This window comes from Borostomias antarcticus (assembly GCF_949987555.1).
Source record: "Borostomias antarcticus genome assembly, chromosome: 13".
In the NCBI taxonomy this organism is placed as follows: Eukaryota; Metazoa; Chordata; class Actinopteri; order Stomiiformes; family Stomiidae; genus Borostomias; species Borostomias antarcticus.
Genome location: NC_140246.1, coordinates 11,403,521 through 11,464,468, shown reverse-complemented (window position 1 = coordinate 11,464,468; position 60,948 = coordinate 11,403,521). Strand labels below are relative to the sequence as shown.

General features: G+C 42.2%; 1 protein-coding gene across 1 annotated transcript; it reads left to right on the top strand.

Annotated features, from left to right (window-relative positions):
* Nucleotides 1-1,590: 1,590 nt before the first annotated feature.
* Nucleotides 1,591-44,829, top strand: LOC311316836 (basic helix-loop-helix ARNT-like protein 1; the record flags this gene model as incomplete). The annotated part of the gene is made up of 14 exons (XM_084447771.1): nt 1,591-1,655; nt 26,596-26,753; nt 29,666-29,745; nt 30,972-31,064; nt 31,509-31,626; nt 32,472-32,621; nt 36,824-37,058; nt 38,720-38,826; nt 41,630-41,780; nt 42,695-42,759; nt 42,835-42,949; nt 43,499-43,604; nt 44,159-44,252; nt 44,672-44,829. The coding sequence occupies 14 exons, from the start codon at nt 1,591-1,593 to the stop codon at nt 44,827-44,829; spliced, it is 1,695 nt and encodes a 564-aa protein (XP_084303897.1).
* Between the last annotated feature and the right edge of the window lie 16,119 nt (nt 44,830-60,948).

Genomic DNA, 60,948 nt, shown 5'->3' with positions numbered 1-60,948 from the left:
TAGGCCTCTACAGTGTCATAAACAAATAGTCAAACACAGGTGAAACTAAATTGCTGGTCTAGCCTTAAAAGGTGTGATCCTCATACAGTAGGTGGAGCCATATGGGGATATAATTGATTGGCTAATAAATATATATAGTATCATGGCCCATTTGCCATGATGGTATTTGATGTATACACCAATCAATTATATCCCCTTAAATGCCCTACCTGTGAAGGCTACACCTCTGAATGCTTGGCGAGGATTAGTGGTTGTCCTATGTCCATTTCCTTATGAAACAGATAAAGCTTGGGATTCTGTAAATTAGAGGAATTCTGCCAGGGGCGGTTTACAACATCATGTCACATCAGACTGTGACGTAAGAATAAATGGGTGTACCAGACGGGCAAAGCATTTGTCCACCCTGCGATTGGAATAAACATTTCAGATGTATTTTTGAATCATACTCCACAGTTCTGACTTCCAATTTCTTTGCTGATATTCTTTGGTGTAAGCACTGGTATTAAACTTTACTCTGTGGGGGGATTCTTCTACACTTTAATTTCATTGAATTTCATTGAATTTCACAAATAAGAAAGCTTCAGTCATGAGTTACTGTAAATATAGTGAACAATGACAGTGAAATATACATGTACTGTATACAGTATATGGCTCTGGGATTTATCAAAAGTGCATGCTATATAGTTGTTCTTGGCTGAGCCTGTGAATATTGCGTACATAGTATTAAGATGAATTTAAATGTTAATCAAAACAATGCCACATACAGTACCTCTCATATTTTTTAAACTTCTCATATTTTCCTCATGATTATGAGATTTACAGTAGACCGTGGACCATCAGGCATAATCTTATCTGGATAAAAATGAAAGCAGCCTAAATACAAATTTTATCAATTATTTTGTTAGCAAAGGATTGATCTTGGCAAGATTGATGGAGGACAGGAGCTATAGATAGATAGTAGCCTAATAGAGGTCTCAATAACATGTCTAACAAAAAAGAGGTTGCACAAAAAAGGATATGAAGAGAGGATCAATTTCCTCCAGATATCTCTCCCCTCAAAATGAACTGTACGGATTTTCCTAAAAGCCACAAACCATAAATAATTATTTAATATGCTAGCCTACAATGGACTGAACATGATCTACTGTTATGGAGCTATTTACATTAGGAACATTATGAATCGTAGGCTAAGTAGAGAATATGCATTTGTATGGTCTGTTTTCACACTGAGAATCAGTGGCTTACTTGCAAGTTATTCCAGCGGGGAATGAATACATGAATGCTGTGTATATCTCTAGGGAGTTGAGTAGAGAGCAAAAGTATTACTGTATCAGTGTTTGTGCTTTAAAGGAGAATGCTCTTTTTCGACAACCTGGACCTTTTTACAGCATATTATAAGATGTTTTTACGTATGCCGTAAATAAGGTCCCGGTTGTCGAAAAAGAGCCTTCTCCTTTCATGTGTTGATTTGTGCTTTAATTCCTCCTATTCTCCCAAGTCTTTGACTGGAACATACTGTATTCACAGGACCTTTCACACTGGCATAAAGTAATCTGCATCAGTCCTCTACACTCCACCTTTTAGGCAAACATGAGTGTGAAAGCTAGTGGACTGTTCTGTACTGGGATGCATCTAGCAGACCTGCTGGGGAGGTGGTCAGTAGTGATTTGATGCAAATTACTTTACCACAATAGCCTAAGCAGCACATGTTCATGTTAACTCATAACACCATCATGTACTGTAGCTTCATCATGACATCATCATGTACGTAGCCTACTAGCTTCATCATCATAACTGAAAATAGTGTTCGGAATGGTTACTGTGGTCACGTGGCACGTTAGTGTTTGGTAAAAAGACATTTGCAGTGTGAAAGCAAGGACGGGCATCCCTGGATGTGAATTGATGCAAATCCATTCCATCTGATTGTAGCCTTCTAGTGTGAAAGACCCTTAAAACATCTTGTTATCCAGACTTGTGTCCAAGAGTATTTAAATCCCCCCCAATCCGGTACTTCAACCAGGCTCATGTTTACAATGTATTTGAAAGAAACTAATTTATTGCAATGGGAAATTACTAGGTACAGTAGTATAAGATAAAGAAAAAATGTTTTCTGTAACCAGTGTGTTTTGAAATCCATTCTCACAACAAAAGTATATTATCGTAATTATTAATGTAATACATTAATTTAATTAAATGTCAGATTTGTATTCATTATTCAGCGATATTTGTAAATTAACTGGGTTAAATAAAAATCTACCAAATGAAGGTTTATCACAGGTTTTGTGATTGGCTGTCATTAGCCATGTTTCTATAAATTGTCAAGTGAATTTTAAGTGAACTTTTGAAAATGCAAATTAGACGCCTTTCCATCAACTGGTAGAAACTAGGATACACAAAGTGTAGTTTCGTGAGAAGATAGCAATATAGGCTACATGGCTATGTTACACATGGCTGTAACCGTAGAATAAGTAGAGGTTGCGAACCAAGGTCTTCAGTAATTAGTTTAGTTAGCATAATCTATTATTTTTCCCAGATTTCATTATTATAACAAGAATTGAAAAAGTGCTTCAAAACAAACAGTTCATGTGTGTTTAAATACAGTTTGCTTAGCTAGCTAGAGTGGCTATACTGTATATAACATAACTAATGAGTCTTTCTTTCAGTCTGTTATTTAGCTAACATTAGCTAGACAATTAAAGTTATAATCAGTTGGCCAAGATCATAAATTGTGCTTTGATTTGATGAAGTATTAGAGTTTATTCGTTGCATAATCATGGAGTCGGAAGCAACATTTCACTGTTACACCGTACATTACATGTGACAAATAAAAGGAATCTTGAATCTTGATGATTGCAATGCATGCAGCAATGGTGATATGACAGTGACGGGCACTAGACACCAACATTGGAAACAGTTGATCTGTTCGCTACGTCAGACCTTTTTCAAAAAATATGTTTCCATCTCCCATTTTGCACATTGCACACAAGCTCTTTTTCGAAAAAGGGCAAAAAAACACCTCAAGTGAGCGTACAAACGTTTTTGTGCTAATTATAGGAAGCTCCCCCCATTTGTTAATGTCCAGTAGCCTCTATAGGAAGCTGTACTGTATATTCCAACAAATCTCTAATTTCCATTCAAATTTTATCACACATCGGATATATTTCCGTACTTTGCACATCATATGAAATCTTACAATTTACACTTTCATAATCTGTAAAAAACAAAACAAAAAACAGAAAAATTACCCTGGCAGACCTCAGGACCAAACCTCCAGTGGCAGTCACATACCGTACCTTTTGATTTTTTTTAACAAAACTTGAATGAATGATGAATATATTACTGGAAAAAAATTATTTTCTTCAAAATACACAAAATTCAAAACAATGCTGCTGTTTGCCCTATCCCATTTTGTAATGTTTTATAACATGCGATATAGATCAATTATATATACATAGTTGATCTAATACAAAGTCAAAGTCAATTTTATTTATATAGCCTAGCACGTTCATACAAGCAAATGTAGCACACAGTGCTTTAGAGCAGGCATTCCCAAACTGTGAGGCGCGCCTCCCCTGGGGGGTCCCAAAGAAATTCAGGTTAGAAAGAAAAATTATTTTTGAATTTTCTATGGTTTTTATGAATGAAACATGATTTTAAAGGTCAGAAAATCGAAATAAATTATGGGAGAGATGTATACTACATTTTTGGATAGTGCAGAGAGAGCCTCCCACTGCAGGCATGAATGTATTGTGCAAAAACGTCATAACGTTAACTAGCAACAGGTGCCACCGAGCTAGCTGTGTAACGCTATGGGCTAGCTAATGCTGCCTTGCAAAATGGACACATTTGGGGGGTTGGGGGGGTGTGGGTGTGTCACTGTTTTCAGAGGAGAGGCCCACATTGATTGAGTTTGGGAACCCATGCTTTAGAGAATAATTAAAAACATACAGTTTATTAGTAGATGGTATAAAAATGTAAAACAGGACAGATCATATGGTAAAAGAGAATAGAAAATAAGAAACAGTAACAAATTAAAAATTAAAATATGAAAATTAAAATATTTAATTAAAACAGGTCAAACTACATTATAAAAGTGAAACTAATGACAGCTGCTGTGCAGCACTGGATTGGGACCAGGCCTTTTGAGGAGGAAGAGGAATGAGACAAATATCAAACTTCTAAATTAAAAAATCTGAAAAAAACATGTTTCTGAAATCCAAACAGTACAATGCTGAGTAGGAATTGTTTATTCTGCATCACCCGGGGCTTGAACTCGCAACCAGACACCAAGGAAAGGTCCTGTTCTTGTTTGAGCCAAGTGGCAGTTCGACCTAAAAAAAAGTATGTCACAGCTAGATATTTATACTGTAGGAATCCTACATGAACATAGCAGGCCTTCATACTGGAGGATGGTACATGCCCAGATGATCTTACATACCTTGATTGGGTGGTAGAGGAGTCTACCACCCGACGCGTCCAAGCACGCCATCGGCCCTTGAGCAGACCAATGGCGCGCTTGACGACGCTGCATGTCCGGGAATGTACCTTGTTGAACTGAGTTTCCTGCTCATTCTGAGGGTCCGGGAACCAGCAGCCACTCCCTCAGGTGGTAGCCACTGTCGTCAGTCTTGACTGGTTCTCATTCTTATCAGCTTTGAATATGTATTGTAATACAATTTACCGTGGGTATAGGAGAATGTGAACAGTACGAGAGGTCCAGTCAATCAGTAAATTAGTACAATGTTTTATTGGGCAAAGCTAAAAAGGCAGGGACATGGCACACAAATCACTCAACACAGAATCAGGACTACGGCACACATATCACACAACACAGAATCAGGACTACACCTATCCTATCTCAGCCTCAACTATGGGCTTACTCGTCAGTGGGGGTAGGGACTGGCCGGTAACCCTGGCCGAGGGCTAAACTATAATCCTGGCCTACCTGGGCCCTTTTATCTGTTCCCCCTGCCTCCAATTGTCTCCCCCCATTAACCTAGCCAGGTGTGCTTCATCAGAGTATGTGGGCGGGGCAGGTAAACCCCTTCCATCACAGTATCTTGGCAAACATAACACAGGATGATGTACAAGGAGGGGACAGATACCTACTATTAATACATCCATGGTAAAACCCCGTCTAAATCGGTACGCCGAGTCGAGAGGTGTCGTAGAAAAGCGCGTAAAAAGGCGACTAAATATACGCCCTTTTTGGTTGATAGATCAAGCTGTGGGGGGGGGGAAGTCGGCGTACGCCTGAAATCGCGGAAAAGGCCGTGTAAAAAAAGGCGTACCTCAATGATAAATGAGGCCCCTGGGGAAGCTTCATGTAGACATACACAGACTAACAAGACAGGTGGAAACCAATCAAACGATCAGTGCCACAGGTCAATCAGAGTCAATTTAGCCAGTTGTAGTCCTAAGGTCCACTATTGGGGCATGGTTGCCAACAACGTCTCTGATCGTTTTTTCCTGTATGAACAGCAGTAGTGAGTGGACAAAATGAGGACATACTTCAAAATACTGTCAAAAATTCAGTTTTTGAGATAAAATTCAATTTTTCATGAACATTGGAGATTTATTGAGCGTGTATTTGCAGTAGCTGCACACTGTACTGTTTACAGTAAAACATGTTGATGCGCTGTGGTCTCAATTTTTGATATTTCAAAATTCTGTGAAGATTGTTTGTGGAGGACAGTCTGAAGATGTAGTGTAGCAATTAGGGTGTTAATTGACCAAAACGTGGGATGAGTAGGGTTTTATAGGTTTTACAGTTTTTGAGAAAAAAAAGAGTGATAGACTTCATAAGTCCTGCCAAAGCATATGGAGGTTTCTGCACTTGGGCCTACATTTTGGTGGTGGTTACAAAGTGATAGCACATACGACTGATTTGTTATGATTTGTTTTAAGTTTTAAACTTTAGACGGTTGCTGTAGCGCCACCATCAGGACTAATGGCCCACAATGGCAGTTGAGGACTTTGGGCATAGGATTGGACCTATTTGCAAAATTTGGTGATTGTTCATGCATGGAAAGTCAGACTCCCTAGGAAGAAGAAGATTCAGAATATTGGGAAATACAAGAGTTGAGGCTGCCCGGCCCTTACAGAAGAAGAAGAAGATACTGGGAAATACAAGAGGGCAGCCACTCAGTGCTGCGCTGGAAGTAGAGGATTGATTACATCTCAATCAGTTCGACCTGTGTTCAATCCAATCAAATCAATCAGTAAATCCAAGCTCATTCCAGAGTCCCACAACTCATTTCCATCACAGTAGGCTATGTAGGCCTACTAATATGTTCATGCAGGATTCCTAAATATCTAGCTGTGACTTATCTTTTTTCTTTTCTTTTTTAAGATCAAACTGCCAGCTTCACTTGGCTCAACAAGTGTCTGGTTGTGAGTTCAAGCCCCGGGTGATGCATAATAAACATGCTAATGCCTACTCAGGCATTGTACAGTTTAGATTTCAGACATGATTTTAAAGATGTTTTAATTTTTTAATAGCCTAATTCCTCCTCCTCAAAACACCCGGCCCAATCCAGTGCTGTGCAGCAGCTGTAATTATATTTGTAGCATTTGTTTTGTAGGCTACCCTACTTTTATTTTATATTTTGTACTTTGTTTTTTGAGCACACTTAGAAACAAACATTTCACTGTTGGGGCTACATTGTACTAATATGGTGCATAATATTTGAACTGAACTTGAACCCTATGGGTTTTATGTTCTAAGTTCACATTTTAACTGACTGTGGATATATGACATGATAACTATAGGCTACAGCCCTGATAAGCTCAAAACGTGCAATCAATTATATTTTGAAACGTTTATGGAACGACCGAGTTGTAAGTGACGCATTGCTTGCGCACTCGTACTTTCGCCATCGAGGAGCTTTAAATGGGTTAAACCAACCCATGTGAGGGACAGGTTATATAATATTTAGGTCAACACGTTCTTGACTGGCACGTGCAGGCTTCCCCTTATGTAAACCCTCGTGCAGAGGTCTCGACTCTTGCCTAAACTAGGTGAGATAGGCTAATTGGCGCTAGAGAAGGACATTGATGAATGCGATAGCTTTCTTTTTCAGGCCATTTGAGTATGATCCGCATTTTTCTTATTTAGGTTAGTCCGGAGCCTAACCAGAGTTGATAATAAATGTAGGCATATAACTTACTTAAAGAACAGGGTCAAGCAACAATGTAGGCTAAATAAGACTAATTGCCTAAATGCCATATATAATGACTCATTAAAAGTCAGTAGGCTAGGTAAAATCATTGATTTTTTACATTTTCTTTAAGCGCCAAAACGTTTTTTTGAACTCATAACAAATCTTCATGAATGGCTCTCGCCGCACACCCAACAGCATGAATGGACAATTAAGTCTCTGGTAGTGTGAATGGAGGCGAACGTGTGGTAACTGATGATGGAGGAGGAGACAGCTGCAGCTACCTCTTACGCGTTTTCTTGCTGTCCTCAAAACCCCATAGTCTACTTTATCCGGCACGTTTTTATCTGTAGGTTACTCCCTCCCCTCCCTTCTCCCCTGCCTTTGTAGACAGAAAAATGAAGTCAAATTATACAACATCTTCAACCCCCGCCTCTTCCCTCCATCTCTGACTTACTAACTTACTAGCCTATATCTATAGCACCGCCACCACGTCCACATGCTCTGCGGCGCCGTGCTCGGGCAGACAGGCTCCAGCCATGTCGGCGGACATTGCAGCAGCCGGTAGCAATGACGGGACTACAGAGAATCGAACAGGTAGGCGCCATTTATTTCTCCTTGATACCCAGGTAAAGATGTTTTCATATTGGACATTCAACAGACATTCGGCATTCTGTGGTAGAACATCACCTAGGGACCAAAGTAAAAATACAATAATAATCAGTGCCCACCCCCCGCCCCCATTTTTATTATTTTATTATTTAATAAAAGCATTTTTCTGGTTTATTATAGTGTTATAAGCATCCCAAAACCATACAAAGGGTTGTTTGTCACAAAAAATAGATGCCAATAGCTTATATTAAAAATCAATTAAAAACATGTCACTGCTCTTTGTAGCCTACTTGATGTAGCACATGACCAATAAATTTAACTTGACTTAAATGTGCTTAGATTAATAACTTTTTCAGTTAAAAAAAATGGCATAATCCATACCACTTTTCTCTGCTTTATTTCTCGTAGTTTCACAATCTTTGGTTGTCACAAATAATTCTACTTAGATCAGTAACTTTGCCAATATTTGACAGAATTATCTCAAACATTACCTTTCAAATCCAGCTGCATTCAAACATTATGTCATCGGGAGGTATAGTTGGGATTAAATGAAAAACTCATTTAGGTATACACTTCTGTTTGTGTAATAAAAACCTCAGTGAAGTGAGAGTTAAGCATTCTATTAATATTAGGGCTGGGTATTGGCAAAGCCCTCATGCTACGATACGTATCACGAGACATGGGTCACGATACTATTGTATCAGGATACCTTACGATAACGATACAATGCGGCGATACATTGCGATACATAATTTATTGAATTTAAAAATACAGTTGAATCCCCCGCTCCCTGGAGGTGATCCTGAGGGCAGAGGGAATGTAAGGACATTTTAAATCCATTGAATCCATGAATAATGTATCTATGATTGAATTCTAACATTCATTTTATACCTATTCCTTGTCTTGTTCTGTGTTCCCAATTGTATATTATTCAAACTCGGCTACTTCCACAAACTTAGATTTTCACTAAAAATATAAAAATTTTCTTACAGTTTTAATCCTTGCACGCGTACAGTACATTCTTGAAATGACTTACAGTTCCCCAGGAGTACGTTTTTTTTTTGGCATGCGCTGTCTGAATTTGAATTCTACATTCTGGAACATTTGATTGTTTTACCCACTAGGCTACTCTACTGCTGCAGCAAGGCTGTGACAGGACAGGAGTTTTAATCCTGTCAACATTCTACAGTAGCTATAAATTAAATTCAGGCTACATGTGTGAATGTTTTTACTGTTGCGCAACATCTTCAAATCATATTACTGTATTGATTTTTATCAATCAACCAGGTTTATTACACCCATTTGACAGTACTTCTGACTGACCACTCTAGCAAAATCCTACTGTTTGACAGAAGCCTACTCTTCAACTGAAAAAAAGAATCCCTGGAGTTGGGATGTAACAGTGCAGATGTTATTATACAGTAGCCTATTAAATAAAAAATAAATAAAGAACAGGAGTAACACAGGTTCCTGATTATGATTATAGGCTACTTTTACCTCAGTCCCAAGGCATGGAATGCCGAATGTCTATTGAATGTCCAATATGAAAACAACTTTACCTTGATGACACTGCAGTCAGTGTAATGCACTGATAGGAGCCGAGTTTTTTGTGCGAGGCATAAGCCGTCGCACCATGAAAAGGGAATGCCGGGTTGTCCCTCTCGTCCTTTCCGTTGTTGACCTGCAGTTCTATGTTGCTACCACAAGAGGCAGTGGTCCAAGAACATCAAAACAAAAGACTATGACACCATTGAATTTCAATAGCTCCAGTGGCCTAGTGGTTAAGGAGCTTGTCTCCCATGTGGTTAAGGATCTCGTCTCCCATGCTGAAATCCTACAAAACTCATGGATTTAAAACTTGTGGGGTGGACTGTTTTTTGTCACTGGATGTTATAGAAGCTATATAAAAATGCGGTTACCTGTTGGTTGTATGTCAGTTATTGAATTTATGTGCAGTAATTGAACATCTGAAATACTCCTGTTTTGAAATTATACCAACAATATGTGTCTCAGTAATTACCCATTATATATAGATCCTTTTACTGTTGGCAAACAATTAAGTGTGCACATTTTGGCAACAAAAGAATGAACTATGGATGCCACCAGGTCCATCAATCAAATGCATCGATTCTAGCAAAACCTAATGAAATGGTGAGTCCTTGATTTTTGCACCTTCTTTCAGTGAAAGAAGGCACGAAAATCGACTTTCAGACTTAAATGCGTCTTGTATTCTGCCATATCGCTTCATTTTCATCCGTGTTTAGTATTTTGATAGTGCTCAGGCTACAGTCCTCATGAAAATACAGTCCACTTTACGGTCCGTTGACACCGGTCTTACTAGCTCGTTAGTCACTTAATATTGTAGGCCAGGTAAAATGATTCTAGCTTACGGAAGTCAAGACCAAATCTAATCAAGACCAAATCAAGACCTGGAGCGGTGTGCTAATACGCCTAGTAGCCTAGTAGGCTAAACACTGATTAGTAAAGTAGGGGAGTAGGCTATTGAGTGCTGTGCCCTAAGGGGGTGTATTTTATCGTCCTGTCTTTCCTCTTGGTGGTGCTTGGCCATTGTTGTCATATAATGGCTCTGTAGTTTATTTAGTGTGTCTGTAGGGGTACGGAAGTACTGTCATGTGTCCCCAGTGTTAGTGGGTGTGTGTCTGTGGGGGGGTGTCTGTGTGGGTGTGTCACTAGGGCAGAGTGCTAGGCTAATTGATGTCACCTGGGTCTATTTACCTGTCAGGAGTCATTGTTTGGGGTGTGGAGAGAGGGTAAGGCAGCGGGTGCCGATATTTCTGTTGGCTACTATAGTTTTCCTGTATGTTCCTGTGTCCAGTGTTTAGGCTACTACTAGCCTACTAGGCTACTAGCCCCATTAGCTGACCGCTCCAGGAAGAAAAGTTCACGCTCTCGAGTACTGATTAAATCTAGGCAAAGCAAAACGCACAGCCATAACAACTGGTAATTAATCACAAAAGACCTACCTTATATCGTAACTAGTGGTGGGCATAGATAAATTTTTTTGATCTAGATTAATCTCACTGCAATCCTGGAGTTAATCTAGATTAATCTAGATTAAAATGGCTCATTTGAATTCTGCCGAAGGCATTCAAAATGTGTGCGCTACTTAAATAATGACCAAAAGTAAGCCCTTGAGAACGGGTTTCTCAGGCCAGGTGGCCCATTAGACCAGGAGCCCATCTACTTTTTCAAAAATACATCACAAACCGCTTGAGAAAGCTGTTCTACTCTGATAATTGGTAATGAAAATAACATCATCTTCAACCACGCTGATAGGCCGGCAGTTGATGGCAATCCACTGAGCTAGGAGGTTAGTTAGCTTGGCTGATAGAGCTGTGCTGACGGGCTTGCCTCGGTTACACTCGAACATTGTACTTTGACGAACACAACCTTTTCCCGGCGCTTCATCAGTGCTTGGCCCGGCAACCTTGCTAACATCAACTAAGGGATGCTTTGCGTTTAGGTGGTACCTGAGACTCGAGGAACTCCTACAGTAAACTAATTCCGCTTTGCACAAGGTGCACACAGCCTTGGTTTTGTCGAGGTTTCCATTGGGAAGCTTCTTGAAAACAAATTGGCCCTGGAGCAAACCCGGCTTCACAGCGTCCTCCATGTCAGCTGACATTTGATGTGGTAATTAATTTCACACATGTGCGGACCAGGTTCAGTCTTGTTCTTGCCCCCTACAGCGTAATTCGGCCAGGTATACATCCGCGCTAAAATATAAAAGTGAAAGTCATGGCTTGCTCACTATGTAGACCCAGCTCCCAGACCCAACTTTGAGAATAGATATAACGGCGATATTTTTTTTTATCGCGCGATAAGAGTCTGGCGTTAACGCAGCACGTTAACGCCGATAACGGCCCAGCACTTATCGTAACCCAAACTCGTTTAATCCACTGGAATCAACTTTCAACAAATACTCAAGATCTCAGTTTTCCATGATATTGATACATTAGCTAGATCGCTAAAGTGGGTAATGTGATTGACAGGTGACGTAAATGACGGGACAGTCATGACAAGTTTTGATTGGATAAACCGTCCCAATGTTAAAATGTCAATGGGAATTCCAATGTAAGCACTTTGAGAACTAGCTTACCCTACGCCCACTTTTAAGCATTTTGACAAATTACAGATTAGGTTACATTTCGACTGATGACGACATTATTCGCGGTTTTGTATGTTCGGGCTAATTTGATTGGTTGATTTTTCATTCGGTCTTGATTTCCGTAAGCCCGAATCATTTTACCTGGCCTACAATGTTGAATTGTGAACGACGAGCTAGTAAGACTGTCAACGGACCGTAATGTGGACTGTATTTTCAGGAGGACTGTAGGGGGAGACGGAGCACTACCAAAACGCTAAACACGGATGAAAATGAAGCGATATGGCAGAATACATAACGCATTTAAGTCAAAAACAGTCTGAAAGTCGATTCCGTGCCTTCTTTCACTGAAAGAAGGCGCAAAAAACAAGTTTTATTTGGATTTGTATGGGTAAGCCAGGCTTACCCTGGCTTATAGGAGCAATCGCCACTGATTCTAACCCCAACCCACACTAGGGACTGGAAGTAGGACACCAAAACCCACCCATCGATCGCCACTGCACAAGTAGAGTAGTGGTGAGAGCATTGGACTCCCACCCAGGAGACTGGGGTTCCCGGTGGGGATGACTTTATGTTATCATCAGTGTAACTGCTTTAGCCACTGACCGCTACCATTAATGTTATGGAAGCTGCTGCTAGTTGTTGTGAGCCCATGAGCTAACTGGCTATCCAGCTCTTATTGTGCTGGATTAGCATTGGAAGCATTGGAACTGATGTGTCCAAGCAACAAGACCTATCTTAATTTATCAGACATTATTTCATGTCATTTCAATTCACAGCTATTTCAGTGGCATGACTAGCTTCCATCCTACCAGTCCTGAACAGAAACAAGTCAGTGTCGCACCTAAGCCATGCTGGATCTGGCCTGGTTTCCATGTTCTCTGATCGGTGGTTCTTCTAGGTCAGTAGATCAGTAGAGCAAATGCAGCAGCCCCCCCCCCCCCACACACACACATCTTTGAGGTTTTGTGATGGGTTTTGAGGTTTTTGTGAAAATGGGAATATATTTTATGTGACATGTTGAGACTAACTCTAATGTTGTTCCAAGAATGTGTTGTTTGTGGTGTATGGAAATGCAGGCTATCAATGGTAAATATTAATTAAGTTATTACACACAAGGGAGTACTTTATCGTGATTATTGGCATGATGCGAAGCAGAAGCAGCAAAACATTGAAAAGAATCATGCTTAATTAGACTTTCAATTTAACTTTGCAGTTATAACCTCAATTGTATCTATTGGCTTATCATGAAAAATATACACTCCCCGGCCACTTCATTAGGTACACCTTGCAAAACATTTGCATTTTAATACAACAGTCCTGTAATAAATCTCTCTTCATGATTGTTAAAATGTTCACTTTATGTTGCAACAGTTTACGAGAGGTGGTGATTCAAGTATATGATCATTTTGGAGGATGTAGTTTGTGATGCTGTTGAATTGTATTGCATTGTACTAGCATGTGTTCCTATTATTTTGCCCACCCCTTTGATTGAAATAAATTGAAATAAAAACATGTGGTAGTACAATGCAGTACAACCTGACTGTATGCAGCATTCACCTGACGTGTTGCGCCGATAGCCGATAGCCGATATTTAAGGCGATATTCAATATCACCAATTAAATTTTTTTGTAAAACAAAATGACAAGGAGAGAAAGCTCAATTAAAAAGCTATGCAAATAAAATAGTTTATATTATGTTTTTATTTTGGTCATCACCTGGGCACATACAGTACAGTATCATGTTACAGCTCACACATATACAAATGAATTATTAATTATTATATAATTATTATTAATAAATAAAAAAAGAATACTTTGAAATTAAATGTTTAACAAGCTACAGTAAATGAACGTTGCCATCTAGAACAGGGCAGGCTACAGAGAGTGAGACTGAACGCTGCTACTAATCATGAAACACATAACCAAGCATGCCCAGTGTAGTAAGGTGTTATCAACCTAATACTCCTCCGGGTTCCTTGGCGATGTGCACACGCACGCTCGGTAGCACTCACCAACATTATATGGCTCTTTGGCAGTGCCGCAATATCAGCTTTATGAAGCCGATAGCCAATATGGCGCCAAAACGTGAATATCGGCTGCTATTATCGGCTGAACCGATTATTGGTCGATCTCTAGCTATAAGCGAAGACTAAAAGCAAATACCGTGCCTATAATCTTCTCTCACAAGGAGACTAAATGCCCTCGGATCGCCCTCGCTCTATGAAAAGACAGGAGATGCTGGATGCCTAAGATGCTGGATGTCTGAGCCTGCTCCTATAGTAGCAATCTCTGAAGGCGAGCCATCAGACACCATCCTGATCATGGAGTAACCTGAACATCCACCAGTTCAGCAATCCGTAAGTGTACAGTGTTCTCCAAGTATCATCAATGCGGCAACTCAGACGGATACAGACATGTTGGATGCAGCGGTACAGCGGCCAGCGGATGTGCACTATCCGGTAGCTATGGACCATGTTTACACATGTAAACATGAAATTGAGTTATAAGTAGAGGAGTACCAGGATGTTTTTCTCAGATGATGAATTTAGTGAGGAGAGTGAGCCACGGGATAGACAATCTGATCCAGACCACACTTTAAATTAATCTGATCTCTCAAAGCACCCAAGAATCACAAGCTTCAACTGACACCCATAACCGAGGTAGTCTTTTTATGGTGTTCGAGGAACAGTCAAAGCAATTTCTTGATATGAAGTAGCTGCAAAATGAAGGATCACAGTTAACCCTAGAGCTTACATTTGCCAATGGCTGTACAGTAGCTACAGGTGGTAGTCTCAGCCTACTCTGAGTGGGACCAAAGGGGCAGGAAACCTGCTTTAAGCAGCATCACTTTTCTTCAGTGGCATCCATTACTGTATGCTACATTTTAACAGTTCTGTAGTAGCATCAACCTCAAAGCAATAAGTAAAGACATACACAACACTGAGGAAGAAGTTTGTCTTTCCTGTTATTGAGAAGATATGAACCAAAGAGCAGAGTGCAGTGTTAACTACCATGAAGTCACATGAAGCAGAAGTGGAGATGGTCGGTGCAACTCCCCAGACCATTCAGCCAAATACTGCATATACACTTTTTTAGATGTACAGAGTCAAAAGGTGGTGGACTTCAAGGTAATAGGCTGCACCCAAGTTTCGAACTCTAATATCATGGAAATCAAAGGTTTTAAAGAAGCTCTTCAAACCATATAAGACAATGGAGTGAAGGTCTCTACCATCTCCACTGAAAGACATCCACAAATTGTAAAAGAAATGAGGTTCAGCAATTGTAAGTAAAAATTTAAAAAAATGCCCACTACAGCTAAGAGGAGGGAAGTCCTGGGAGAGTGGATTCCATCCATTAGAAACCATTTGTGGTTTCACAAACCTGTGAGGGTGACACAGAGGTGTTGAAAGAGAAGTGTGTATCAGTAATACACCAAGTTACCAACTGACACGACTGGCCAGGGAACAGGCACTACCACAGATGTGCTCAAGAGCCTCTTGATAAGACCAGCCAGAGAAGTACGTTTTGGTTAAGCCCAGGATCTGAAGCCCACAAAGCACTCGTCAAGATTGTGAAAGACTAGCGGCTTTTTAAAGACCTGGAGCATATGACGAAGTGCATCCACAAACAATACTAGAGGTATGTTCAAATATAGAAGTCTTACAAAAGTTTTCACCCTCATAATGTGGCAATGTTTTAATTATGGCCGGATGTGACTCAAATTTGTTTCAGGTGTACCACTCCATGTACCTCAAATACCTTCCTTCGAGAACACATTTCAGACATGATGTGATGATCCATGCCTCCATGCTTGCTAACCCTCACCATGGATGTTCCTAATGTTCCTCTCTTAATTTTTTTTCCAGTAATCCAATTCCTGTTTTGATTTTTGAAAATTACTCACACACAAACATATAAATTCCTTGTTCAATGATTACAGATCCAAATTCAGAATATGATTCCCGATTAAAATGTACAACATATTTGAGGAGTTCTTTTGCATAAACAGACATCTCCGTTTGCAGGCCTATTAGCTATCCTAAGTCACGTTTGCCTATATCTGTGGTGAGGTTTAAAATAGTAGGCTTAGGCCTATTCATCTCTTGATGGTGATGTTACAAAGTGACAACACGTAGGATATGGACAGACAGTTGGCGTATTCATAAAAACATTGACACCATGATATTTATTCACAAGCATAAACCCATTCAATACATCTCGATATATTCAACTCTCGTCATAATATGGGAGCTATAACATTGAATGGATGAAGGACTTAAAACTAACTGATTAAAGGAGTAGTAAAGGTTGACAAAACTAACACTTTTGAGAAAGTATGATAATTGCTCTACTACCATTTTGGTCATACAATGGTTGGGCACCGTGAAAAATCATTCAAAAAACATGTTAAACTCTCAGTTTCAAAGACAAGAAACTCACCGAGGTGTTAGTTGGCATTCTGACATATAATTCGCCATAAAGTAAGATTCTGGTTCATCTGGAAAGGCTTTTTTAAATATTTAGCATAGAACTATTTAGTCGCAGCACATACATGTGTAAACTTCCGCTTGAACTGATAACGATCTCGCGCAATGCCTTGAAGTAGTTCCGCTTCCTGAATCCCCTCTGCGGATTGATCTACACATCTACAACGGTTGCGTCAATACAAGTCAATGGATTTCATAAAATGATCAATAAAACCCTACAGGATTCATACTTTGCGGCGAATTTAATGTCAGAACACCAACGGACACCAATTACCCCCTCGATGAGCTTCTTGTCTTTGAAATCGAGAGTTTAACATGTTTTTGAATGATTTTTCACGGTGCCCACCCACATCCATTGTATGACCTAAATGGTGGTACTGTAGAGCAATTATCAGACTTTCTCAAAAGTGCTAGTTTTGTCAACTTTTTTAATCTGAACCATTGTATATGATCATAAGTAACCTTAAAACAGAGCTAAACATAATTTCCCCTATACTAGGTTGTTGTCACCTTGCGAGCTATGTCTTTGTTGTAAAAACAATAAAAACTATAAATAGGAAAAAAAGTATACCACAAAGTACCTCCCTATACCACAAAGTACCACAAATTACCACACATTACTGCAATGGGTAAGTACCTCAATGTATACCCCAAAGTATACGGCAGAGTACTGCAAAGTAGTGCTGTGTACCCCAAAGTATACAACAAAGTACTGCAAAGTATACCACAGAGTACCCCAAAGTATACCACAAAGTACCTCAAAGCACCCCAAAGTATACCACAAGTACCACAAAGTATGCCAAAGTATACCACAAAGTACCCTAACAGTATTATTCATTCACTTTTTTTTTAGATTATTACATTATCAGTCAAGTATTACATTACCAGTTTTGAAAAAAAGACCCACTTGATAATGTAATAACTTGACCAATAATGTAATAAGGTATTACATTATCAGAAAAATTGTATTACATTATCAGTCAGGAAATGTTATTACATTATTGGTTAAGTTATTACATTTAAGTCAAACTTTTATTACATTTTCAGGTGTTATTACATTATCAGTTAATTATTACATTATTGGGTGCTACGAGCCTTAGTAAGCACACCTATTGGATGTACTGGCTGAGGTCATGGACCTTGGCTGTAAAGTGGATTAAGGGTGAGTAGTTTTTAATGCAGTGATACAAAGAAGTAAATGATATGTAAAGCATTGTTGAGTCAGCGGAAACATGCAAATTAATTTTCTGATTGGAAATGTTTACTTTACTTTACTTTTAAAACAAACCCAATGACTACAAAACTTCATTTGAATAAAATAAAATATATACCTGTTACACTTAAAATGAATATGCCTGTCTTACAGGTGTAAGCTGCATCACTTGTCAGTATTGCTTCCACCCTCCTCACTAATCTTGGTCCTCTGACTTATGTGACTTACATGATTACTTTTCATTAATGGCGCTTTTGCCAGCTGTGCCATAGTAAAGCTCACAATTTGATGGCATGAGTGGATGATATGTATTAAAGAGTGAGTTTCACCAATTCAACTCAGTTACACTCCTCCATCTCAACTCAGTCCACACATCACATCGACCTCAGCCGGTCGAACTGATCCCAACTGTGTAACGGCACAAATCTAACAGGTGTCACTTGTCAGAAGGCTATCACTTCCACCCTCACTTGCTCCTCTCTGGGTTTGATCTTGTAAGGAAAAATGTATTGTAAAATAAACAAGCTCTTGGAATAGTTAAGTCTAGAAATCATAAGAACAGTTTTGATAAGGCATCAAATGGCATGACAATTTGTAAGCGATTCCTATCTCAAGTCTTATAAAAAAATGTACCTAGGGTGCCATATAAATGTTTAGATGGTAACAGCGCCTTGCTCCAGTGACAGTATCCTGCTCTTTTATGGCTAGTCCTTAATTTAGGTATATTATATCCTGTCTCTCCCTAGTGGGAGATAGATGAAGAATAATTTGTGGATGCTCAGAGGCTGTACCAGCATGTTAGGTTAGACTTGAGTGTGAGGGCTTAAAGTAATTCTGAAAAATGTGAGAGATGTCTACTAACTATGCCAATTTTGTTCATGGATATGTATTTACTTATGTTCTATGGTTCTTTGATTCCTGTGGTTTAGGAAACTTGCCAATGGGTGAAGACCACTGCCTGTCTAACACTCTACCTGATGTCATGACCCTCGCCCAGTCCAGTTCCCTTCCATCTGGCTCTGTTCTGCCAATGACAGATCTGCCAAGGAAACGAAAAGGAGAAATTGATGATAGGTAAATGTAATGCTACTACTGGCTTATTCAGTACATCATGACTGTAGCGAAACATGTTTCACAGAATTACTCTAAGACACCTCATGATTCAATGATACAACAAGCATTCATTCTTCACCACTAAGCATCCATTAGGCCTATACAGGAAATGTCAAGCAAATCAAATACTTGGGGATATCCTCTGAGCCATAACAGAACCCGTGGGGGAAAGAGGGGTAAGATGCCGCCTCAAGGACAATGTCTATTTTCTTCTAAAATATATAACATTTGAATATCAAAATAATATGTCGACAAGAAGTATGCCTAAGTAAACACAGAGGGTAATTAATTCATAACTGGCTACAACTTTGTTATTATAAAACTAAATGTAAAATCTTGTAAAGGGGCATCTTCCCCCTCGACACAGGGAAGATGCCCCCCTAGCGGGGGAAAATGCCCCAGTGGGCACCTTGCCTCACATGTCCTTTTGATCTAAATGTATATAAACCTGATTTTTATGCACAAGATTAACTTTATTTTCACATTTTGATTTTGCTCTTACTTTAATTGCAACATACAGTATGTTGCATAACACATACACTGCAGTGTGGACATTCCCTTTTTTTCATGTCAGTGTGCGAGCACCTTTGTCCAGGAATTTACATCCAAACACCACCTTAAACCTTTGTCCTCAAGTCCCCTGCAAATCATAGTTTCAATCTCCCCCTTTGGAAATGTAAAACACCTCAACTGTCCCCTTTTGTAATTGTAAACACACTCTGCATAGCTCTGCCTCGCTCTTTTGTCCAAGTCAGAAAGGCCACACCTGGTCCTTCCTGCCCTGACTCAGACCTTTGTCTATAATTCAAAGCCATATTCAAAGTGAGTTTCATCCCACATTCCTTCCTTTCACTGTGTGATATCCGTCCCCTCACGATGACGCATAGACAACTCAGCCAATGAAATCCTAGAAAGACTTACCTGTGTTCTGACTGAATATAAGCCAGGCCAGAAGTGACTGACTTCACTTCTCTGACAAACCACCTTTGTTTGCGTTGTTCAGGAAGTCCTTGCGCAAGTATTTGATTTCATTCAATAAACCAGACTCAACCTTTTGAACGTATCTTGGTAAATCTTTGGACTAGACAAGTCTAAAATACTATCACAGTTTTGGCGACGCGGATGATCTGGGAGGACTACCTGCGTGTTGCCGGGATTCCAGTGGATAGGACTGATCGACAGACGTGTCGGTCCATATGGGCTTGGAAAATCAATTTTCTCTCTTGCGCCAGAGCGCATGCCGAGATTATTTCCTCAGTTCTGCCACTGGATTCCTGAGGCTCACAGGTACGTTTAAACGAACCCTCTTGTGGTTCTGAGTTGTATTTGCCTTGATTTGGTTCAGTTGTGTTGGTCTGGATTGGTTGAAAACAGGAAACCCCAGCGTGGGTATTAAGTAAGTAACTATCCAAGGAGATGTGAACAGCAATATACATATTTATATCGTATTGTCGTTTTGACTTCGTCCTTGTTTAGGCTACCGGGGGTTCTCTTCAGAAGAGGTGTAATTTTGGGTTTGGGACTCGCTCCCTTACAGTTGATGTAGACTACAGTTTAGATTGTTTGTCGGCTCGGCTGTAGTTAAGAAGTGAGAGTGCACTTCTAGGATAACGTTTTGGGTTGCTTTAGTTCGATGTTCCAGAATTAGCACAAAAGGGAACCTGTTGAAGTTCGCAGATAGTGCGATTTCCACAGGATTGAAGTTCGCAGATAGTGCGATTTCCACAGAGTGAAGTTCGCAGATAGTGCGATTCCCACAGGGTTGAAGTTCGCAGTGAGTGCGATTTCCAAATGAGTTGAAGTTCGCAGTGAGTGCGATTTCCAAATGGGTTGAAGTTCGCAGTGAGTGCGATTACCAGCTAACCTCCGGAGTGTCTGTTTTTTTTGTCCCCGAACGGGGTTGTGTTGTCTTTATGTTTGTCTAAGCGCTATTTTTCGCCGGCTCAGTGGGATTTTTGATTGCATTTTTGAGCCTCGGCTCTTGATTGTATGTTTGTTACGCGCGCCATGGATCCAGGTAAAGTATTGTTTTGTACCCTTTTTAGACTGTTACATTTCTGCTAGATTCCCAGTAGGCTAGCTAGCTGGTTGCCTAGGAGATAAGGAAAACAACTCCCGGTGATCCGCCTTGAGCCAGAGGGAGAACAAAGAGATTCCTGACTGGGTGAGTACTAAGCGAATTTTAATGTGTCTTAATGTTTGTTTCTTCGAAATTGTATTCTTTCCCGCCGTGAGTTAACCATAAGGTTTCTTTTCGTTGCTGTTTTGGGGTTTTTAGGCTGCGTCATGATTATTTGGGATTTGTTTCTTTAAATTTCCCCGCGCACAACCAAAGACCACATCCGGGTCATACATGCAACATTTTGGGATCACCACTAGGTGTCCCTGTAACCCCGGCTAATAACATAGGGCTAGAGGAGGTCACAGGATTCTACTGCTAGCCTGAGGAGATTGTTGCGCTGAAGCATTACTCTGCGAGCGTTTGTTGGCAGATTTTCGTTATGTGCTAAAGCATTTTCGATTTCTTACATCCACATCTGACATTTTAGTGTTAAATTCTAAGATTCGGGCTCAGCTAGAGGGTTAAGGGAAAAGTAGAGTTAATTCTCTAGACTGGTCTGTTTTTAAGATTTGGGAGAGTAGACAAGAGAGTTTTTTTTTTAGGTCAGGAAGGAAAGATAAGGAGATTCAGCAAACAGTCTCTCCACCATTTTTCCCCAGCAGAATAACTCTGATTTAAAATTAGATTCCCCCCCTCGACTTGTTGCGCCATTAGCCACGCCCCTTCTTTCTACGAGGTATTTGTCCGAACAGGTCCGGAAGGAAGAGCCTCCGATTTTGAAGTCGAGCGCCACCTGCTGGACTTCCCTTGAACAACCCATAAGGGTGATTTTAAACTAGCCAAGATAGAGAGTTTTAATTTTTAAGGTAAATAAACAGGATAAAATAGATGTAGAGCGAACTCAAAAGTCTGACAGGGTTGAATAGGTGTTTGATTCAGGAGTTTTGTTTCAATAGTCAATGAATGGCCATAAGCTGTTCGTTTTATGCATTTCTACTGTATGAATTTTCATTCATATAATGATAATGTGTTTTTTGAGGAGCTGGCATTAGGCCTTCTCCTCTGCTATTGAACCCAGTCTGTGTTTTGAGTCTTAATTTTCAGGTGCTATGGACCCTGGGCGGCAGGTCTTTGAGAAGCCTGGATCATGCCTTCCTGGGGACTGCTTGGGACCTGCTGTTTGTCTGTTTTAACTGTTTGTTTTGTCTCTCTTTCTGATATGTAGCTTAAGACATAAGCGTTGTGCATAATAGTGGGGGGAATAGATAAGGGTTGCCAGTATCTTAATCTGAATGCAGCATCTCATAACCCAATTTATATATATTTTAAATGAGTATGTTAAATATCTCATGTTTATAGTTTGAGGCACATTCATCGGGCCTGAGTGTTTTTTCTGAGTGGTATTTTACAGACAACTGTCGTTCCGGGAGTGATGGGTGAATGCCGAACCAGGAGACGGGCACAGGACACCGGAGGTTACTGGCCTGTTTCCCTACAGATGGGCGATCTGGGTTTCGTGAGATGCAGACCAACGCCATGTCACCAACTCACTGTGAGCGACAGATAAGTATGAAACAGGAGCAGTGCCCAAATACTCTGTCCTCAAATGCAGAAGAGGGAGGTTTTAGATATACAAATTTTAGCTATACAAATGAAGCTTTGATGGAGTATTTTGATTAGTTAATTGTAAATGAAGCCAGTTCATTTTAGTGTCATTTTCTTTGACCCATCTCTATTTTTATCCTGACTTCAGGGAATTTTTGCTTTCACCCTTAGGGGGTGTTGTTTTGTTGAGACGAGAATATAGCGTATTTTATTTTCATAAAATCGCAAGAGAACTGCTAGAGCCAAATCCAATTGCCTTGATCATGACTGGGGACTAAGCGTGTTGAAGTCATTCTAACACTGCCCCTGATGTCACTGTAGGATACTGCAGACTGGCTCTAAATGACACTTGAACAGTCACCCTGTTTAAGTTTTCCTGACAAAATAACAACATTTTTCCCCAAAGCAGGAGCTTGCACTTAACCATGTTTCTGAGTATCTCCTACAGACTGTTGAATAACCGTTCCTGACCAAAGAAGGGAACAGGGAGACCAGACCAGAGGACTCTCTTTTGCTCTGTTTTGTCTCTGTTTGTCTCTCTCATCTGTGGATCCACAGACGGAGCACTTCATCAGCCTGTGCTGGAGGCGGGAGCGCCGAGGTGAGCCCTCCAGCAGCACGACCCGGGCCGGCCCTACGTGGAGCAGTACAGGGATGGACCGGGTTCAGTTCAAGAGCCTACATTTCTGACCTACAAGCATCTGCTCCACCTGCGGAGAAAAAGAAATGAAGGACTAAGTGCACATTTCCACCACCAAACTAACCTGTATCTAGGGCCTAATGACAAACCTGTACTACCTCGTTCATGTTTTCATTATGCTTTCAAACTAGCCCACGGGCCAGATCATGTTTCAAAAACAGGGGTGGCGGAGGATGTTAACAGATGTCTCCAACAGAGTGAGGACCGCCATTTCCTGAGGCTAAGGAGGGGTTCCTGCATCACATCTCTCCTGGGGATTGGGTCCTAATCCACGACCACAGACGAAGGAGCTGGAACTCGCCGAGGTGGCTCGGGCCGTACCAGTTTCTACTCATCACGCAGACAGCGATCTGAGAGGACTTCGTTGGACCCATGCAAGCCATTGCCGACGGGTCCAAGCAGCAGAGGACGGTCCACCAAGGGATCGCAAACACCAGGAGATCAGAATGCAGCTGAACCAGAGGGCTCAGAGGCCAAACCCATGGGCCATCACACTGTCCTCTCCTCTGACGAGGAATCGGAGGAAAAATGACCTTGCTGGTCACCTCCTCACAAGATGCACCACACACGCACACACACCTGCACACACTAACATTGAACATAACTGATTTCAAGCAACGTGACATCGAAGTTGCGATCTAGAAGAGAAGACGCCTTGCATTCCCCAATGACATTCTATTGCCCAAAAGAGAAGTGCCACCTAAATGACTGTTGGGATACACTGTGAACAAGAGTGACCTTGACAGTCACCGCCACACTCTCCTCTCCTCTGATAAGCAATCGGAGACTGACCTTGCCGGTCACCTCCTCACAAGAGTTAATGAACTTTGAAATAATCTGGAAAATATCATATTTGTTTACAAGAGTTGCAATTGTTGAAACATGAGTTGATAAATAAGTTTGGGTTTTTCCTCTAAATTGACCAAGAGGTTTTTTGCCCCTCTTACACTGGTAACCATTTTATCTTTTTTTTGCCTTGTTAAATCAAGTTTGTTTTTTGGTGAATGGTTGTCCACTCTTAGACTATAAATAGTATAAAATCATGTCATTTTTTTTAAATCTTATTTCCTGTCAAATTTCTGAAGCAAGGGGTTTTGGTGTGTGATTTTGCACGTTGAGAGAAAATAATTTAAAAAAAAAAAAAAAGAGATTTTTTTTTTTTTTTTTTTTTTTTTTCTCCACCTAGTGGAGAGATTATTTCCTTTCCACATGTATAGCATAGCTGACTGTTTACACTGTGTTTGGATTTTATTTTTGTGTGCCTGTTCAGGCACAAATGAGGGATTGTCCAGGAATTTACATCCAAACACCACCTTAAACCTTTGTCCTCAAGTCCCCTGCAAATCATAGTTTCAATCTCCCCCTTTGGAAATGTAAAACACCTCAACTGTCCCCTTTTGTAATTGTAAACACACTCTGCATAGCTCTGCCTCGCTCTTTTGTCCAAGTCAGAAAGGCCACACCTGGTCCTTCCTGCCCTGACTCAGACCTTTGTCTATAATTCAAAGCCATATTCAAAGTGAGTTTCATCCCACATTCCTTCCTTTCACTGTGTGATATCCGTCCCCTCACGATGACGCATAGACAACTCAGCCAATGAAATCCTAGAAAGACTTACCTGTGTTCTGACTGAATATAAGCCAGGCCAGAAGTGACTGACTTCACTTCTCTGACAAACCACCTTTGTTTGCGTTGTTCAGGAAGTCCTTGCGCAAGTATTTGATTTCATTCAATAAACCAGACTCAACCTTTTGAACGTATCTTGGTAAATCTTTGGACTAGACAAGTCTAAAATACTATCACACCTTCCACTTTTAACATAACACAGATATAATTTCTTTAAACAATAAAGTTTAAAAAATGTGTAAATGTATCTCACACTGCTCAGAAACTACTATAAAACAACTATTACAATTTAATTTAATAATCAGGCATAACAATGGCCTTTAAACCAGCAAAGTGCAAATTATTAGAGAGAGAGTGAGAGAGTGTGACAGAGAGGCATAAAGGGAGAGAGAGAGACAGAGTCAGATAGAGGACACCTCTGTTAAGAAAAATTAAACATAAGTTTTTCACATCTGACCCACTTGCCACCACTAACTGAGGCAGAAACAGAGTCAGAGAGAGAGAGTCAAAGAGAGAGAGAGAGAGAGAGAGGAGGACCCCTCAGTTAGGATTTAAATATCCCCAAGAAAATTAAACTTATACACAAAACTCACAACAGAAAGATTGTATGTGAGTGGTGTCCATCAAGGATGAGGATGTGTGGTTCATTCTTGCTGGTATTCACACTTGGCAAAGGTAACTCAAGAAATAGGCTGCCGTCAATCAACCTGAATCTGAAACTCTTCCCACAGATCCAGGAGATGCCCCTTTCATCAGCAACTCATTCATTCTCTTTCTCTGGAAGATGAACATTGGAGAAATACATTTCTTGGGAAGATAGAACAGCTCAGTGCAGTAGACATTCAGTATCGTCATTTTTCTTCCTTGGATATTTTTACTTGCTTGGGGCTTTCTCACCGTTTTCTTGCCATTGGCCTTCTCCTCCAGAGCTGTCTGTTGAGGAGGATATAAGCACTGCTGCTGACTCAGCATTCCTTTTTCTGGGCCTTGTCTGTTTTAACTTTGGCTGAGGTGAGAGTGCCAAGATAATACTTGACACAGAAGGTTCTGTGGTCTCTGTGCAGGATGGACAGAAAACAGTGTTGCATTTCATAAATAGCATTGTTGATAAAACAGGTAGCCTCTGAAATATGAAAGGACACTTTTGTGAGCTATTCTCAGGCTGTCTATCAGTACGCACTGGCCATGGGACAGGTGGAGTTGGCCGTGCTGGCCTAGAGGTATAGGAACAGAGATTTTCCAGAGAAGAGGAAAGAGTAGAGAGGGTAGGAGAGATAAGGATTCAGGGGCGGAGAGGGCAGAGATAACGGCAGAGGAAAGGTCAGTAGGGGAGAGCGAGCGGAGGTGGCTACGGGTAGTAACCATGGGGGTAGGAGGAGGAATTACAGGGGAAGAGGGAATAGAGAGATGGAGGGAAGTGATAGAGAGGTTAGGGGTGGAACAGTGTCTAGTGAAAATGAGATCCAGCTGGTTGCCGGCTTTGTGAGTAGGAGAAGAGGAGAGGTGAAGATCATGAAAAAATTACAACTCCTCATGCTTGTTTGGTTGACTTTTTATGGCAAGCACTTGGTCAAAGTCATAACCTTAAGGTTGACTTAAATAAAAAGTTAATGAAAAAACATACTCGTCCCCTTTTTACATTCATGGTTGATAGTCTGAACTCTGTCTAGAGGGAGCCATTGAAACATCCTGGTTAGTAGGCTAATTGACCAATGTCTGAAAACAAGCTAGTTTGAAGAAAATGTGTGTCAACTTGGAATAACAAGCTCTCTGAATACCATGAAAACGTCCACAAACATGCATGCTGCACACATGCGCATACGCGGTCACAGCTATCGTGAATTTGCACTTGTTTGGTATTTAAACGTGTTTCTTATGTGTCCTTACAGGGAGCCTCACAGCCAAATTGAGAAGCGGCGGAGGGATAAAATGAACAACCTTATTGATGAGCTGTCTGCCATGATCCCTGCCTGTAACTCAATGGCTCGAAAACATGACAAACTCACTGTGCTGAGAATGGCTGTGCAACACCTGAAGTCCTTGAAAGGTAGACCCCATTATAATGTACCTCAGGCCCCATTAGAATTTTATCAAAATGTAATCTTCCGCTTCGCGTCGTATAAATGCAATAAACCACGAGAGGCCGTGTGTTATAGTGATTTTATAACAGCTAGGGGGCGTTGTTAGGTACTCTGTAACCCACGGCTGCGACCACATAACAATTGCTTTGCGTAGCAGCCACTCACAGCAACCTCGCCTTTTTATTAATTACACCAGTGTTTACCTACTGTAGGTATCCTATTACAAAAACGCACTCATCAGTCCGACTCCAACACTTCCACACCCCTACCAGCAAAAAGGAGTGCTTTGGAGAACTGTTGTAATAACTGCACCATAGCTGGAAATATTCAAATAAACGCGAACCACTCAAATTATGCCTACAGTATATAGGCTTATGTGAACAAGGCCTACCAAAATAGGCTAGATAGCCTATGTTGCCTGGCAACCATTTGATTCAGAACTATAGCACTATTAAAAGCTTAATTTCTACATTAGGCATGAATTCTGACATAGGCCTACGTAGCTCTCTAACTGCCGTGTAGAACTTAAGCAATTTTCCATGAGAGGCAGTGGGTTACACAGGATTTTACAACAGCTACGGGGCGTTGTTAGGCCCGACGCAATAGCGATAGTTACAGAGCTACGTATGTCAGAACTCATGCCTAATGTAGAAATTAAAGGACAATGCTCGTTTTTGACAACCTGGACCTTATTTACGATATATTATAAGACGTTTGACTCACCGAGATCACTTTGGTGTAGTTCGGAGGCATGTAGAAGAAATTTAAAATCCAGCGCGAGCCAGTATATCCATGTAATGGCGGTGGTTGGGGCACTTAGAATGCAGTTTCTAAAATCGTTGCTCCAGCACGCTGTGCGCATGCGTGCTGGAGCAAGTGAGGAAGCTATTTCGTGTCTAAAGACATTTCTAAAGATCATATTACAGAGGCATGTGTGATTGATGAAAACATGTGTGGATCTTAGCTAGGTAGCTACACTTCTCTCCTACAGATATTGCTTATTGATACATATGTACCAAGCACATCAACAGCGCTTATTCAGTTTTGGAAATCCGATGATTTCCAGAAAGCATTAACTCCAACCTGAGCTAATGCTTTCTAGAGATCGTGGGACTTCTCAAACTGAGTAAATGCCTCAGATATAAACACAAAACTGCCTGGCTAGCTCAATCTTGTTGTAACTAAGATATATATACATATATATATATATATATATACTAAGATGTTTTTTTGTTTTTTAATCCATGGACAGATTTACCTTCTACGTACGCAAACATCACATGCATGTTAAAGCTAGCACAGTAATCAATGGCGATTCTTATATAACGCAAATGTGCGAACGCTACCCAGGAATGTCAGGAATGTTAGCTTGTCCTGTTGGTACGCCCTGTAGCAATGAGAGTCCAATTACATCACCACATTTTGGCAACCAGAGAGTATTTGGTATGACACCACCAGCCTTTAAAAAAAAAAGTTTTATTGCACCACAATGTTGCACAACATTGACTAGGAGGCATCATTCATTAAGTATACCAGGCCAATTGTTGTTACAGTGTGCTCTAGTTCGAATGGTTCCTAATGAAAAACTTGTGTTTCATGAAGTTGCTGGTGTTACCCTCTTTGGACACAACTACCTTTTACATAAATTGCATTTACGAACGCAACAAATGTGTTAAATACCGATAGCAGCACCATTTGTCCATCAGCTTATCGATACTGACCCAATGATGTACCGGTACCAAAAAATACCGGTTCCCGATACCCATCCCTGGTTATAATACTTTGTAAATTGTATTAATTAAGCTTTCGGTCAGCTGAGAGTTGGCTCGATTAGCTTGTTTACAGAGCTAGGATAAAGTAGCTGTTAGATGATAGAACACAATGATATATTACCTCTGGATCTAAATTATACTTTGTAATGTGGAATGAAAAGTCTGAGAAAAATAACAAGTAACCCAATTATATTGCATTCTGTGAGAATATGGAACCATGTCCATACATTTTTAAAATGGAATAAGCCTCTATCACTCTACTTGCCTCTTTGGAATAATCCAGCATTGCCTTCTATCTTTTGTGACAACGCTTTCAAACAATGGACAGAAAAAGGCACTCAGACCTTTGCTAATTTATATGAACATTGAATATTTCTCTAATTTAAATATGGAATACCTAGCTCACATTTCCATAGATATCTTCAATTAAGAAGCTTCATCAAGTCAATACAACAATCATTAGAGAAACCAAAACCCTCTACGATAGAGAAAACATTAAGACAGTCAGAGAAAACCAAAGTACTTGCCAAACTTTATCGAGTCCTGATGGAGGCTTTTCCAGACAATACTAATGTTATAAGGAGAAAATGGGAATCTGATATTGGGGAAAGCATTGATGAGGAGGAATGGTCGCAGAAGTGCTTAAACGTACTTTCCGGCTCATACAACTGAAGACACGAGCTGTTGCAATTCAAAATTTTGCATAGAACATACTATACTCCAGTGAAATTAAATGCTACACACTCAGAAATGTAATTCTTGTGTTGGAGGTGCAAGAGACAAAAAGGGACTATTTCGCATATGTTGCGGACTTGTTGTGAACTCGCTGGGAGGAGGTATGTTCTATTATCTCATCATATTTGCAACTTAACCTAACTCCTACTCCTTGTCTGTGTCTATTTGGTAATCTTAAGGTTGGAGACAGTTACCAAAAAATATTGGTAAAAAGCATTTATTGCTGCACAAAAATGTATTGCTGTTAACTGGAAGGCTGCATCCCCCCTACACTGTCTCGGTGGAAGGCAGAGATGTCTAGCTACAGTATATTCCACTGAACTACCTGCACTACTTATGTGAAAGCTGTGTTGTTTCTCCTGTCTACTCAGGTGCCAGGAGCTCCTTTGCCGACACCAACTACAAGCCCTCATTTCTGCCTCAGGATGACCTCAAGCATCTTGTACTCAGGGTAAGTGGAAGAGCTCCTTTATGTGCAATGCAGTATCCCATGTCAGTATACACCACGGTAACTGTACACTGACTTTAACAGTTTAGTATACTTCTTCACCCTCCATACTGTGATTATATCTCTTGTTATTCATCTTAAAATGCCTCTGATAATAGTGGGAGTTGCCTCTCTATCACTGATGAAGAGACTCCCAGTACAATTAAAGCCGATGAAAAAAAGAACAGCCATTAGCCTATAAGAGATGCAAAGAGGAGTAGTTTCAATGTAATGACACAGTGATGCAATCCTCATTGATCAAGTCTAAATTTAAATCCCACTGTTTTCTCCCCCCTAAATACTCATATTAAGAAAAAATTTAAGGAGAGGTTCTTGGAAGTTGGAGACTTGTATTTCTGATGATTCAGACAGGACGAGACTTACAATTCCATCTGACTCTCCCACTCTTTATTAGGGCTGTCAAATAAATATTCGAACTTCTTCGAATAGTCGTCGACTTTGGAGAAAAAATGTGCCATCGATCTTCAAAATGTAGATTTGACTAGTAGGCTACCGCAAAGCAGCGTGAGTCACACAGCCTCCCGAGTCCCGCCCATCTTCTAATCATGCCAAAACACATTCCACGTTGATCCAATGGCAGACATTGTAAACAAGCACTGAATCTGATCAAGTAGACCAGCACTAAAGGCTAATACTCTTGTTTTGTTTTCAGTTGGCTAGGCTACAGGCCTGATAAAAGGTCCCTGTTTGCACTAAATGTCACCCATGTTGACTGGGTATTACTTGAATCCCGTGAAAGCTTAGTTTAGGTTACGTTTGTCTTGTTCTTGACAATAGCCTCTTGTTAAAAGTGGTACTGACCAGTTCCCCATTATATGCGTCATTTCTATGCAAAATGATAAAGGCCTATAATAATACTAGAAATCGAATATATTCGATTACCATGAAGTATTTAAGAGAGAAAGTCAAATATAATTTCTGAGCTCAGTTGACAACCCTACTCTTTATTAGCCAATCCCTAGGCAGTTCCCCCTAGTCAAAATCATTTTGAAGATTTGACAGGCTGTGCTGACATTCATTGCTGCTAATGAAGGCTGCAGTTAGCAATACAGTTTTGATTTCTCTTGATCTTATTGTCAGTTTGTACACATTGCAGTAGCATCCATAATAATTATCAGTATTATCTTTCCAGCTTGCAAACATTGTGTTACTGTTTTTACCTTTCTCAGGCCACAGAAGGATTCCTGTTCGTAGTGAGTTGTGACCGAGGGAAGATTCTTTTCACCTCTGAATCCGTCTCCAACATACTGAATTTCAGTCGGGTCTGTGATGCATTCAATTCAAATTACTTTCTGTAAGAAACTTCATTCATAAAAATAATTTGAATTGAACGCTTTCAAGCATGCAGCCTACAATATTTTGGGGACATCTCTGAATTAAATTCCAATTATACTACAAAGGGGTTAAATGCAATAGTTACATTACTAAATTATTTCTACCAATTGGTGCCAATTGGAGACAATAGTGTGTAACCAGTCTTAAATTCTCAATAGAAAAAATCCTGCATTGCCAACCCATGGCCTTTATCCCTCCATTCATGGTCCATCCATCCTTTCATATGTTATAGTCCTGAAAAATAATCAGTAAAGATTGTGGAATACCATATTATTTGTTACCAACAATATAATCTTATGTTATGTTTAGAATTCATCAATTTGTCCACAAATCAGACTGAAAACATCATGCGATGCTGTTTCTGTTCTAAGTTGGAACTGGATGGACAGAGCCTTTTTGATTATGTACACCCGAAAGACATTAGCAAGGTGAAGGAGCAACTGTCAGCGTCGGAGCTATACCCTCGTGAACGGCTCATAGATGCCAAAAGTAAGTCAGAAAAGGTCTATATTAAAATAATTAACTATGCATAATCATAAAAGTCATCATGTAGATTATCTCCTTTACAATTACTCTGAATCTGAGACACTTTTTGCACAATAGCGAGAAAAACCTCTGTGTTTTGCAGCCTGTCTTATTAGATCACACTATACAGTAGGCTATATTCACAAGGGAGTGTCACAGGAAGGGAGGGGGGTTAGTATTTTCAGGAAGTAATGAGAAGTATACAGGTAGGTCCATAAATATTTGGACATTCACACAATTGTCATTGTTTTGGCTTACACCACCACAAGGGATTTGAAATGAAACATTCAATGTGCTTTAAGTGCAGAGCAGACAACACTTAATTTGAGGGTATTTACATCCAAATCAGGTGAACGGTGTAGGAATTACAACAAATTGTATATGTGGTACCCCCCTTTTTAAGGGACCAAAAGCAATTGGACAAATTAACATAATCATAAATCAAATTGTCACTTTTAATATTTGGTTGCAAATCCTTTGCAGTCAATGACAACCTGAAGTCTAGAACCCAAAAACATCACCAGACGCCGAGTTTCGTCCCTGGTGATGCTCTGCCAGGCAGGCCTGTCTGGGAGATATGAGAGGCCCTGTGCGAAATGGGCATTGCGAGGCCTTTATGCACTATGCATGCACGTCCCCCGATACGGCCTTCGGCACATTATTAATTATGCCACCGGTTTACATGCAGGATCCAGCCCCTCAATTCAGCTGTTTGAGGATTAACTGGTGTTACATGTTTCCTCTACTGTTACAGTAGGTATTCAGTGCGCAGAATTTTTGGATCACAATATTATCTTTACATTTGGTAGCGGGGTTGCAGGTGCAGACGGGCCAGCCTGTAGGAGCAGCCCAATTGTGCACGGGGGCGAGACGTTCCTTCTTCTGCCGTATGAAGCACCGCAGAGTGGTAGTGAAGATGGAGGAAAAAGCTTCCCTGCCTAATAGTTCTAAAAAGAAGGGTACAGTATTCCTCTCCACACACTACTAGGGCTGGGTGTTGGTAAGGACCTCACGATACGATACATATCACGTTACATGGGTCACGATACAATACTATTACGATACATTGTGATACGATACAATATATATTGCAATACTCTACATACATGACTGAAAATGTTAAAATACATGTGAAAATACAACTCTCTGGAGGTGATCCTGAGGGCGGAGGGAATGATGTAAGGACATTTTAAATCTATTTAAAATATGAATAATGTATCTATGACTGAATCCTGTCCTTAATTTTCGATATCATATCCTGTCATGTTCTGTATCTGTACTGTACTGCAGACAATCGATACGGTGTTGTGGGAATTGCTGTATTAATTTTATTGCATAGCCCTACACACTACTGTACATCCAACACCACATAGGGTAGTGCAGCCTAGGTTTTTATACACCGGGGGCATCATGAATAAATGACACTAAAATGTGAAATACTCACCTGCGAATATTGCGCATCCAAAATCTACATACTGGTGGCGATGTTAATTTTCAATTTAGATTGTTGTGGCTCGCGCCAGGTCATAGCCAGCACTTTCATTTGGAGAGGACAGCGGAACATGAAGAGTTTCACCGGCGTCAGGACCAATACCTTTGGATGTCTGTGGCATAGTGGAGTTTTTATTTTAAACAATGATGACAGCCACTGAGGGGCGAAAGTGGTAAACTTGTTTGGACGCGTGCTGGGCTAAATAAACCAATGCCGAGTGAAATTACATAGCCTATCTTTGGATTCGGCAATCCATTTATTTACATAGCCTACTTTACACATATGCTCACCTTAGGACAGGCAAAGGTACATACTTAGCTTCAATGGTATTCCATTAATACTCGAGCATGCCAGTCACGCTCATATGTGGCATACTTTAAACAATAGGGGCGAATAGGGTAAGTTTGTTTGGTCGACCTATTCAGCATTAGTTCCCTATTGTAGGCTATTCGTAAGCTATGCAGTTTGTAAAAAAAAAAAAAAAAAGAGTTGTTAAAATTGTTTTCACACTAAGTGCAAATTCTGTTTGAAATAACTTTTTTTGGCCAACTGGTATTTTGATAAGCCTCATTCGGCCTAGTTGTACTGTCTCTTGGAGCCAGATCAAATGAATGATTCGTATTTACTATATAGCCTAATTTTTATACAAGTAATATTCTTATGGGTTTAAATAGCCTGATCTAAACAACTTGATAGTAGCCTAACAGGTATTTCCCATCTTTGCTGAGCAAAGGTTTTGTGCAAAAATAATTGGTCTGTTACATAGACACGTCACAAATATAGGCCAGTTGATTTCAGCGACTGAAGCAAGTTTGAAATGTTGAGCTGAATGCTTTCTGACATGCTTTTGAAAGCAGCACTCTACTGTATGTATTGGTAACCCCTAAAACATTCCCCAAATGACCAACTCGAGCAGCCAGTCACCCTCAATTGCCATTGACAAAACTGTTTGTGCTTCCCATTTACACGTGCTTCTAGCTAGTTATAATGCTCCACCTCGGGTTGAATGTATGCATGTATATAGTGCTTTATATAAGGATTAAATAAAACAAACAAAACAACATTATGGCCCCAACACACAGTTTGAGGCATTGTTGGTGCCGCTGTCTTTATAATTGTCATTTCTTTTGTCACAACTTCCAGCATTGTTGTTTTCAATATAACATTGTCTACAATAAGCTATATCATTGGTCAAACTGATTTTGTCGCTGACAAATAAAAGCAAAAATCTAAACCGTTTCATTTCTTGTACGTCTTCATTAATGGGACTTCGTTTTATTATTTGCAAATTAATCTTGCGAAGAAGGGCCCTTGAGCAGTGGCATTTTACATTAAAAACATACAGGAAAACTACAGTAACCTAAATTAGGGCACTGCAAAACTGCATTTCACTTAGAAATTACAAATTACAATCCACAGAAAAATGACTGCGCTCACACATGACTACATTAACGGATCCTATAATAATAATAATAATAATAATAATAATACATCAAATTTGTATAGTGCTTTTTCTGGATACCCAAAGTTGCTTTACAAAACAAGTTTTAAAAGAAAATCGTCTCTTTTTTATATAGCGATATCTCGTGGCACAATATATCGTTACACCCCTACTAATGAACTAATAATGAACTAGTCATTAGCAAATCATTTATATGCATTTATAAAAGATTCATACATATTTTGTAATTATATTAGTTTAACATTCACAAATTATCGATTTATGACACATCAGGGTTACTTGTAAATCATTTGTTCAACATTTAATGTTAAAGGTATAATAATATGTGGATTAAAATAAACATTTTTTCAAAAATAATACATCCATAGGGCTTTGCGAAGGCTGCAGAGTAAAAGTATTGCTTTTCCATAAAAAAATATATTTTGTCTGAAATTATTACATTATGAAATTTTGACGGCCCGACAATGACACTCTGTTGATATCATACCAGCCAATAGTATTACAGCGTTGCTACTGCGCGCCGGGTTGCCAGGTACTATTCTAGCTTCACCACTGTGAGATTAGCAGTAGCCAGCAAACGTTATACTTCCATGAATTAGCAGCATTATAGATGTTGGTTAGCATCAAGTGTGTGTGCGACTATAAAACGGCAGCTTTTCCGTCCACTTCCGCTCACTCTTTTCAGCTAAACGTTTGGTAAAATGGTCAAGTTTTGTCTTCCTGCTTCTCCGCCTGAGCCCCGGAGAACCGTGCGATACGAATCTCAAAAGCTCAGTGACCGAAGAAGAAGCAAAAGTCGGATAAATATCGGGCCAGCCTTTGCTCGTTGGACGGAGTTTATGGAGTTTCATGGGATAAAGTTGCATGGTGACATGGCTACCTTTCTACTAGACCGGTAAGCTAGCTAACTAGCTATCGTTATCTTTCTTGGAATCTGCATAGCCAGACCTAACGTTATCTCCACACTACAGCATCTAACGTAACTTATTACATGGCACTCTGAAATACTTGATTGTGATTACTGATTAGTGTAACATTATGTTCCTCTCGGAGTGAAGATCTTATCACAGTATGACTGAAACAGTGCATTCTCTGGCATTTTGGGAATACTATACATTGTATTGTTGCAGTTCTTATCTTTAGACACTAGATGGGGGAAATAATCCACATACTACATATTCTACCTTTAATGTGTTGTAACACATTTGTAAATGCTTTCAAGAATACCTACACCTTAATTACTAGACATGCCAGTCATTTGATTTTCATCTTCATGTTTAACAAATGATTTGTTATGCATGCATAAAGAAATGTATAAATCATTTCTAGAGGTTTTTGCATTCCCTAATCTAAAATGTAAACTACTCACTGTGTACAAATGTCTGTTGAAGGTTATAAATCATTTGGGGACTACCTTTTTCCTTACGTTGTAGATGATCTATTCATGTAGTAAATAATTATTTGTTTTGCATTCCTAATAATTCCTTAATCTAATATTGCAACAATTAACAATCTATAGACATTAATTAAAGGGGTAGTGTGCTATTTTGGACATTTAGCCTTATATGAGGTCTGTCTACAATAAACCTGAAACATAGAGACCATAATTTCACTGATCATTTTTCTGCAGGCTTTCACTGAGCTATAAAATATATATATAAGTCAATGGAGCACCCATAAATGCATTGGAAAAACTATGATAAATATAATTTAACAAGACGGGAAGCACAGGGTGTAATTTTACATATCTCAGTCTGATATCCTGTGAAATGTACCCCAATACGAATACTGTATTTTTACATGTTTGGCATGGCCTGGACATTCCCCTGGCACTTGTTTTCACTGCTCCCATGGAGGACTACATGTATGTGCAAGCCATGCCAAACACCTAAAAATATTTGGATCGCAATACTTTTCACAGAAGAGCATACTGACAGATGGGGGTAGACTCACAGGCAGTCTTTCAGTCTCCCCTCCTGTTTATGTTCATGGGGGCGTGGGAGCATAGGACATGTTCATGGGGGCATAGGACCTTAGAATCCCTTCATTACCATTTGTTTGTTAATTGAAATTGATAGGTTAGCATAGGCATAGTAACATTTAATTAAATTAATCAATCAATAATTTTTTTTTACCTATCATTAAACTATTAAATCTTTGAAACTGTTCAACTAATTCTCAAACATTTTATGTGTCTCATCTTATAGAGTCCCAGCGATACTGCACAGTTCATTGCACTGGTTATATGCGCAGTTGGCCTTCCAGTCAACTGAACACTGAGAGCAATGTTGATAAGGAAGGATCCTACCTCACCTGCTTGGTGGCCATGTGTCGTGTCCATCCCCACATTTCCTATCAGCCCACACCAGAGGTCACGGTCAAACCAACAGAGTTTGTCACTCGCTATGCAATTGATGGCAAGTTTACCTTTGTGGACCAACAGTAAGTGACATCTCTATCCCTATTACCTATAACACATTAACGGTGTGTCCATTACCACACGTTAAATAATATTATAGTAATTGAACACTATCAGACTTTCAAACCCCATACCCTAGATGGGATATTGCACGATTATATCCAATTTAACAGGAATAGACATCTACAGTAGAAGGTAAGCTATCGGGGAGTTCTATGCTATCAGGGAGTTCTACAGCAGTCTATAAACTATCTGGGAGAGTTTTATAAGCGATCAGGAAGAAATCTACCCCTATAGTCTATAAGCTACCAGGTAGAGATCTGTAGTAGTCTATAAGCTATCTGGGAGAGATCTACAGTTATATATTTATATTTACATTTATTCATATATTTATAAATATATATATATATATATATATAATATATATATATAGTATATATCCTCCCGTTTTCGGGTTCCAAAGGTATTTGTAGGGAATATCATTATGTACAATGAATTTGTCATGTTTTATACGTGGGCGCTTATCCTTTGTATGCAGTGACGCATGATGCATAGAGATCACTAAATGCTGGGTTTCTTCCCTGGTAATGTTCTGCTTGGCTTGTACTGCAGTCATGTTCAGTTCTTGCATGTTTTGTGACCTTTTTGCCTATAGTCTTCCAATACAGAATTTTAATTGACTTGGCCAGACAGTTTTGGCCCTGGCATTGTTTTTGGTTATTGCATAAAGTGTTGTTTGGAGTAAGTGGATAGCCAGTGAGTTTGGAGGCATTTGGTTCTTGAAGGCATTTGGTTCTGAGCAGACAACAGGTTGTAGTGGCACATTGTAGTGTATTTTTTACTTCCTAGACCTAGGCAGACTTCAAGGTTTTCTTCAAGGATCTTGGTGTACTAAGCTGCCCCCTCTATCAGGACTAGTCGCCCCGTTCCCACTGCTGAAAAACATCCCCACATCAGGATGCTGCCACCGCCTGCTTCACTGTAGGGATGGTATTAGCCCATTGATGAGCAGTGCCTGATTTCCTCTAGACATGACGCTTGGTATTCAGGCCAGAAAGGTCAATTTTTGTTTCATCAGACCCGAAAATCTTGATTCTCATGGTTTGAGAGTCCTCAAGGTACCTTTTGGCAAACTCTAAGCGGGTTGTCAAGTACCTTTTACTAAGCAGTGGCTTCCGTCTGACCACTCTACCATAATGGCCTGATTGGTGGAGTGCTACCTGGATGGCTGATCTTCTGAAAGGTTCTCCCATCTCCACAAGGATACACTGGAGCTCTGTCAGAGTGACCCTCGGGTTCCTACTCACCTCCCTGGCCAAGGCCCATCTTCCCCCCTTGAACAGATTTCAAGATTTTTTTTAAATCAGTCAAATCAGTGGTTTCGAAATGGTGAAAATTCTGTTAGTACTGAGTACCCTGTTAGTACCCCTAACCTTAGTTAGTACCCTGGCCAAATGGATTACACCAGATGGATTACACCAGATGAATTACACCAGATGGATTACACCAGTGGACCTGTTATAAATTCTGATCTTAATGAGTAGCTACAGCATTTGTTCCCACCTGCCTCACAGTTTGCTAAATTCCCACATTTCACTGTTTATTTTTCAGTCATATCCATAATAATTGAGCAAGAGAATGAAAAACAACACCTCCCATCTTTGTGTTCTACCATTCCCCTCAGAGCCACTACTATTATAGGCTACCTGCCACAGGAACTACTTGGGACATCATGTTATGAGTACATCCACCAGGATGACCTGCAACACCTTGCAGAGAGACACAGAACAGGTAATGAAATTGTTTGTTTTCCATATTGCTAAGGACACCAGCATGATTTTGGACTGATGGAAGTGATGATTACATTTGTACATGTATTTTCTGGCCTTCGGGGCCATCTGGAAATCCTTCTCAATTAAAGGCAAAATGTCAAAGTAGAATGAGGCCTCATGGGGCTACATTGGCTGCGTTTACATGGACAGTTTAATTCCCTTTTCATTCGGAATGAAATCCCAATCCTATTAAAAGTTATCGTGTAAACACCTACATCGGAATGAAAATGGCCAATGCGATTGAAAATCTAATCCGATGTAAGGGGCTGGTGTAGTCCAATTCTCAATCCGATTTTTTTTTTTTTGTATGTATACGCTTAATCGTATTAAAATTAATTCCGGTCTTTCTGCACAAACTCGTTTCCTTGCCCTTATGGCGCGAATACGTAGGCCTACATACGAAAATTGATCTGTTCCTTGTTCTATGCAACATATATCAATTTGTCAAAAATGTTGATTATTTTTTATGTATAATGTGTGCATACGACCTTGATGCAATTACACTTTTGTAGTTATATTTTCTACAATAATTGGAAAGAAAAGAATGTGTTGTTGCTCTGAGTGTTTACCTCGGGGGGATGTACAGTGATGCCCCCGAGATGAGTGGTAAATGACCCGCTACCGTTAGCAGGTCCAGTCACAATCCCTTCTCCTCCTCAACAGACGAAGGGTAAGCAGTAAAAGGTTTTGGTCTTACTGCTGCTTCACGAACAGAAGGAAAATTTGTCCAAAAAAGGCCCTAATAATGTGGTCAACCATCTTGCTGCTATCTGGAACGAGGACTACAGTGTTTTCTTCCGGTAAATGTAACCCCCTGTCCAATCAGAAGCCTTCCCAGCCCCAAACCTTACGCGGACCAAAATAAATGCAATTAAAAGTGTCTCCCATGTAAACCCTCATTCGGAATGACTATTTCCCATGTAAACTCGCAGGAAAAACTTAAATTCCGAATTTGGATTATTTGATTCCGAATGAAAAGCCATTGAGGTACAAACCGCAGCCATTGAGGTACAAAAAAAATCCTTGTTAAGCCATTTCCACATTAAGCATTAATCCTTAAATACATTTTTATTGATTGGAGACCACATCCTTTCAAAACCACCATATCCATCCATCCATCCATCCATCCATCCATCCATCCATCTTCATCTGCTTATGCGGGGTCGGGTCGCGGAGGCAGCAGCTCCAGCAGGGGGCCCCAGACATCCCTTTCCCTAGCAGAATCAACCAGCTCTGCCTGGGGAATCTTTAACCGCTCACAGGCCAGTGCGGAGATGTAGTCCCGCCACCTAGTCCTGGGTCTACCCCGCGGCCTCCTCCAAGCCGGACACGCCTGGAACACCTCCCTAGGGAGGCGCCCAGGAGGCATCCTCACTAGATGCCCGAACCACCTCAACTGGCTCCTTTCGACGCAAAGGAGCAGCGGCTCTACTCCGAGTCTCTCCCGGATGACTGAACTTCTCACCCGATCTCTCAGGGAGACCCCAGCCACTCTCCGGAGAAAACTCATTTCGGCTGCTTGTATCCGTGATCTCGTTCTTTCGGTCATGACCCATCCTTCATGACCATAGGTGAGGGTGGGGACGAAGATAGACCGGTAGATCGAGAGCTTTGCCTTTTGGCTCAGCTCTCTTTTCGTCACAACAGTGCGGTAAAGCGACTGCAGAACCGCACCAGCTGCTCCGATTCTCCGGCCAAACTCCCTCTCCATGGTTCCCTCACTCGTGAACAAGATCCCCAGATACTTGAAAGTCCTTCACTTGGGGTAAGGACTAATTTCCTACTCGGAGTGGACAGGCCACCTGTTTCCTGCTGAGAACCATGGCCTCAGATTTAGAAGTGCTTTTTCTCATCACAGCCGCTTCACACTCAGTTGCGAACCTATCCAGAGAGTGCTGGAGGTCGCAGGCAGCTGATGCCATCAGGACCACATCATCTGCAAAAAGCAGCGACGTGATCCCCAGCTCACCGAACTGCAAACCCACCTCCCCACGGCTACGCCTCGATATCCTGTCCATGAAAATCACAAACAGGATTGGTGACAAAGCGCAGCCCTGGCGGAGGCCAACCCCCACTGGAAAGGAAGACGACTTACTGCCGAGAACCCGGACACAGCTCTCGCTCTGGGTGTACAGGGATTGGATGGCCCTAAGTAGGGACCCCCTCACCCCATACTCCCGCATAACCCTCCACAAGACCTCTCAAGGGACCCGGTCGTAAGCCTTCTCCAAGTCCACAAAACACATGTAGACAGGTTGGGCAAACTCCCAAGCCCCCTCCAAGATCCTTGCGAGAGTGAAGAGCTGGTCGGTAGTTCCAGGACCAGGACGAAATCCGCATTGTTCCTCTTCGATCTGAGGTTCGACTATCGGCCGGACCCTCCTTTCCAGCACCTTGGAGTAAACTTTCCCTGGGAGGCTGAGTAATGTGATGCCTCTATAATTTGCACACACCCTCTGGTCCCCTTTTTTTAATATTGGGACCACCACCCCAGTCTGCCACTCCTTCTGCCACTGACCCAGACTTCCACGCAATGTTACAGAGGCGTGTCAACCAAGACAGCCCCTCTACACCCAGCGCCTTCAGCATTTCTGGACGGATCTCATCAGAACCACCATAATCCCCCACAATGTTATGATATTGGTTCTGTATCTATGTTGCTTAAACAAAATAATTGCAAAACCATTGAGTCACACAGGCGCAAAGGGATGCTAGGTATTTCATGCTATTCATTCCAATGCCACAACTTTATCTCTCTGCAGTTCTTCACAGCAAAGAGAAGATTGGGACAAGATGCTACAAGTTTAAAACAAAACATGCCTCCTTTGTCATGCTCCAAAGTCAGTGGTTTAGTTTCATAAATCCATGTACCAAAGAAGTTGAGTTTATTGTGTCAAACAACAGAGTTGTCTCGTAAGTATCAATACTTCTTCAAAGTATAACGCTGCACTGGTAGTAAACTCACCTCCCTGGACTCAGAGAGCTAATTGCTATGCTTAAGATTTACGCAACCTGTATGCTAAGGTCTCCAATACTTTAGAGATGGAATTTGCTTGTGCAAAGCATTCTGATTCTGCTGTGAGCATACTAGTCACATCAGGTCTAAACTATTTGGTATTCCACTTGTGTAAAGACTGCTGGAGTGAGCAGAGGTGTTTTCAACTACTACATTTGTGTTGATGATTTGTCACACGTTATCAATTGAAATATACATTAAAGGTGCAGTGTGTGATTTTGGCAACATCTAGTGGTGAGGTTGCAGATTCCAACCATCTGATTAAAATTACATGTTGCAACATGGCAGCTTCCGACCCTCTGCCTATGTAGATATAAAGGGCTTGTTCTGAGTAATGAAAAAAATAATGATTCTTATTTTCATTGGATTATACAGTAACTAAAACATACTTATACATATTATATTACATTCCTGCTAAGTCAATACAAAATTCTGCACACTGCATCTTTAACCATAACTGAGGGATTACATGTAGGCTATTTGAGGAGTGCTTGGTCAAAAGCATTGTGGGAAAGGTATTGTTTGAATAGTTAATAATTATTTTTAATAAAAACAGGTAATGAATTTACAAAGCAATTTAACAATATTGATATATTCAAATCAGTCAACATGCCTTTGTTAAGAGTCTGCAATAATAAATGAATTGACCGTAATGTTATTTGAGGCAAACTTTCCTCAATTCTAATTACATATTCATCTGATTGCTTCAAAAGACAAATACATTTGGCTAGATTGCTATCCTTGCCATATACTGTAAATTATTCATTATACTGCAGATTATGAGTCATCCTTTTTACCTTTCTACAAACAGGAGGCCTAATCATACAGACAGGGATGATAAAAGTGGAAAGTTGAACAGCTCAAAGGTGTTAGAAGGTAAGGAGAGGAAAAGATTTGCTTTGTGATCTGCTTTTACCCTCACATTTCTGTCACTGTCTTTTTGTTTTACAGAAGAGAGCAAATGTATTCTACCCATAATTCCTGGAATTTCCGGTGGCACAGGCACCATGATCTATGCTGGCAGTATAGGGACCCAAATTGCAAATGAGCTCATAAATTCAAACAGGTAAAATATGTGTAATGTTGCTTTATTAACATACAGATGACTGCTGAGGATACATTCACTTGAGAAATGTATTTTCAGTCACACTTTACAATAAGGGTCACAAAAAACGTTAGTTAACTGTTAACTAATGCTTATTTAGGGTTAGGTTAGGTTACTAATGTTAATTAATACCTTAGGTAGGGTTAGGGTTAGGGTTAGGGTTAGGTGAGTTAACCTTAGTTAACATAAATAACATTAGTAAATGGTTAATAGAGACATTAGTTAACTGTTACATAATGCTTAATAATGCATTAACTAATGTTTATTAATGTACCCTTATTGTAAAGTGTTACCGTATTTTCAGACATGGGCCACTCATTATATCTAAACAATTAAATTAAATTAAATTTTAAATGAAAAAATGTAATATGAACTTCATTCACTGAACACTATAAATAATATACGTAAATAAAGTGTTGCATGTGAAAATGTAATGTATTTGCTTTGTTATTGGCTATTGGTTCTTGTATTGTGTACTTCTTCAATCTACTACTGTATATGTTTTTACAGGCTTAATTCTTCTCCATCCAGTGGAAATGCCAGTCCATTCTGTCCACTACTGGAGGGATCTCCATTAGTGCCCTACCAGGCCAGCAGCAGTGTGAGTGACCTCTACGTAAGGGATAACATATGGCCAGCCGGTCATTATATAAAAACAAGAGCCTGACAGTGCATTTGGAACCCCAAGGTGAAGCTGTGGGGTTATGTAACACACTGAAGGGCTCTTACTTTTCGATAATGACCAGTTGGCCATCCCACTTTTTACACAGCTACTTACCAACAACATTAATACAATAGGCCTACACTTTTTATTTCGCCAGCAAAATGGTTCCATGTGCTTGAGCATTGGACAGAGATTGGCTTGTTGAGAATAGGTTCACATACAACAGCCACATTATAACGTTTAGCAACTTTCAGACAACTTACATCTGTCAGCAGGATAATACACTCCGAGGTGTGCTGTTATCGAAAAATAATGCACTACGGAGGCAAACCCCAATAATAGCCCCCGTAATTAGTAATTAGCCCCCACGTTGTGCATTATTTTTCTATATCAACACACCTCGTCTTATATTATCCCTTACATATGAGATCATCAGAGTGTGTTGCTCTGGTTTGGAGTGTAATGTTTTGCTCTGGTTTTGAGTGCAATGCATTGTGACCCTCCAGGTGTCTAATACAGAGGATACATCAGGCAGGTCTGGATTGTCATCTCAATCAAGGGCAGAAGCATTTTCTGGGGATCAGATACTTATAGACACAGGTAATACATTCATAAGTACCACGTCAAATCGCCTGTCAAAGGGGCAATAACCCACTGTGATATTGAAGCAACAGTCCTCAAGTAACAGTTGAATTAATAATTTGAATTTGAAGAGTTAATTATCTTACCCTTGAATGCTTTCAGGAAGCACACTATATTTTGGGTTTGATTGCATGCAATTAATACACCATTAAAATGGGGTATTATCTGACTGCTACGGTGCTACCTGTCATATAACAGTATACCATTAGTGGTTATGAGTTAAAATGTCAGGAATTTTACATGGCAAGAGGTAATCCACTACTTTATACTCAAGAAAAATGCCCCAAAAAACAAAAATGGTATTCCGACTAGCTGTATGTTTGTTGGTTTTGGAAATATTGGTTAATTTTGATGACCCAACATTTGTTGTCCCACAGGAGAGGCATCCCAACTGGACCTGGACAGCATGGTGGTGTCGGGCCTTAGCAACCTGAGCAATGATGAGGCAGCTATGGCAGTAATCATGAGCTTACTGGACACTGATGCCAACCTAGGGGATGCTGTAGACTTCAATGACATGCACTGGTCCCTTTAAAGGGCAAAACCTTGTCCTGGTGATGACTTGCTGAACTCTGAACACCAGTTGAACATTGTAAACTCCTAATGATGCTCTGATAGATGCTGTCAGGTCAGGTGACTTTTAGCTACCAAGGAAAGTTACAGCTTGTAAGTACAGCTCATTGTGTTTTTGGAGAGGTAACCTATGTCAGGAAATCTCTTCTACTGCTTTCATACATTATTTATTTTACATGAATGCATTGTTTTATTCATCCTTTTAGTTAGGAAGGTTTGTGAACATTTTCCTTAACTGTATGTGTACTAAAGGACTGAGCCATGGTTTGCCTGTACACAGTGGTAACATATTGCTTATAAAATGTACTGTACTTAATACATTTTCTGTGTTCCTGCTGGTGAGGAAGGGGAGAGTTTACTTTTTTACCTATCCAGTGCCATAATTGTTGATTAAATCATGTATCACTGTTTCCTAAAATTGTCTTCATGAGCTCCCTTTTTATGGGATTCTTACAAGGGAAGATAAGGTTATACAGGTACTAGTCCCTGAAATGGAGTTGGACTTAACTATTGCTGGTTAGGTGTAGTAGTGTCATAGAGGGGTGTCGCACGACTCAGGACACAAGGTAGGAGATGGACCTCCTATTTAGGGTATTTTTTTTAGATAACAGGGCACATCTGGCTTATGTTACATCGTATTCTGTGTGTGGTCTAAAAGAGGAAAGCAAATAAATACATCAAGCATTCTCAATGGGTTCACTTGTCACATTAATTAAAGCATCACTTTGTACCACAAGATGGCGATCTCAGATAAGTAAACTAATAGGCCACTATCAGCTATATTAAATGCAATTATTGTATGCAACTTTGGATAAAAGTGTCTGGTTAATGACTTATGACGTATGTATGAATATGTTAAAGGGGTCCACGTTTGCAAAACTAACTTTTTCATTTTTTGAGTCTGGTGGGCCTAGTAACACACAAAGTATGAAGAGAAACAACCCAGTCATTTTGTTGTGGTCAGCCGAAATGAAAACAAAAAAGTCAGTCCCTGCAAGCCATTTTAATCTCCCGTGTCACTCTACGTCACGTTCGAGGACCCCTCTAGCTAGCATAATGTCTTCGCACGGAAAATGCACTGTTCTTGGATGTACTAAGCAGCACAGATCGTCTCCCAAGCTCAAAGGACAGCAGAGCCAGTGTGTGCTAGCCATTTTTTGTCCGATTGCTTTTCCAACCTGGGTCTGTACAATGCAGGATTTTCAGATAAAACTCTTTCTGAATGATCAAGCAATACCAACTGAAAATTATGCAGAAACTGTGAGTAATTATGCTGTTTTTTTCCGCATATAGTACTGAGGGTGAAAAGAGGAGCCGAGTGCGTAAGCCTCCTTCTGCCGGTACAAAGCCACTCCACCGCCAAGACTCCTACAGTGCCTCCCCGCGGCCACATATGGTAACCGGGTACCTCGCGGTCCCAGGCTAAACTGTAGGGGATCTTAAGCTTTGAGCTTTAAGCCCAAAACGGCCAGAGTAGGGCTGTGAGAAGTTGTGCCCCACAGTCCTTAACTAGTATTGTAAAGCCTGACAATGGAGACACCGATCAAGAATCCTATACTTCCAGCAGCGGGAGTCCGCAGGAACCAAGCAGCAGACGGTGGTGCTGGTCCTCCCTTGGGGGGACACTATGACGACTGGATGCCAAACCCTCTCCATTGGAGAGGAAGGATTCAGTCTGACCACAGCCCACTGTCCAATGCACTATTGCGCTGTAGGAGACCATCTATTATGGGAACCTTCAACGCAAACACAGTAAGGGAGGAGACACGGCTAGAGGAACTAGCGCACTGTTGGTGAGAGGGGAGTGGAGATCCTGGGAGTCCAGGAGCACAGGAGAGTGCACACTGACCAGCCAATTGCATACCACAGAGTGTGGTAATGTTTGTTCATCACCTCATCTGCATGGCGGAATAAAGCCCAGGCCGCCACTGGTGGTGTGGGGCTAATGGTGAGCCCTCGAGCACGAAAAGCTCTTTGTAGGGTGCAGCAACACACCGACAGGATCTTTATCTCTGACTTCGAGGGGAACCCGGTAACAACTGTCATGAGTGTGTACTCTCGCACACAGCACCATTTGAGGAAGTGGAGAAGTTCTACGAGGACCTAAGCACAGCGATCCACCATGTGCCGGCTCACAACTTCCTGATAATCCTGGCAACCTGGTCTCACCCGGCAGACGTCAGGTGCAAATCGGATAATGTATGTAGGAGTTATGAGGACTTCCTGTTTCACCAATAGGTGGCGCTATAAGTATGACGCAATAATGACACATAGATGTGTTCAGGACAGAACCGTCATGAAGCGTGAGATATATCGGACAAATTGGATAATGTATGGAGGAGTTATGAGGACTTAGTGTTTTATGGCGAAATGTAAAACTTTGGCGGGGCGCCACGGCAAGGGTGTTTGGTGAAAACTCTATTTTTTTGATAACTTTTGATCACAAAGTTATTAAGATGAAGCTGACCAAATATTAAGTTGATCGGATGAAATCTGTAGGAGGAGTTCGTTGAAGTACGAGGCATGGAAATGGTAAAAACAAGGACAAAATGGCACATTAAAAGCAAAATGGCTGACTTCCTGTTGGATGTTGGGTATAGGTCCAAGAGACATTTTAGTGTGTCTCGATGAACTACATATGTCCACCAAATTTCGTTCTTCTACACCAAACTGAAAGGTGGGGCTTGCCATTTTAAATTTTCCAGGGGGCGCTCTTGAGCCGTTTTGCCACGCCCATTTCCGTCACCCATTAATTATCAAATTTTTCACCGGGACTGACGTATCTGCAAAGTTTCATCCGTTTTCATCGATGTTTAGGCTGCCAAAAAGGCATTTGTTTGGGGAGAAGAAGAAGGTACAGTAGGAGAATAATAATAATCCTTCGAATTTCAATAGGGCCTCGCACCGCCAGTGCTCAGGCCCTAATAATAAAAAAGATTCCGTGCAGCTAATGTTGATGGAGAGGAAGGGCAGGAGAGGAGAAGGAGAGAGGACATGAGAGGAGGAGCCTGACGGGCAGCTGTGAGAAGGCCTGTGGGAGGATGGAGGCGCTGGTCTGCTGGTTACTCTGGAGAGCTCCATTGAACGGCCCACTTAACACTTCTAAGCAGAATTGGTCCACCTACAATACAGTAGACACACAGTTATACCCATTCTATAGTACAGCTGTAAGACCATCAGTTCACACCTGGCACTACAATGTGCCTCTAGTGACCATCACATATGATGGAATCACCCTAGACTCATGTCAATGCCAGCTGTGAACAGAGTAATTTCCATGACAGTGTCAGGGTATGAGTAATACATGTACGTGACAAGGAAAATGAGGTCTGTCTGATAACTACCAAAACACACAATCAAGCTACAATACCACATTTATAAAATGTCCTATTCAAAGCCAACATATGTGAAAAACTACAATATCGAATATTTTATGCGCCTTGATGTCTTGAATATGTAGGCCTACAATTGGAGTTTCAAGTTGATCGGAGTTTCATAGTGTCCACGTCATGGTCCATGTTGAAATGCCAGCATTTTGAAATTTGTGTTTTGAATCCTTCCTGGCCTCTAGTTTCATTTTTGGTCAAGGACTTTTTGAGTTATATGACCATTTCCAGTAAAAGAATAATAGTGGTAGAAGAAGAAGAAAATACCAACAATAACAATATTCCTACTACCGTAGGACCCTTAATTACTTGTCCCTTTCTTGCTTATTACTTTCAGGCTTGGTAAAGATGCAAAATATATTTTCACTATTTTACACACTCATTTAACGTCCAAGCTTGCATATTGCATAGCATTTGCTGTTCTAAAAAGCATCTCCAAATAAAACACTTAGAACAGTGTTTTAAATATGCAACGCCTATAAATGCATTCTATAGTTAATGCATATTTGCATTGCAGAGCCATTTTCTAGATATGCTAAAAAATGGACAACTGGCTGCTTCAATTCCAGATATTCTTTGATAGAGTCTGTTGCATTTCTGGTTCCTTAGCAACCAGGACTAGAAGCCTAGTAATTGGACACACAAAACTGACATGTAAGTAGAGGGAGGAAAACGGGAGGATCAGACTATCATGTTACAACTGTGTTCCTGCCTTCTTTTACGAGTGTGTCATTGTTCTTCTGGCTATCCCAATGACTTGACTTTGCAAAGATGCATCTTTTGGCTAATGGCAACCATGTTGTGTGATGCGCTTTGCATGGTTTCTCTCAACAATAGTATCTGAATAAGGAAAAGGATCTCTTTAGGCTACTCAGCTTCCATTGGAATTTTCATCAATTGCACTTGGGTGTCAAGGAGAAATGTGAGAGGGTCACCTAGAGGCATGGTTTTATATTCACCCTCAAAACTGAAAACTGGTCAAGTAGGTTAAACATATGCTGTTTTCTCACAGAATGCAATTACAGAGGTTAAAAGTAGAATAGAATAGAATTGGCAACAAGTGGAGTCCATGGCCTCTAAGTTCCTCTCCCGTCCTTTAATGCTCTTGCTACTGCTGGGGTGGTTGTTGCAGGCACAGTGCTCAGTAAAACCATACCTCTGTTCTCCAATGAGAGAGATGCAGAGTCTTCCCAACCACACTGTCCACGCTGGAAAAGCTTTTGTCTTTCAGCTCCCCCTGCCAGTGCTCCAGAATCCCAGCGAGCATTACCAGGTGAGTACTGCGCACACACACACGCACTCACATGCACACCTAGATAATATATCTTGGATATGCAGTATATGTAAAAAATGAAATAACAAAATGCTTTTACTGTAGGTCATGTGGTAAAAGGCAACCATTGCCAAATTATATCTAATGGGAATGTGACAATACAGATACTGTAAACAGTGTTAATCAAGTCCATCTTTATCCCCAGGTGTCATTGGCTGATGGTGAGGGCACTCTGCCACAGTGGCTGGCATTCAGGGAGCAAACTGCCACTTTGTTTGGCTTGGCTTTAAGAGAGGATTGTGGGCAGTACTGCCTTAAAGTGTCCTTCACTGGGCATTGTGTTCATGATGTCGCCTTCTTTCACATGCACGTCTTAAATGAGACAGGGCAAGACAGCGGGGATCCTCAACACACTGCATTAAGGTAAATGGGTAGACATTATTTTTGATTAATCAAGCTGTTCATTATCCCCCACCTGATGAAATTGTTTGTTTGTGTGTGCATGCGTGCGTTCGTTCGTGCATGCATGCATGTACCAGAGCCCACTACCTGGGGTGGTCGCAGCAATTCATTTCAAGATCAAGATTCAAGATCAAGATTCCTTTATTTGTCACATGTAATGTACGGTGGTATACTGTCACGGTGAAATGTTGATGCCAACTCCACGATTATGCTGAATACAGATAAACTCCAATACTCAATTTGCAAATTTACAAATTACACAATAGGTACCATTTCTTCAAGGGTGAGGGTTTTTCCCATTGCCAAGTACATTTTGCTTTGTACATTTAAAAAAACTGCACTGTCTCAGTAAAAGTATAGTCTATTCCAGGGGTTCCAAAGCTTTTCAGCCCCCAACCCTCAAAATAACAGTGCTAGACTCAAGACCCCCTCTATACCTGCAGGTGGTTGAAGCATGCAAACGTTTATGCACCCAAACATGGCCGACCATTCTCCTCCATTCATTTTTCCCCCACATTCATTGTCAATAAGGGTAATTCAAACGGCCATATTTCAACATGGAAAGGTCACAGAGACACTAGCATAAAGCTCTCGACCTAACGAATGCAACAATACCAAACATGTCCTCCTCATAGACATAACATGTGGTTCTGTTATGTGCAGTATATATTCTATATGATGATATTCCTAGTCATGCTGTCGATCGTGCATGAGTAGAGGCTCCATCAAATCTGGTAGGACGCTCTGAATTTCCTCAGTTGTCTGAAGTGGTACAGTCTCTGACGGGCTTTCTTCACCACAGTGTCTATGTGTGTTGACCATGTCAGGTCCTTTGTGATCTGGACGCTAAGGTACTTGAAGCTGTCCACTCTCTCTACAAGGGTCCCGTTGATGATTAGAGGGGTATAGTTCCTCTCCTGCTTCCTCCCAAAGTCCACCAGTATCTCCTTTTCTTGCTGACGTTCAGATAGAGGATGTTTTCCTGACAGCACTGGGTCAGGAGTCTCACCTCCTCCAGGTAGGCCCTCTCATCATTGTTGGTAATCAGGCCTATCACTGCTGTCATTGGCAAACTTGACAATGGTATTGGAGTCAAATTTGGCTGTACAGTCGTGCATGTCTGTAGTTGTACGTGTACAAGGTAGTACAGTAGTGGGGACAGGCTGAGGAATACTACAATATTCCATCATCCAGGAGCTGTTATTGTGTTATTCTTATGTTATTCTTTTCCCATGTCCTTTCAGTAAGACATAATTCATGAAGCTGATGAAATCTTTCCAAAAAGCTTAATCTTTCTTGAACCTTCAGGTAAGACTTTCTCTTTGTTCTGCCATTTTTCTGTTGTAGAAAAGGAAGATGTTATCCTGATAAAACGGAAGTCATATCTCATTGTGGCCTTCTCTCTTGTGACTGAGTTGGCCACCACATCAAATATTTATTTTTTTTGAAATTAGTGTTGTTGTTTCTCATTGTAGGCTAACTCTGAGACGTCCTGATTGCATTGCTGGATAATACAGTTTCCAGTCTGGCCACAGATATCCTGTTGGATGTTATCTGTGGTCGGCCATGCACATCTGCAGGTGCCAACCGCCAAGAGGTCCCCAATCCACCCTAAGCATGTCAGAACTGCATAGTGCCCCTCGGCTTGACTTTTGATTACTTTCAGTTGTTCTATTGCTTTTGGGATATTCACACGGAACAACAGAGAAACCTCTGCTCTGATGGAGATTCAGGCATACTTCAAGTAAGGGCATTCCTATGGTTTTCTGTGTAAAGACCTCTGGAAATTCTTTAAAGTTGTTACCATCCTGGCTGCATACTTCCAGTTCGCTTATAGTATGGGTTTTCACAGGCCTTTCTTGACCCATTCTTCGGAGTAAGATCTCTGTTCTCTTTCCTCTGACAAACTATTCCATTCGTTTCTCTGTGCAGAAAGTTGTTATACTTCTGGGATCCAGAAACGCATTATTTTTGTGACATAGCTACCTTTTTTTGACTTCACCTTTATGGGTACAACTGCCACCTTGTGTAATCTGTGGTTCTGGCCCCTGTGTAATCTGTTGACACTATAGCAATGGTGACAGGGTTGCTCTTGATGATTGTATCTTTCTTGGCTGTCATGAGTGTTCTGATGTTCCCCATTGTGTGCTCTGGAGTAAAGTTTTCAATATGCAAGACAGTGGAATGTTTTGTCTGACAGGCATGACTGTTAAGACACTTCTTGCATATTTTACTACAGTATGTCCTTTAACAAGCAGGCAAAGCAAAGTCCGTGTTTCTTTAGAAACTCACCTTTCTCCTTGTGGGGAATCTTTGAGATTGCTTGGCTTGCTTCCATCACATGATCTCCTTTACAGAAAGCACAAGGATTGACAAAAGCATGCCTGTTGACTGTACTGGTTCTGTAGTCTATTTCGTTTCTGGTTGTAAGGAAGAAATATCAGATCCGTCGATGCAAGTTTCAATACTTTTATTGAATCTCTGGCATCAAAATCACACTGCGCAGTTGTGATGAGTTCACTCGACAATGGTCTAGGATGAACTGAACGTACTAAGAGCATCTCTCCTGGTTATACGAAAAAGAGGTGTTCCCAAAATTGTCCTGTTCTTCGTTACCTTGTCTAAAGTTAGACAGTTTAATAGTTCAGTTAAACAGATCTTGTGTGCCCTGTTCGTGTGACGGTGTGTGTGTTTGTGGGTTGACTATGAAAACCAGCGCTCTGCTGTGAGACAACTAACCCTATAGACAGACACTTGACGCCTAGTGAATATATAGGTTTTACTAAAAGCCACTAAAAGTTCATATAGGTGGCAATAGTGAATATATGGATTTTTCTAAAAGGCACTTAATGTCATATAGTTTAGATAAGAAGCACTTAGTAAAAATATAGGTGGCGCCAGTCTGCCACAGTAACACACTGGAAAATCCCCAGTGTTCTTCAAATTAGGCCTGTCTGTATTTTTCCATCCCTCCAATATGCCTATGTGTGTGCATTTGAAATTCACTATATAACGTGTAATTATACTAGTCAAAATATACTACAGTGCCTTTGAATTTATCTCCCCTTTCCTGTGTATCGGAGATCATGTTGGCTTCTGCACTCAAAACGACTGGAGTAACAGCATTAACAAAACTTTGCTGCTTGATTTCATATATAGCAAGTCTGTTTTGGGGTTTCTCACATTTGTACCTCAGACCCAGTAGAGTGTTGGATATCTTCGAAGACAGGATCTTGAATGATTTTGGCTTGCTTTTCTATAAGCTTGACCAGGGGGCGTATTCACAAAACATGTCATCTTACCACTAGGAGTACTCTTAAATTGCACTTAAAGTTCCTAACTAAGAGTTCACTCTTAAAACCTATTGAAAGATGGATATAATGATAGCAATCACATATAATTAATACAAATAATTATAATTACAATGCTACCTAGTGGGTAGGTAGCGTTTTTGTCCACACCTAGTCGTAGCTAGGTGTCCAAGATGGCGGAACGGCTCACGCGTGTGCAGAATAGGAGAGGTCCAAATCCGGTAGGGTTCCAAATCCGGTAACAACACACAGTAAGGATACATGCGATGCTGTCTTCCAGATTGGCCAAAATAAGGCACCTTACAAGGCACAATAAAATACAGCCTTTGAAATGGGACATGACTTCTACAGTAAGGGAGAAAGACCAAATAAGGGCAAAAGATGCTGCCTTTCTAGGCAGCTGCCCCTGAATTGAGACACAGCCATTGAGTGGCGGCCATGTGAAATTCTGCTTATTGACCTTCAGAGAGAATGCATATTGTGCATATTGTTGTTGAGTGGTGGCCATGTTATTCTGGTACAGTAGGTAGCAAGGAAGGAAGGAAGGTAGATAGGCAGGTAGGAAGATAGAAAGATAGAAAGGAATGAAGGAAGGATGGAAGGTAGGTGGGAAGGAAGGTAGGTAAAGGGAAGGAAGGTGTCACGCCCCCTCTCTCTGCGGCAGCCGTGTCCTCTGCCTTCTGTCTCCTCCCAGCCCCTCCCTGCTCTGGTATGCCTGGAAGGCAATCAACGCTACCTACCAAGCACACCTGTTCCCAATCCTCATCAGCAGCTGAAGGCCTATATAAATCCCTGGCTCCTTCCCTTCGGTGCCAGATCGTTGTTTAAGCTACACTTTTGTGACGCCTGCCTCTCCAGCTGCCTGAGGATCCCTTCTGCTGCCATCACCTGTAGGTGGATTACTCAGTTCGTGGAGGACTCTCAGCCCTGTTTGTGGAGGACCCCAAGCCCAGGTTGTGAAGGACTCTTAGCCCAGTTGGAGGAGAACTATAAGCCAAGTTTTTGTCCGTTTTTTGTGTTAATTTGGTGTAAAGAACCAGTAAATCATTTTTTTGAGCATAACCTGTGTCTGTGTCTGCCTTGGGGTTACCTAGCCTGCCATTTCCTAACATTACGATCTGGCCCTGATGAACCCCGCAGACACTGATACCCTACTCAACGCCATAGCCAGCCAGGGCGCCCTCCTGGGCCAACATGACCAGGCTCTGGGTGACATTGCGGGATCTCTCAGTGAGATCTCCTCAGCAATTGGGGCTCTCCAGGCGGAACTCGCTAACCGCGCTGCGGCCGCATCGGCTCCCAGTCCCACGGTGCCAGCCCCCAGCTCAGCCCCTCCCCAACGGGATTCCCCCGTGACAGCGCCAAAGCGTTACTCAGGGGACCTGGGTGCTTGTGAGAGGTTCCTGGTCCAGGTATCTCTGATTTTTGAGCTTCAGCCCAACTCCTACCCCACTGAGCGGTCGCAAATCGCCTATCTGATTGGCCAACTGGAGGGAGAGGCCCTCGCTTGGGCGTCTGCAGTGTGGCAGCGGCAGTCACGAGTGTGCCATTCTTATGCGTCTTTCACCCGGGAGATGAAGAAGGTTTTTGATCACCCTGTCCGGGGCAAGGAGGCTGCCAAGCGACTACTCTCACTCCGCCAGGGGAACCGAAGCGTGGCTGCCTTTGCTGTTGAGTTCCGGACCCTCGCGGCTGGGACTGGCTGGGATGAGGAGGCCCTCCAAGGGGTGTTTGTGAACGCCCTCTCTGAGACAGTGAAAGACCTGCTCGTCGCCCAGGAGGAACCTGAGGACCTGGATGACCAGATCGCCTTAGCCGTCAAGGTGGACAACCGGGCGAGAGAGCGCCACAGGGAGAGAGCCTCCAGAACCACTGCACTCCACTTTGCCACCCGTGATCCAGCCCTGCCTCCGCGGCCCCAGGAGTCGTCCGAGCGTAGTCCACATGACGCAAGCACTGAGCCCATGCAGGTGGGTCGATCCCGTCTGACCCGTGAGGAGAGAGAGCGCCGCATGCAGGCCAGGGTGTGTCTCTACTGCGGTCAACCAGGCCACTTCAGGGACGCCTGCCCTCGGATCCCGGGAAACGCAGGAGCTCGTCAGTCCACCGGGAGGGACTGATGAGCCATGCAGCTGTCACTGCTCCCGTCCGCTCTCAGTTTGAGGCAACCCTCTCCAGCCCCACCCAGACCACCACCTTACCTGCCCTCATTGACTCTGGCGCGGACGCCAATTTCATCGACCGTGGGCTGGTCGCACAGCTGGGTATAAAGACCCTCCCCCTACCTCACCCCATGAGTGTTAAAGGGCTCTCTGGAAGAGAAGTGGACCGGGTGGATCGCACCACATGTCCTGTCAATCTGCTGCTGTCAGGCAACCACCGTGAGTCACTCAGTTTTCATGTAATTGACTGTGAATTATGTCCTCTGGTGCTTGGCCTTCCTTGGCTGAAGACACATAACCCCCATATGGATTGGAAGACTGGAACCATCGTGTCATGGAGTGTTTTTTGCCATTCTAACTGCCTGCTTTCTGCCCCTACCCCAGCTGATGTAGCAGTTGCCCCTAGGCCGGAGCCTCCAGACCTGTCTGGGGTTCCTGAGGAGTACCACAGTCTCTCTCCCGTGTTTAGTAAGCATCTTGCCCTGTCCCTGCCCCCCCACCGCCCTTATGACTGTGCTATTGAACTCAAACCTGGGTCTTCTCTTCCATGCAGTCGGCTGTACAACATCTCCCGACCAGAACGAGCGACTATGGAGCAGTACATCCGGGACTCCCTGGCGGCCGGGATCATCAAGCCGTCTCTTTCTCCGGTGGGTTCGGGTTTCTTTTTTGTGGGAAAAAAGGACGGGTCATTGCGCCCTTGCATAGATTACCGGGGATTGAATGAGATCACAGTCAAGAACAAGCATCCGCTACCCCTTATCAATTCTACTTTCACCCCCCTCCACAATGCTACCATCTTTACAAAGTTAGACCTACGTAATGCCTACCACCTAGTGCGTATCCGCAAAGGAGATGAGTGGAAAACAGCTTTCAACACTCCGCTTGGTCACTTTGAATATCTCGTCATGCCTTTTGGGCTGACTAATGCCCCTGCAGTTTTCCAAGCTCTGGTGAACGATGTTCTTAGAGACATGATTGATCGGTGTGTGGTGGTGTACTTGGACGACATCTTGATTTTTTCTGAGTCCCCAGCTGAGCACAGGGCACACGTGCGTCTGGTCCTGCAGAGACTACTGGAGAACAAGCTCTACGTGAAAGCAGAGAAGTGTGAGTTCCATGTCTCTTCCATCCGGTACCTGGGTTTTATCATCGGGCCCGGGCGCATGGAGATGGACCCGGAAAAGGTCTCAGCCGTGACGGAGTGGTCAGCTCCCAACACCCGTAAGCAGCTGCAGCGTTTTTTGGGCTTTGCCAACTTTTATCGCCGTTTCATCCAGGATTACAGTCGTGTTGCTGCACCCCTCACTGCCCTGACGTCCGTCTCCAAGCCTTTCAGGTGGTCCTCGGAGGCTGAGGCTGCGTTCAGAGACCTCAAGAGCCGGTTTGTCTCTGCACCCATTCTCACCCAGCCGGACCCAGCCCTGCAGTTTATCGTGGAGGTTGATGCCTCAGACAGTGGGGTAGGGGCCATCCTTTCCCAACGTTCCCCCCATGACCACAAGCTTCATCCCTGTGCCTACTTCTCCAGACGACTCAACCCCGCGGAGAGGAACTACGATGTGGGCAACAAAGAGCTATTGGCAGTGGTGTCTGCACTGGAGGAGTGGCGCCACTGGTTGGAGGGGGCTGAGCACCCTTTTGTGGTTTGGACCGACCACAAAAACCTGACCTACCTTCGAGCAGCCAAACGCTTGAACCCCCGTCAGGGTCGGTGGGCCCTTTTCTTGGACAGGTTCATTTTCACTCTGACCTATAGGCCCGGGGCTCGTAACACCAAGCCCGATGCCCTTTCTCGCCAGTACACCACAGAGGAAGGAGGGGCTGAACCTGAGCCCATTCTACCTCCCACCTGCATTGCGGCCTCTCTAACCTTTGACATTGAGTCCACAGTTACCCGGGCGCAGCAAGGCGAACCCGACCCTGGTTCGGGCCCCTCTAACCGTCTGTTTGTCCCCTCCTCAGTCCGGTCTCAGGTCCTTCAATGGGGACACTCCTCCCGGCTGACCTGTCATCCTGGGATCCGGCGCACCCTGGAGTTTATCCAGCGCCGGTTCTGGTGGCCCACCATGGCGGAGGACACCCGTTCTTTTGTCACAGCCTGCTACACCTGTGCTCAATACAAGACCACCAACCGACCCAGCTCCGGACTCCTGCGCCCCTTGCCGATCCCCAGCCGTCCATGGTCTCATATAGCCCTGGATTTTGTAACCGGCCTGCCCGTCTCGGATGGTAACACGGTCATTTTTACAATTGTTGACCGGTTCTCTAAGGCCGCCCACTTCTCCGCCCTCCCCAAGCTTCCTTCAGCTAAGGAGACAGCCAACCTTCTTGTGTCTAATGTGTTCCGTTTGCATGGCATCCCATCTAACATAGTCTCCGACAGGGGTCCTCAGTTCATTTCTCAAGTCTGGAAGGCCTTCTGCACTGCCCTGGGAGCTACAGTCAGCCTGTCCTCCGGGTATCACCCCCAGACCAACGGCCAGACGGAGCGCGCTAACCAGGAGATGGAGGCTGCACTTCGCTGTGTGGCCAGCTCCAACCCCACGACCTGGAGCTCCCAACTGCCCTGGGTGGAGTATGCCTTGAACTCTCTAACCAAGTCCTCTACCGGTATGTCTCCGTTTCTCTGCTCACTGGGGTACCAGCCCCCCTTATTCCCCTCTCAGGAGGCCGAGATCTCGGTTCCTTGGGTCCAGACCCACCTGCGACGCTGCCATCGGACTTGGAAGAACTGCCCTGGGTGGAGTATGCCTTGAACTCTCTAACCAAGTCCTCTACCGGTATGTCTCCGTTTCTCTGCTCACTGGGGTACCAGCCCCCCTTATTCCCCTCTCAGGAGGCCGAGATCTCGGTTCCTTGGGTCCAGACCCACCTGCGACGCTGCCATCGGACTTGGAAGAAAGCACGCTCGGCCCTGCTTCGGGCTTCCATCCAGACCCAACGGCAGGCCAACCGGCGGCGCTCCCCAGCACCCCGATACAGACCTGGTCAGAGGGTATGGCTCCTCTCCAAGGACCTGCCCCTGAGGGCACAATCCAGGAAGCTGTCGGCACGGTATGTGGGACCCTTTGTGATACAGGCCATCATCAATCCTAGTGCGGTGCGCCTGAAGTTGCCCTCCACTATGCGTGTCCACCCTACTTTCCACGTGTCTCAGATCAAGCCAGTTGCCTCCAGCCCCCTGTCCCCTCCAGCTGTGGCTCCCCCGCCGCCTACCCATCTCAACGATGGCCCGGTCTACAGAGTCCGGAGGCTGCTGAAGGTCCGTCGCCGTGGTCGCGGCCTGCAATACCTGGTTGACTGGGAGGGTTACGGGCCGGAGGAGCGTTCCTGGGTCCCTCGTAGGTGGATCCTGGACCCGTCCCTCATCACTGAGTTCAACCGTTCCCAGGGGGCTGGCCCCAGTGGGCCGCCGAGAGGCGTCCGTTGTGGGGGAGGTACTGTCACGCCCCCTCTCTCTGCGGCAGCCGTGTCCTCTGCCTTCTGTCTCCTCCCAGCCCCTCCCTGCTCTGGTATGCCTGGAAGGCAATCAACGCTACCTACCAAGCACACCTGTTCCCAATCCTCATCAGCAGCTGAAGGCCTATATAAATCCCTGGCTCCTTCCCTTCGGTGCCAGATCGTTGTTTAAGCTACACTTTTGTGACGCCTGCCTCTCCAGCTGCCTGAGGATCCCTTCTGCTGCCATCACCTGTAGGTGGATTACTCAGTTCGTGGAGGACTCTCAGCCCTGTTTGTGGAGGACCCCAAGCCCAGGTTGTGAAGGACTCTTAGCCCAGTTGGAGGAGAACTATAAGCCAAGTTTTTGTCCGTTTTTTGTGTTAATTTGGTGTAAAGAACCAGTAAATCATTTTTTTGAGCATAACCTGTGTCTGTGTCTGCCTTGGGGTTACCTAGCCTGCCATTTCCTAACAGAAGGTAGGAAGAAAGACAGGAAGGAAAGTATATAGTAAGGAAGGAAGGTAGGAATATAAATGCTACCAGTAGTTATAGACGGGTGTCTGTACCTTTAAGAGAGCCTGCTCTTGTGTGTCACAAGTCTTTACTGATTGAAAATTCAAACCCCACTGCCCACTAACAAATGAGCATTCCATCATACATTTCAATGGGAAGGCGTGGCCGGCATATCTATCTCAAAAAGTATACATGTCACAGTTTAGATAATAAAGAGTGGAGCCCCATTCATTTGAATGGTGAGCATGGTTGTCAACCAACATTGAATATAAAAAATAAAAAAAAACTTTAACTTGCATTGCTAAGATTTGAATGTGAGTACAAAGCTGAACATTTTGGTGTAAAATGTGAAGATGCTGTGAAAATTGGTAGGACTGGCGGCAGTTTACAAAATGTTCAAATCACCAGCTCTCCACACTGAAAAAAACTGGACATTTTGAACATTCCACCATTTATTCCCAATGGACAAAAAGTGAATTAACTTAAACTGTGATATCAACATAAAAAAAGGCATAGCAGCTACTGTATAAGCATATAAAGCTGCCATAAGCATATAAAGCTGAACTGAATAAAGTTTTAACAGTGTTTCTAGCTTAAACAATGTGAAAGTAGGTGCCAAAAAGTGGGCGGAAGATTAATAATAAGTGCAGAAGAACAATGTGACTAATATTAACGGAATAATTAACGAATAATAAGCATTTAAAGGCCCAGTCCGTGATTGACAAGTAAATACAATTTTACATGGTTATTTTAACCGTGTCACCAGACTTAGGTTATTTGCAATACAACAGCGCCCCCTAGGGTTCAGCCATTCAGCCCCAACGCTTAATTTTATAGTCACATCTGTGTTTCCCCAATGAGAGGTTATTCGACACTAATCGACTCCAAACTGGCTAAGTAGGTTCTGTTGGCCAAGAGTAATCCAATGATGGACGGATGGATGGATGGACGGATGGATTGATGGATGGATAGATAGATTTTTATCAATCTATGTTTTATTCCCACATTTCCTCAAGTTCCAATAGGAATTATTTTTCCTTGCGTACCAACACTAAGAGACTGACCAAAACAAAAACAAAAGCAATGTATTTAGTTTTCAATCAAGGTTATAACATACTTATGTGTTGATATCCATTCTCTCTCTGATAGGGATGGTGTGGTCTGCTCTGAGAGGGACATGGTCATCTGGGCTGACCTGCTGCTCCACCTGAACCCTGGGAGCCTGGATGCTGGTGACCGTATCCGTCTGGTGACTATCATGGCTGAATACTTAAGACTATCTCCCAGCTCTGTCTACTTCTTCTCCATGAGGAGTCCCTCCAGACTGCGGAACGAGAAAATCTGGATCTGCAGGCAGAGTAGCTTGGCTGTGCAAAACAGCATCACAGCTGGTGAGACTGTTGTGAAAGCAGCCACGAGGGCGAGGAGTGGGAAGGTGGCAGAGCTTTTGTGGCCAGTTGGCTGTGGAGAGGGGGAACATGTGTCAGACCTGGCCCAGATCCTGGAACACAGCACTACCTCAGGTGAATT